This window comes from Anolis sagrei, chromosome 13 (genome assembly GCF_037176765.1).
Source record: "Anolis sagrei isolate rAnoSag1 chromosome 13, rAnoSag1.mat, whole genome shotgun sequence".
Taxonomy (NCBI): Eukaryota; Metazoa; Chordata; class Lepidosauria; order Squamata; family Dactyloidae; genus Anolis; species Anolis sagrei.
The window spans coordinates 4,854,221-4,925,895 of record NC_090033.1 but is presented as its reverse complement, the minus strand read 5'-3'; the positions used below and the strand labels follow the sequence as shown (position 1 = coordinate 4,925,895).

At 46.0% G+C, this 71,675-nt stretch overlaps 2 protein-coding genes across 3 annotated transcripts in view; both read left to right on the top strand.

The window, feature by feature from the left end:
• Positions 1 to 2,789, top strand: part of UBE2J2 (ubiquitin conjugating enzyme E2 J2) — a 25,219-nt gene extending 22,430 nt beyond the window's left edge. The window contains exon 7 of the mRNA XM_067473011.1: positions 1 to 2,789. This exon is cut by the window's left edge and continues 3,462 nt beyond it. The gene's annotated coding sequence lies outside the window, so the exon portion shown is untranslated.
• Positions 2,790 to 17,198: 14,409 nt separating this feature from the next.
• Positions 17,199 to 58,594, top strand: C1QTNF12 (C1q and TNF related 12). 2 transcript variants are annotated; one of them, XM_060758975.2, is made up of 8 exons: positions 17,200 to 19,207; positions 32,432 to 32,551; positions 34,065 to 34,176; positions 34,982 to 35,163; positions 45,831 to 45,939; positions 47,300 to 47,390; positions 52,961 to 53,039; positions 54,705 to 58,594. In XM_060758975.2, the coding sequence occupies exons 1-8, from the start codon at positions 19,019 to 19,021 to the stop codon at positions 54,801 to 54,803; spliced, it is 981 nt and encodes a 326-aa protein (XP_060614958.2). In that variant the 5' UTR covers positions 17,200 to 19,018; the 3' UTR covers positions 54,804 to 58,594. The 2 variants fall into 2 exon arrangements, with proteins under 2 accessions (XP_067329111.1, XP_060614958.2); XM_067473010.1 differs by lacking the exon at positions 32,432 to 32,551 and having other exon boundaries at positions 17,199 to 19,207.
• The last annotated feature ends 13,081 nt before the right edge of the window (positions 58,595 to 71,675 follow it).

The following is a 71,675-nucleotide window of genomic DNA, read 5'->3' as shown; positions in this document are numbered from 1 at the left end:
TGGTCCTGCCAAAGTATGGGAGAGTCATCATCTTGAGGGCTTTTTGGTCCTGGTAAAAGCATGGGAGAGCTGTCCTCTCCAGAATACAAAGGAATGGACAACCTATGAGCCTTTGTGACCTCAAGAGTTTTTTTTTTTAATTACTAACTTGGAGACCTGGCGCTGCCTGGGTAATTTGAGAAAGGCATTGTGTGTCAAGGTTGGTCTTGATCAATTATTTATATGGCTCGCAGTGGTCTCAGCAAGTTAGTGAAGGTACTGCAAGTCCCATCATCTGTGGTTCATCCTCCTCCAAACAGCACTGGGGTGTAGAGTGGGTCATGGGGGCTCTGTGTGCCAAGTTTGGTCTTGATCGGTCATTAGATGAGGGTTGCAGCCATCTTGGGTAGGGAATGAAGGTACCTGAAGTCCTATCATCCATGGTCTGTCCTCGAAAGTGCACCAGGATGTAGAATGGGTCATGGGGGCTCTGTGTGCCAAGTTTGGTCTTTATCGGTCTTTGTTGGGGACCACAGTGGTCTGTGGGAACCAAAGGGTTGGAAAGTACTACACATCCCATCCATTGTCTAGCCTCCCCCAAGCCTTGGGGGCACATAAAGAGTGTCATGGAGGTTATGTTTGCCAAGTTTGGTCTTAATCAGTCATTGGATGAGGATCGCAGCAGTCTCGTCAAGCGAGTGGAGGTACTTCAAGTCCCATCATCCATGGTCCACCCTCCAGTAGAACGTAGAGTGGGTCATGGGGGCTCTGTGTGCCAAGTTTGGTCTTTATCGGTCTTTGTTGGGGACCACAGTGGTCTGTGGGAACCGAAAGGTTTGAAAGTACTACAAATCCCATCATCCGTTGTCCTTGAGTTTTGGAGTTGTAGTTCACCAACATCCAGAGAGCCCTTGGACTCAGACAATGATGGATCTGGACCAAACTTGGCAGGAATACCCAATTTGCCCAAATGAGAACACTGGTGGGGTTTGGGGGATATAGACCTTGATATTTGGGAGTTGTAGTTGCTGGGATTTATAGTTCACCTACAACTAAAGAGCATTCTGAACTCCACCAATGATGGAATGGAACCAAACTTGGCACAGAGACCTCCCATGACCAAGAGAAAATACTGGAAGTGTTTGGTGGGCACTGACCTTGAGTTTTGGAGTTGTAGTTCACCAACATCCAGAGAGCACTGTGGATTCAGACAATGATGGATCTGGACCAAACTTGGCACGAATACCCAATATGCCAAATGTGAACACTGGTGGAGTTTGGGGAATATAGACCTTGACATTTGGGAGTTATTGTTGCTGGGATTTATAGTTCACCAACAATCAAAGAGCATTCTGAACTCCATCAACGATGGAATTGAACCAAACTTGGCACACAGAACTCCCATGGCCAAGAGAAAATACTGGAAGATTTTGGTGGGCATTGCTCTTGAGTTTGGGAGTTGTAGTTCACCAACATCCAGAGAGCCCTTGGACTCAAACAATGATGGATCTGGACCAAATTTGGCACAAATACCCAATATGCCAAATGTGAACACTGGTGGAGTTGGGGGAATATAGACCTTGACATTTGGGAGTTGTAGTTGCTGGGATTTATAGTTCACCAACAATCTGTTTGCATTCTGTACCCCACCAACTTTAGAATTGGGCCAAACCTCCCACACAGAACCCCCATGCCTTGAAGGGACTTGCTGGTGCGAACCTCCCTCCAGCCTTGCATGCTCTCCTTTGCCCAGACATGTGCACAGCTTCTGTGTTCCAAGCACGCCTGCTCTCCCCTCTCCGCTTGGATTCTCAGAAACAGCCCTCCCCTTGGCTGAGAGGCCGGCCAATCAAAGCAGAGGAGGGCTTTTGGTGGGAGGATTTGCCATTTGTTTCCAAAAAAGGAAGAAAAGGACAGGCGGAGAGATCGTCAGCCTTCTCCACCAAAGGCATTCCTAAGACTATCAGAAATATAAGTTTTCTGATGGTCTTTTGCTACCCCTCTGAAACCCCCTTTGTGACCCCTTAGAAACTGTTCTAAAACACGTGGACAAACATGGAAGGCTAGTGAACTACACTGCCTCCGAAGCAAAAGGTGGCATTTAAAAAAATACTTCTAATGCAAAGGTATGCAGATGTGGAAAGCTAGTGAGTTGCATTTTTCCCCAAAGGAAACTTTGGTTGCTCGAAATCCTTCCTAGGGAATTTGGTTGCTCGAAATCCTTCCTAGGGAATTTTTTTAGAGAGTGAAAAATCCCTTCCTGATTTTTTCTTGGATGTAAATTGACCTGGACTTCCAAAAACATGGTGTTATGATCACTCACGCTATCATATTTGGAGACATTTTGGAACCAATTTACTAAAAACAACACCCTCGGATGATGCAAAAACTGCTCTCCCGCCTCCGTATGACTTACAGACATTTCTTTACAAGTATAAAACCTCCTTGTTCCAAGATTAATTTTTGTTTTAAGCATATAAAACCCTTCTTATCCACCCCTTAAAATATGTATATAATCTAGGGAATCAGTTTTAGATTATTAGTATTATTATTTCTGATTCTGTTGGTGATTTCTTTGTGGCAGAAGACGACAGGAAAGAGCGGAAAGCCGAAAACAAACCCATGAGCCACGTAGCTTTAGATAATCAGTGAACTTGTGCTTTGACCAATTTCTCTGCGAGTAGGTATGGATTAGTTGAGAGTAATAGGATGGATCCATACGACGGAGGAGGCAAGACCTTTTGGAGCGGGAGGGGGGAAGACGGGAACGATTTTAAGACCTGTATTTATAAAACACTTTGGAAATTTGGTGTTTGGTTTCCTTTTCCTTTCTCTCAGATTGGGTTTTTCTGTCTCACTGTCTGGCTCAGGACTTCCCTATGTTGCTACTCCTCTGCTCTTGTCTCAAGAAAACCTTAATGTATTTCTGTTTCTATGGATGCCTCTGTTTCCTTTGTTAAGTGTTGCATGTGTGTGTGTGTCCGTCCATTCTTTAAATGGCCTTATTTTGGTGTTGGAGACCGACGTCCTTATGAGGGGCGTTCATTGGAGATGTCCCCTGTCCCACTTCCTGTGGACGGAGAGCAATGAAGTTTGGCCCAGTTCTGAGTCCTCTCCTTCGGTGCCACCTCAGACACATGCTTCTCCCATCTTTGGTAAACACCTCACTTGTAGGAGTCGGCATGTTGCTTCAAAAGCCATGTTGTGATTTTGGAAACCAGTCTCATCACCTGACAGATGTTCGCCCTTCCTTGTTGGAAAGAGGTGGAAGTCCAGTGGTGTGAGGTCAGGTGAATCGGGGATGCGGGAGAATGTCAAAGCCAGAGGAGCATGCTTCTTCCATTTGGGCAACAGGTGAGTTGTGAACAGGTGCATTGCCTTGCAGAAGGTGGACACCTTTGGTGAGCATGCCATATCTTGGTTTTGATGGCCTCCTGCCATATCTTCAGCATGGTCTTCCCCAGTGATCCTGGTCCTCTTTGCTAGGAAATCCATCCATACCACTCCGTGCTGGTCCCAAAATACTGTAAGCATGACCTTACCTGTTGAGAGTTGGGCACGTGCCTTCTTTGGAGGCGGTGAGTCAGGATGCTTCCATTGCATCAACTGGACTTGAGTCTCAGGATCAGAGGGGTGGACCCTGCTTTCCTCCCGTGTGATCAGTTGTTGACAAAGTCCTCCTGGTTTCCATGGCACATCATTGTCAAGAGAGCCTGAGAGGATTCAACTCATTCCTGCTTCTGGAAAGGTGTGAGCAGCCGAGGGACCAGAGAGTATGCATGTGAAGATGGTCTTGGGTGGTTTTTTCCACTGACCCCACACTCATCTTGACATTTTGGGGTAGGTGTTGAATGGTTACTATGTGATTTTCCAAAACAACGACATCCACTTGCTGGATAGTGTGATCATCAATAACAGAGTGGGGTCGCCCTAGAATTGGAGCTGTTTCCACCAAAGTCTGACTATATTAGAATGGACTATGCCAGTTCGTGACTCCATCATACGATGGGAAGTCCTCACCATCAAGCTCTTCCATCTCATCGAACGTCTCCTTTGGTGTGCGGACTTTCGAGTAAAGGAACTTGAGGACTGCTCTGTCTTCCATCCTATGATAGGGAATCCTCACCATCAAGCTTTTCCATCTCATCGAACATCTCCTTTGGTGTGCGGACTTTCGAGTAAAGGAACTTGAGGACTGCTCTGTCTTCCATCTTATGATGGGGAATCCTCACCATCAACCTCTTCCATCTCATCGAACGTCTCCTTTGGTGTGCGGACTTTCAAGTAAAGGAACTTGAGGACTGCTCTGTCTTCCATCCTATGATGGGGAATCCTCACCATCAAGCTTTTCCATCTCATCGAACATCTCCTTAGATGTGCGGACTTTCGAGTAAAGGAACTTGAGGACTGCTCTGTCTTCCATCCTTTGATGGGGAATCCTCACCATCAACCTCTTCCATCTCATCAAATGTCTCCTTTGGTGTGCGGACTTTCAAGTAAAGGAACTTGAGGACTGCTCTGTCTTCCTTTGATGGGGAATCCTCACCATCAACCTCTTCCATCTCATCGAACGTCTCCTTTGGTGTGTGGACTTTCGAGTAAAGGAACTTGAGGATTGTCTTCTATCCTATGATGGGGAATCCTCACCATCAACTTATTCCATCTCATCGAATGTCTCCTTTAGTGTGGACTTTCGAATAAAGGAACTTGGTGACTGCTCTATATTCCGCTGGGTCCATTCTCAAACCTCACTCCACTTCAGCACCTGTCAAATCAAGACAGTTATCATTTCAGAGTTGTAAATTGGCATGTAACCTATAGATTGGCATGTTACCCATGTGTGGTTTCAGCATCCTCTGATAAATTGAAGTGGGTCAGAGGAGAACTTTAATGAAGACCCCTCATAGAGTGTGGTCCTTAATGTGCTGAATTCAGAGCAAATGGAGGAAACGTTATTTTATTTCTTGAAGAATGGGCCTTATTTTCCTGTTAAAGGTCCCAACTTGTAGCTTTCTTCTTAATTAGAAAAAATGTGTATAAAAGAATTTGATATGGATGTTATGGCAAGAGGAATTCATGGTCCCTCTATAGATGGGGAATGAAGATTAACTGATTGTGATCATAGATAGTGAGAAGAGCCACGCAGTTGAGTAAGATCTGAACTTTGGCCATCCATAGCTTCATCCAACCGCCATGCCATCTCCATGATGCTGAGCTGGGTTTGACGACCTATTAGGGAATCAGATACACAACCCCGAGGCACTGATAATACATTGTGAACATAGTCCAAATTCCGCAGATTCGTGTGGTGAAAACGCACTTTGAAGAATGCCGGAACTGCCCTCCCAGAGCCAACCTTTTGTAATGGAGTGTTCTCTTTCCAGGAACATCCATTTGGGGTTCTGGGAAGTCAAAGTTACTGGCATGCTGGATCCAAAGGTATTCTGCTTCGGAACGTGGAAGTTCAGGGCTTCTTCGGGTTGGATTTAGTTTTGGGGACATTCTCAACCTTCCATCTTTGGACTACAAGTGCTAGTAGCAGGACACAGTGATACGAAGAAAAGGAAGTGTTGAGGTCTCTGCTTTTGTGGCATCCGCATCAAAAGGGCTCATATTCCTGGGACGGATGTATGTTTTGTCTTGAACAGAAATGTGCGCTCCTCGCCAACTCACATTTAAACCATTCTTGATATCTCCGCAACCAGTCGCAGAAGAATCCCACTCAATCTGGAAGCGGCCCAGAAGTTAGGCCAGAAAACTTGGGCTCTCTCAGAGGTGGAGTAAATATTTATTCAGGCACGGTTTACAGGACAGCCAAGGAGCAGAACGAGCAAAACAAGGCGCTGGTCCAGGCCTGTAATGAGCGCTGGAGCAGTGATGCCTTGGAGAAGAACAGGGAAATTGTTCTCCAGACGTTCCCGCCCCTTCCCCAGGGACCTCCGAGTATGTGGAGATGTTCAAGGGAAGGATTCTGTAGCATTTGTATTAAAACTTCAAATGAACTGTCAAAAATATTAAAAATTAACTAGGTATTTTCATTGAAACGGTTAAATGGATGCAATGATTCCCCAAAAGCTGCAGTTCTATATAAGCAGGCATGTCTGGAGCTTAGTAGGCCCCTGTGTTAGTTTGCCTCAGTGGGAGAAAGGTCTCAGTCTATAAGAAGGCCTCAGTGTGAGGTAGGCCTTTGTGAGAGAAGGTCTCACAGTGTGAGGTAGGCCTTAGTCTGTGGGACATCCGTAGAGATACCAAGGTGCTTGTTTATAAAGCTATTGTCATCCCAACCCTGCTATACGTCTGCGAAACGTGGACTGTCAACAGTGTGAGGTAGGTCAACAGTGTGAGAAGGTCTCGCAGTGTGAGGTAGGCCTTAGTCTGTGGGACATCCGTAGAGGTACCAAGGTGCTTGTTTATAAAGCTATTGTCCTCCCAACCCTGCCATACATCTGCAAAACGTGGACTGTCAACAGTGTGAGGTAGGCCTTAGTCTGAGAAGGTCTCACGGTGTGAGGTAGGCCTTAGTCTGTGGGACATCCGTAGAGATACCAAGGTGCTTGTTTATAAAGCTATTGTCCTGCTAAACGTCTGCGAAATGTGTACTGTCAACAGTGTGAGGTAGGCCTTAGTCTGTGAGGAGGTAAGCCTTAGTCTGTGGGACATCCATAGAGATACTAAGGTGCTTGTTTATAAAGTTATTGTCCTCCCAACCCTGCTATATCTCTGCGAAACGTGGACTCTCAACAGTGTGAGGTAGGCCTTAGTCTGTGAGAAGGTCTCACAGTGTGAGGTAGGTCTTAGTTTGTGGGACATCTGTAGAGATACCAAGGTGCTTGTTTATAAAGCTATTGTCCTCCCAACCCTGCTATACGTCTGCGGAACGTGGACTGTCAACAGTGTGAGGTAGGCCTTAGCCTGTGAGAAGGTCTCACAGTGTAAGGTAGGCCTTCGTCTGTGGGACATCTGTAGAGCTACCAAGGTGCTTGTTTATAAAGCTATTGTCCTCCCAGCCCTGCTATATACCTGCGGAACGTGGACTGTCTACAGACATCACACTCAACTCCTGGAATGATTGTCAACATTGCCTCTTAAAAATCCTGCAAATTCTTTGGGAAGACGAGTGGACAAATGTCAGCATACTGGAAGAAACGACTACCAGCATTGTAGCGATGCTTCTATGCCATCAACTCCACTCGACTGACCATGTTGTCCAATTGCCCGAACACTGTTAATTTGCCTCAGTGGGAGAAAGGTCTCAGTCTGTGAGAAGGCTGTGTGAGATAGGCCGTAGTCTGTGAGAGAAGGTCTCACAGTTTGAGGTAGGTCTTAGTCTGTGGGACATCCGTAGAGATACCAATGTGCTTGTTTATAAAGCTATTGTCCTCCCAACACTGCTATAAGTCTGCAAAATGTGGACTGTCTACAGACATCATACACAACTGGAATGATTTCATCAGCGTTGTCTCTGAAAAATCCTGCAAAGCTCTTGGAAAGACCAGCGGACAAATGTCAGCATGCTGGAAAGACCACCAGCATTGAAGTGACGCTCCTATGCCATCTACTCGGCTCGACTGACCATGTTGTCCGAATGCCCAATCACCATCTCAGAAAGCAGTTATTCTACTCCCATCTCAAGGACGGAAATTGGAATGTTGATGGACAGGAAAAGAGATTTAAAGATGGGCTTAAAGCCAACCTTAAAAACCATGTCATAGAAACTGAGAACTGGGAAGCCCTGGCCCTTGAGTGCTCTAACTGGAGGTCTGCTGTGACCACCAGTGCTGTGGAATTTGAGGAGGCACAAATGGAGGCCAAATGGGAGAAATGTACCAAGAAGAAGGTGCATCTAGCCAACCATGACCAGGACCGCCTTCAACCTGGAAACTGATATCCTCACTGTGGAAGAACATGCAGATCAAGAATAGGTCTCCACAGCCACCTACGGACCCACCACCAAGACACTACACTTGGGGGACCATAATCCTTGGACAACAAGGGATCGTCTAAGTAAGTAAGTAAAAGTCTGTGAGAGAAGCTTCAGTGTGAGGTATGCCTTAGCCTGTCAGAACGCCTCAGAGTATTAGAAGACCTGGTGTGAGAAGCTTCCATGAACATGCAGACCAAGAATAGGTCTCCACAGCCACCTATGGACCCACCACCAAGACACTACACTTGGGGGACCATCATCCTTGGACAACAAGGGATCGCCTAAGTAAGTAAGCAAAAGTAAGTCTGTGAGAGAAGCTTCAGTGTGAGATAAGCCTTAGTCTGTGAGAACGCCTCAGAGTGTTGGAAGATCTGGTGTGAGAAGCTTCCATGAACATGCAGACCAAGAGTAGGTCTCCATAGGTGGCTACTGGCTACCTATGTACCCACTACCAAGGCACTACACTTGGAGGACCATCATCCTCAGACAACGAAGGATCGCCTAAGTAAGTAAGTAAAAGCAGGTCTGTGAGAGAAGCTTCAGTGTGAGGTAGGCCTCAGTCTGTGAGAAGGCCTCTGAAAGTTGGAAGACCTGGTGTGAGAAGCTTCCATGAGAGAAGACCCAGGTTGAAGGCCTTGTGTGTAAAACTACTATGTGAAGTTCCTATGGAAGTTCGGTGTGAGAGAATGAAGCTGTTTATCTGCAAGAGGAAGAAGCCCAGCGTGGAAGCAAAGAAGGAAGTATAAAGAACTTTATTTGTGTTATAGAAACCTTGTCACTCTGCTATACATTAATGGGGAGGGTCTTTTGTTAATAAGCCTCACATATAGAGCCACATACTCACATGGGGCCACTTGTGGACTTCATGGCTGTTCTTAAACTCTGGGCACGTATGGTCCAGACTTTCTGAAAGACTTGTCTCCCTGCCCAAGTTCTCAGATCTTTTGATCCTTCTCCTTTCACAGGGACAACACAGATGCTTCCTGCTTCTCTAGAAACCGAGACTACAGTGGAGCAATAGATTCCAAATGGTAGGAGAATCTCTGAGAAGAAGCTCTTGAGAAGACATACCTGCCCAATGCTAACTACAAGAACTTCCTGACAGTCAGAGCTGTTCGGCAGTTGAATATTTGTCCAGGAGGTGGTGCTGAGAGGCCATCCATTGCAGCGTCAAAGTGGGAATGCAAGCTTTCATGTCTTTGTGATTGTTCCTCTTACTATTGGGTTAAGTCTGAAAGGCATTGGATGCATCTTGTATAAATACTTACTTACTTGTCTGAGTAGGATTGTCTTCCAAGATTGGAGTACTGGTGGTGGAGCCCGCAGTGAGGGCATTGGTTTCCAGGTGGAAGGCGATCCAGGTCAAGGTTGGCTTGATGTGCCTTCCTCTTGGCATGTTTCTCTCTTTTGCCCTCCATTCATACCTCTTCAAATTCTACAGCACTGCTGGTCACAGCTGATCTCCAGCTGGAGGGCTCAATGGCCAGGGCTTCCCAGTTCTCAGTGTCTATGCCAGAGTTTTTATGGTTGACTTTGACGCCATCTTTAAATCTCTTTTCCTGCCCACCAACATTACATTTTCCATTTTCCTCAGTGTGAGGTATGCTTCAGTGTAGTAGGCCTGGGTGTGAGTAGGCCTGGTGTGTGACCCACCACCAAAACACTACACTTGGAAGACCATCATCCTCGAGCTATGTGGGACCGCCTAAGCAAAGTATAATCACGTCTCCGTGTCAGTTCACCTCAGTGTGAGAGGTGTCAGTCTAAAAGAGCCCTCAATGGGAGAAAGGCCTCAGTGTGAGGTACACTTCAGTGTAGTAGGCCTCGGTGTGAGTAGGCCTGGTGTGTGACCCACCACCAAAACACTACACTTGGAGGACCATCATCCTCGAGCTATGTGGGACCGCCTAAGCAAAGTATAAGCACGTCTCCATGTCAGTTCACCTCAGTGTGAGAGGTGTCAGTCTAAGAGAGCCCTCAATGGGAGAAAGGCCTCAGTGTGAGGTACACTTCAGTGTAGTAGGCCTCGGTGTGAGTAGGCCTGGTGTCTGACCCACCACCAAAACACTACACTTGGAGGACCATCATCCTTGAGCTATGTGGGATCGCCTAAGTAAAGTATAAGCAGGTCTCCGTGTCAGTTCGCCTCCGTGTGAGAGAGGTGTCAGTCTAAGAGAGCCCTCAATGGGAGAAAAGCCTCAGTGTGAGGTAGGCTTCAGTGTAGTAGCCCTTGGTGTGAGTAGGCCTGGTGTGTGACCTACCACCAAAACCCTACACTTGGGAGGACCACCATCCTTGGACAACGAGGGATCGCCTATGTAAAATAAGCAAGGAAACTGGTGACCAAAATTGCCCGTATGAGAAGAGAAGTCCCCACCAAGCCTTTTCTCCTTTGGGAGAAAAATTAGGGGCAATGCCAGCTAGCTTGTAGAGTTTATCAGCAGGTGTAGCTTTAAGACATCCTGTGATTCTTCTGCATGTTTCATTCAATGTTATGTTTACCAGCTTTGCATGGGCAGACGTATGCCAAACAGGGCAGGCATCCTCAGCAGTTGAGTAAGACAAGGCTAGGGCTGATATTCTTACTAATTTTGGGTCTGTACCCTATGCACTACCATTAAGTTTATCGAGAGATGTAGGTTTAAGACATCCTGTGATTCTTCTGCATGTTTCATTCAATGCTACGTTCCCCTGTTGTGCGTGGGCAGACGTATGCCAAACAGGGCAGGCATACTCGGCAGTTGAGTAAGACAGGGCCAGGGCTGATGTTCTTATTAATTTTGGGTCTGTACCCTATGCACTACCATTAAGTTTATGAACAGGTGTAGGTTTAAGACATCCTGTGATTATTCTGCATGTTTCGTTCAATGCTATGTTTACCTGCTTTGCATGGGCAGGCCTATGCCAAACAGGGCAGGCATCCTCAGCAGCTGAGTAAGACAAGGCTAGGGCTGATGTTCTTACTAATTTTGGGTCTGTACCCTATGCACTACCATTACGTTTATCAAGAGGTGTAGGTTTAAGACATCCCGTGATTCTTCTGCATGTTTCATTCAATGTTATGTTTACCTGCTTTGCATGAGCAAACAGTATTCCCCCCCCCCCCCAAAACTAATCACTGATATATATTTTCTGTTCGTCGTGGGAGTTCTGTGTGCCATATCTGGTTCAATTCCATCATTGGTGGAGTTCAGAATGCGCTTTGATTGTAGGTGAACTATACATCCCAGTAACTACAACTCGCATATGCCAAGGTCTATTTTCCCCCAAGAACGCCTCAAGAGCACCCCTGGGCAACATCAACTCTACCGCGACTGCTTACTTTGCGTAATGGTTGAGCCATCCCTGGGTAGGAAGGATAGGAATACTTGGTTCAATTCCATCACTGGTGGAGTTCAGAATGCTCTTTGATTGTAGGTGAACTATACATCCCAGTAACTACAACTCGCATATGTCAAGGTCTATTTTCCCCCAAGAGGGCCTAAAGAGCACCCCTGGGCAACATCAACTATACCGTGAATGCTTACTTTGCGTAATGGGTTGAGCCGCCCCTGGGCATACTCGGCAGTTGAGTAAGACAAGGCTAGGGCTGATGTTCTTACTAATTTTGGGTCTGTACCCTATGCACTACCATTATGTTTATCAAGAGGTGTAGGTTTAAGACATCCTGTGATTCTTCTGCATGTTTCATTCAATGTTATGTTTACCAGCTTTGCATGGGCAGACGTATGCCAAACAGGGCAGGCATACTCGGCAGTTGAGTAAGACAAGGCCAGGGCTGATGTTCTTACTAATTTTGGGTCTGTACCCTATGTATTACCATTAAGTTTATCAAGAAGTGTAGGTTTAAGACATTCTGTGATTATTCTGCATGTTTCATTCATTTCATTTATGTTTACCTGCTTTGCATGGGCAGACCTATGCCAAACAGGGTGGGCATACTCAACAGTTGAGTAAGACAAGGCTACGGCTTGGGCAGACGTATTCCAAACAGGACAGGCATACTCAGCAGTTGAGTAAGACAAGGCTAGGGCTGATGTTCTTACTAATTTTGGATCTGTCCCCTGTGCACTACCATTTAGTTTATCAAGAGGTGTAGGTTTAAGACATCCTGTGATTATTCTGCATATTTCATTCAATGTTATGTTTACCTGCTTTGCATGGGCAGACGTATGCCAAACAGGGAAGGCATCCTCAGCAGTTGAGTAAGACAAGGCCAGGGCTGATGTTCTTACTAATTTTGGGTCTGTACTCTATGCACTACCATTAAGTTTATCAAGAGTTGTAGGTTTTAGACATCCTGTGATTATTCTGCATGCTTCATTCAATGCTACGTTCCCCTGTTGTGTGTGGGCAGACGTATGCCAAACAGGGCAGGCATACTTGCAGTTGAGTAAGACAAGGCCAGGGCTGATGTTCTTATTAATTTTGGGTCTGTACCCTATGCACTACCATTATCAAGAGGTGTAAGTTTAAGACATCCTGTGATTATTCTGCATGTTTTGTTAAATGCTATATGAGTGTGGTGAAATCATCTTTGGATGGCCCTCTTCTGGGGGTGCTTTTGTGTTTTCCTGCATGGCAGGGGGTTGGACAGGATGGCCCTTGGGTCTCTTCCAGCTCTAGGAGCCTTGAGGGAGTCAAGAGTTTACAGCCCCCAGAATACATCACCATCATCGTCGTCGTCATCTGTCCTCCCTCCACTTTAACTCTCTGGCATTCCTTGGTAAGCGATGGAGCAGGCCATTCTTTGTTAATAATATTTAACTCGCCATGGCGTCTCCGAGCGCTTCTGCCCCTAATCAGGTTGGCTGCCGACGGGCCCTGAATCTGCGAAGGCACCCGATGACATGTTAATAGGACGATCTGTCAAATCGCAGCTAAACAACCCAGACAGTTCTGCAGACCGTGGCAAAGAGCAAAGGGGTCTCGGAGCTCCCTTCCCTCTCCATCCAGACTTCCCTTGTGCATGTCTAGAGTTGAATCTTCGCGAATTTTGGCACCGAAACGTCAAGCCTCTGCCAAAGAAGCTCGACATCTCCAGTTTGAAATAAACTACGGAAAAATCAGTTTTTAAAGAATGCCGTTCTCCCGCGATCACGGTGGGGTAGACTTTCTAGCTGCAGGGGGACCTCTGGTTTGGAAATAACAACAACAACACTATATTTCCAAACTGCAACTCTCTTCCAAAAAGGGATGCAGGGTGGTTTGCAGTACAAAAACAGGCAAACGTTCAATGCCTTTCAAAGTGACAAACAACACCAGGAATAATTCAAAATAATGCACAATAATAATAGTAAACTTATAATGAAATAATTAAAAATTGAAATGACTGTGTATTTTATTTATGTATTTTATTTATCGTGTCAGGAGCAACCAAACCGTTATATTACATTTTTTAACAAAACAAACAGACAAAACACAAAGTTTGAAAGCTTGGTAGTTGATTAAATGTCCTTTGACCAGTATCTGGCCCCTTGGAGTGCCTCTGGTGTTGCCGCAAGAAGGTCCTCCCTTGTGCATCATGTGGCAGGGCTCAGGGTGCATTGCAGCAGGTGGTCAGTGGTTTGCTCCTCTCTACACTTGCATGTTGTGGATTCCACTTTGTGGCCCCATTTCTGCATCTCGTGGTGCCAGAGCGCAGTCTGTTCAGCGCCTTCCATGTCTCCCAGTCTTGTGTGTGCCCAGGGGGGAGTCTCTCATTCGGTATCAGTCGCTGAATGAGGTTCTGGGTTTGAGCCTGCCACTTTTGGACTCTCGCTTGCTGAGGTCTTCCAGCGAGTGTCTCTGTAGATCTTAGAAAACCATTTCTTGATTTAAATTATTGACGTGCTGGCTGATACCCAAACAAGGGATGAGCTGGAGATGTCTCTGCCTTGGTCCTTTCACTATTGGCTGCTACTTCCCGGCAGATGTCAGGTGGTGCAAGACCAGCTAGACAGTAGTTTCTCCAATGGTGTGGGTAGCAGACACCCCGTGATAATGCAGCATGTCTTATTCAGAGCCACATCCACTGTTGTAGCGTGGTGAGATGTGTTCCACACTGGGCATGCATACTCAGAAGCAGAGTAGCATAGTGCAAGGGCAGATGTCTTCACTGTATCTAGTTGTGATTCCCCAGGCTGTGCCAGTCAGCTTTCGTATGATATTACTTCTAGCACCCACTTTTTGGTTGATATTCAGGCAGTGCTTCTCGTAGGTCAGGGCACAGTCCAGAGTGACTCCCAAGTATTTGGGTGCGCTGCAATGCTCCAGTGGGATTCCTTCCCAGGTAATAATCCTCAGAGCTTGGGATGCTTGTCTGTTCTTGAGATGAAAGGCACATGTCTGTGTTTTAGATGGATTAGGGATCAGCTGGTTTTCCCTGTCAGGCAGTAAGGGCACCTAGAGCTTTGGAGAGCTTCTGTTCAACCATCTCAAAGCTTCCTGCTTGAGTGGTGATGGCACGATCATCAGCATAGATGAAGCTCTCTGTCCCTTCTGGCAGTGGCTGGTCATTTGTGTAGATGTTGAACATGGATGGAGAGAGCACGCTCCCCTGAGGCAGGCCGTTCTTCTGTTTCCGCCATCTGCTTCTCTGGCCCTGGAACTCAACAAAAAAGCTCCTGTTTTGTAGCAGGTTTCCTATGAGGCGGGTGAGACGGTAGTCCTTTGTGATATTATACATTTTTCTCAGGAGGAGGCGGTGGTTCACAGTAAATGACTGTGTAGCAATAAACCAATTACACAAGAAAGTAGGACATTAAATATATATTATTAAAAACTATGATACTTCATCTTGTTGATGGGAAGCTTTCCACCGGAGTGGAAATCATCTATCAGAGGGCAAACTGTTAAAGCTCAGCAGGCTGAAAGCCAAAATCAAGGTCACAACATGTCTTATAGAACTCCATTATGCCGATGATAATATAGTCTGTGTGCATTTAGACTACATTATCATCGTCATGACATCTACAACATCTGTTACAGAACTCCAATATGCTGATGATAACATAGTTTCCCTTTATGCCTCTTCGAATTCTGCAGCACTGCTGGGCACAACTGACCTCTAGTTAGAGCAGTGGTTCTCAACCTGGGAACCCCAGATGTTTTTGGCCTACAACTCCCAGAAATCCCAGCCAGTTTACCAGCTATTAGGATTTCTGGGATTTGAAGACCAAAACCATCCAGGGACCCCAGGTTGAGAACCACTTCTCTAACTGGAGGTCAGCTGTGCCCAGCAGTGCTGCGGAATTCGATGAGGCATGAAAGGGAGAAGCGGGCCAAGAGAAAGGCACATCAAGTCAACGCTGACCGGGCCCGCCTTCCACCTGGAAACAAATGCCTTCACTGAGGAAGAACATGCAGACCAACAATAGGACTCCACAGCCATCTATATATATGATAATATGATATTGTAATTATATATTTATATTACATGTAATATTAATAATAATATTACAATATAATTGGTATAGTACAATATAGCAGTGTTTAATGCTGATATTGTACTATGCTAATAGTATAGTTTATTGTATGTATATATACCTTGTAAGCCGTTCTGAGTCCCCTTCGGGGTGAGAAGGGAGGCATAGTAATGTCGTAAATAAATAGATAGATAAATCTATGGACCCACCAGCAAAACACTATACTTAGAGGACCATCATCCTTGGACAACAACGGATCGCCTAAGTAAGTAAGCAAAAATAAGTCTGTGAGAGAAGCTTCAGTGTGAGATAAGCCTTAGTCTGCGAGAACTCCTCAGAGTGTTAGAAGACTTGGTGTGAGAAGCTTCTGTGAACATAGGTCTCCAAGAATAGGTCTCCACAGCCACCTATGGTCCCACCACCAAGACACTATACCTCGAGGTATGTGGTATCGCCTAAGTAAAGTATGAGAAGGTCTCTGTGTCAGTTCACCTCAGTGTGAGAGGCGTCAGTCTGAGAGAACCCTCAATGGGAGAAAGGCCTCAGTGTGAGGTACGTTTCAGTGTAATAGGCCTGGGTGTGAGTAGGCCTGGTGTGTGACCCACCACCAAGACACTACACTTGGAGGACCATCATCCTCGAGCTATGTGGTATCGCCTAAGTAAAGTATGAGAAGGTCTCCGTGTCAGTTCACCTCAGTGAGAGAGACGCATCAGTTTGAGAGAGCCCTCAATGGGAGAAAGGCCTCAATGTGACTTACGCTTCAGTATAGTATCCCTGGGTGTGAGTAGGCCTGGTGTGTGACCCACCACCAAGACACTACACTTGGAGAACCATCATCCTTGAGCTATGTGGAATCGCCTAAGTAAAGTATAAGAAGGTCTCTGTGTCAGTTTGCCTCAGTGTGAGAGAGGCGTCAGTCTGAGAGAGCCCTCAATGGGAGAAAGGCCTCAGTGTGAGGTACGCTTGAGTGCAGTAGGCCTCGTTGTGAGTAGGCCTGGTGTATGACCCACCACCAAGACACTACACTTGGAGGACCATCATCCTTGAGCTATGTGGAATCGCCTAAGTAAAGTATAAGAAAGTCTCCATGTACGTTCGCCTCCATGTGAGATAGGCATCACTTTGAGAGAGGCCTCAATGGGAGAAAGGCCTCAGTGCGAGGTACGTTTCAGTGTAGTAGGCCTCGGTGTGAGTAGGCCTGGTGTGTGACCCACCACCAAAACACTACACTTGGAGGACCATCATCCTCGAGCTTTGTGGGATTGTTTAAGTAAAATATAAGGTCTCCATGTTAGTTTGCCTCAGTGTGAGAGAGTCGTCACTCTGAGAGAGCCCTCAGTGTGAGAAAGGCCTTAGTGTGAGGTACGTTTCAGTGTAGTACGACTCGATGTGAGTAGGCCTGGTGTGTGACACTACACTTGGAGGACCATCATCCTCGAGCTATGTGGGATCGCCTAAGTAAAGTATAAAAAGGTTTCTGTATCAGTTCGCCTCAGTGTGAGAGAGTCATCAGTCTGAGAGCCTTCAATGGGAGTAAGGCCTCAGTGTGAGGTACACTTTAATAGAAGGTCTCCATGTAAGTTCACCTCAGTATGAGAAAGGCATCAGTCTGAGAGAGCCCTCAGTGTGAGATATGCGTCAGTGTAGTAGGCCTGGGTGTGAGTAGGCCTGGTGTGTGACCCACCACCAGGACTCTACACTTGGAGGACCATCATCCTCGGATAACGAGGGATCGCCTATGTAGAGTAAGTAAGGGACCTGGTGAGCAAAAGTGTCCCTATGAGAAGAGAAGTCCCCACCAAGCCTGTTCTCTTTTGGGAGAAAAATTAGGGAGGGAGAGAAGGAAAGAAAGAGGGAGGGAAAGACAATTTTCCTGATTTAAATCTCTTTGGCACGAGGCGAGGATTCCAGTTCCCCGCCAGTCTCCCCTTAATAGGAGTGTGAAAAGACTCGACCTGACAGCTCATTACAATGTGAGCCCTCCCTCTCCAGAAAGGGTCTCCCCTCCTTCCGTATTTTTCCCCCTCCTCCTTCTCTTTTCTCTCCCCCTTCATCCTGCAAAACTCGTATTTATTTGCTGGCTTACGGCTTTTGATTTTTCTCCCCCCTCCCGCCCTCCTTGCTGGAAGGCACCGAAGCGAAGAGCTCATACCCAGAGACACCTTCAAGGAGGAAGAGCGGAGAAGGAGATCCTGCAACAGAGAAAGCAGAGAAGTCGGATGCGGAGTGAAATTTCGCTCCCAAGACATTTCCATTTGTGGAAGGAGCGAGATACTTCATATGACGAAGGCTTTGAGATCTCTATCCGCATCTTTCCATAGGACCTTTCCCACTTTGAGGACATCTTCCCATGTTCCAGAAGAACGCACAAGTGTGGAGATGTTTCCGAGATGATTGGCAACACTAATCCTTGCTTTCCATGACTGTTGTTGGATTTTCGGAAATCCTCTTGCTTTAGATTCGAACATTGTGTTTTGGGTGTCACTTGAAGGCGATCCAGCGTGAAATCTTCAGATTTGAATGTTGTGATTTGGGTGTCACTTGAAGGCGATCCAGTGTGAAATCTTCGGATTCAAACGTTGCGTTTTGGGTGTCACTTGAAGGTGATCCAGTGTGAAATCTTCAGGTTCGAATGTTGTGATTTGGGTGTCACTTGAAGGCGATCCATCGTGAAATCTTCAGATTTGAACGTTGAGTTTTGAGTGTCACTTGAAGGGGATCCAGAGTGAAATCTTCGGATTCAAACATTGTGATTTGGGCGTCACTTGAAGGAGATCCGGTGTGAAATCTTCGAATTCGAACGTTGTGTTTTGAGTGTCACTTGAAGGAGATCCAGACTGAAATATTCAGATTCGAACGTTGTGTTTTGGGTGTCACCTGAATACAATCCAGAGTGAAATCTTCAGATTCAAACGCTGTGTTTTTGGTGTCACTTGAAGGCGATCCAGAGTGAAATCTTCAGATTTGAACGTTGTGTTTTGGGTGTCACTTGAAGGAGATCCAGAGTGAAATATTCAGATTTGAACGTTGTGTTTTGGGTGTCACTTGAAGGAGATCCAGAGTGAAATATTCAGATTTGAACGTTGTGTTTTGGGTGTCACCTGAATACAATCCAGAGTGAAATCTTCAGATTTGAACGTTGTGTTTTGGGTGTCACTTGAAGGCGATCCAGAGTGAAATCTTCAGATTCAAACGTTGTGTTTTGGGTGTCACTTGAAGGCGATCCAGAGTGAAATCTTCAGATTCGAACGTTGTGTTTTGGGTTTCACTTGAAGGCGATCCAGAGTGAAATCTTCAGATTCGAACGTTGCGTTTTGGGTGTCACTTGAAGGCGATCCAGCGTGAAATCTTCGGATTCAAACATTGTGTTTTGGATGTCACTTGAAGGCGATCCAGTGTGAAGTCTGCTCAGGATTTGAACGTTGTGTTTTGGGTGTCAGTTGAATGCGATCCAGCGTGACATCTGCGCAGACCATCGGCTCGTATCTATCCATCAGTTTGGTTCCTGATTTCAAGCCATGACCAAGAAGACTCTGCATCGTTTGGGATCTCTTCTGGCTTAATCATTCATCCAAGCCACCGAAGTGACTTGTAATGCTCGTCTATCGTTTGTGATCGGGACTCAAAGAGAAGGATACCTCGTTCGATTTCTCTTCTTTTCGGAACTTTTCGGAGTTTTGTCTCTTGTCTGTTTCCCACTCGGAAGATGTGGCACAAAACCAAGACACGCTATTGGAGTTGGCTGCTTTTGGCAGCCTTGTTGAGCCAGGACTTGTGGTGTTTCCAAGCTGTCGCGGCGAAGAGAGAGCGGAAGAAAGCCAAAGAGCCCAACCAATACACGGAACCCGTCAACACCACTCTGTCCAACAGCGAGGAATTGAACGGACACTCCAAGGTAGGTTTGCAAAGCAGATAAGACATGTAGAGTTGGAGGGGATCGCAAGGACCATCCAGTCCAACACACCTTTTGTCAGGCAGGAAAGCACAATCAAAGCCCTCCCAATAGATGGCCATCCAGCCTCTGCTTTAAAAAATCCAGAGAAGAATGTCCTACCATAAAAGTGATGTAATTTAGGGAATTGCATTGTTCCAATGAGAGGTACATAGCTTGGAGAGTTCTATCGCTTCACCAAACTATAACTCCCAGGTTCTATAGCATAGAGTTGGAAGGGATCTCAAGGATCATCTGGTCCAACCCATCATTTGTCGGGCAGGAAAGCACAATCAAAACCCTCCCAACAACTCCCAGGTTCTATAGCATAGAGTTGGAAGGGACCTCAAGGATCATCTGGTCCAACCCATCTTTTGTCGGGCAGGAAAGCACAATCAAAACCTTCCCAACAACTCCCAGGTTCTATAGCATAGAGTTGGAAGGGATCTCAAGGATCATCTGGTCCAACCCACCTTTTGTCAGTCAGGAAAGCACAATCAAAACCCTCCCAACAGATGGCCAGCCTCTGCTTTAAAAAATCCAGAGAAGGATATCCTACCATTAAGGAATTGTGTTGTGCTGATGAGAGGTGCATAGCTTGGAGAGTTCTATCGATTCACCAAACTACAACTTCCATGTTCTATAGCATAGAGTTGGAAGGGATCTCAAGGACCATCTGGTCCAACCCACCTTTTGTCAGTCAGGAAAGCACAATCAAAACCCTCCCAACAGATGGCCAGCCTCTGCTTTAAAAAATCCAGAGAAGGATATCCTACCATTAAGGAATTGTGTTGTGCCGATGAGAGGTGCATAGCTTGGAGAGTTCTATCGATTCACCAAACTACAACTTCCATGTTCTATAGCATAGAGTTGGAAGGGATCTCAAGGACCATCTGGTCCAACCCACCTTTTGTCAGTCAGGAAAGCACAATCAAAACCCTCCCAACAGATGGCCAGCCTCTGCTTTAAAAAATCCAGAGAAGGATATCCTAACATTAAGGAATTGTGTTGTGCCGATGAGAGGTGCATAGCTTGGAGAGTTCTATCGATTCACCAAACTACAACTTCCATGTTCTATAGCATAGAGTTGGAAGGGATCTCAAGGACCATCTGGTCCAACCCACCTTTTGTCAGTCAGGAAAGGACAATCAAAACTATCCCAACAGATGGCCATCCAGCCTCTGCTTTAAAAAAATCCAGAGAAGGATGTTCTACAATTAGGGAATTGTGTTGTGCCAATGAGAGGTACATAGCTTGGAGAGTTCTATTGTTTCACCAAACTACAACTTCCATGTTTTATAGCCTAGAGTTGGAAGGGATCTCAAGGACCATCTGGTCCAACCCACGTTTTGTCAGGCAGGAAAGTACAATCAAAGCCCTCTGGTCAGATGGCCATCCACTTAAAAGAACCCAGAGAAGGATGTCATACCATAAAAGTGATGTAATTTAGGGAATTGTGTTGTGTCAATGAGAGGTACATAGCTTGGAGAGTTCTAGCGCTTTACCAAACTACAACTCCCAGGTTCTGTAGCACTGATCCATGGCAGTTAAAGTATTTATCAAACAGCACTAATTCTACAGTGTAGATCAGTGTTTCTCAACCTTCTGAATGCCGTGACCCCTTAATTCAGTTCCTTATGTTGTGGTGACCCCCAACCATAATATTTTTTGTTGCTACTTCATAACTCTTATTTTGCTACTTTTATGAATTGTCATGTAAATATCTGATATACAGGATGCATTTTCAATACACTCAAATTTGAATACTGGTGGGGCTGGGGGGAAATAGACCTTGACATTTGGGAGTTGTAGTTGCTGGGGAAATGGAAATGCTGGGGGAAATGGAAGGAAAAAGGAAGAGGGGCTGAACAAGAGCAAGATGGATGGATGGGATCTTTGAAGTGACTAGATTGCCCTTGAAGGAGCTGGGGGTGGTGACGGCCGGCAGGGAGCTCTGGCATGGGCTGGTCCATGAGGTCACGAAGAGTCGGAGCCGACTGAACGAATGAACAACAAGAAGTTGCTGGGATTTGTAGTTCACCTACAATCAAAGAACATTCTGAACTCCACCAACAATGGAATTGAACCGAACTTAGCACACTGGAAGGGTTTGGTGGGCTTTGACCTTGAGTTTTGGAGTTGTAGTTCACCCCCATCCAGAAGTACCGTGGACTCAAACAATGATGGATCTTGTTTGAATAATTCTTGCTCTCAGTTATCTAAAGAGATATGATTGAAAAGAAGAAGACGACAAGAAGGGCAAAAGAATAGTCCATTTCTCTATGTCTGTGGTTCCCAACTTTTTTTTTTTTAAACAGGGACTACTCTCTAATATTAGTACCAAAAGGGTTACGAATCAGTGTTTGGTCAACTTTAGATTCGATTTGGTTATTGGGGGCCGGAGGTTTAGCACGGCTGGAAAATCATCAGCAATTATAAGCTCTATCAACCAAAAGGTGGTAAGTTCGAAGCCCTGGGTTGGCATGAGCTGCCAACTGTCAGCCTAGCTCATTGTTTACCTAAGCAATTCGAAAACAGCTTTAGCTGTGATTAGAGAAATTAGGTACCGCTAAAAAGCAGGGGAGGTGTTTTATGATGCCATAAAAAAGGAGGTCAGAAAATGCTGGGCGACCAAAAGGAAGGAAGAAGCTCTGTCAGCTCTTCGTCATAGAGGATAGAACAACAACAGCCCAATCTTCCATGGCACCTCCTTCTGTTCTGTCTGTCTGTATAGACAGAACAGAAGGAGGGTTGTTGTCCGTAGACATCCTCCTGATCGAATTGCCGGCATGTCCTTATGTACGCCTTTTATTACCTCCCCACTTAAAGCTGTACCTATTTATCTACTGACATTATAGAATCATAGAGTTGGAAGAGACCTCCTGGGCCATCCAGTCCAACCCCACTCTGCCAAGAAGCAGGAAAATCGCATTGAAAGCACCCCTGACAGATGGCCATCCAGCCTCTGTTTAAAAGCTTCCAAAGAAGGAGCCTCTATCACACTCCGAGGCAGAGAGTTCCACTACTGAATGGCTCTCACAGTCAGGAAGTTCTTCCTCATGTTCAGATGGAATCTCCTTTCTTGTAGTTTGAAGCCATTGTACTGCGTCTCTAGGGCAGCAGAAAACAAGTTCACTCCCTCCTCCCTATGACTTCCTCTCACATATTTATACTTGGCTAATATGTCTCCTCTCCGCCTTCTCTTCTGAAGGCTAAACATGCCCAGCTCCTTAAGCCGCTCCTCATAGGGCTTGTTCTCCAGACCCTTGATCATTTGAGTCGCCCTCTTCCTCTGGAGACATTCCAGCTCGTTAATATCTCTCTTCAATTGTGGTGCCCAGAATTGGACACAATATTCCAAGTGTGGTCTAACCAAGGCAGAATAGAGCATGGGGAGCATGACCTGCGCACTCTGTCTCTGTTTACAAAAGCTTTGCCTTCTGTCCACACTCTCATTAACTTGACTCTCATTAACTTCTGCACCTGACAAATCACCTTCGGGCAGTTGCTCTGAGAAAGACGGTGAAGGGTCTCACCCAGGAATGTGGCCTTGTGAATCTTCCTGAGACAGCTCGGACCTCTCATCTGTGCTTAACTCATGCCCAGGCAAACCCTCATCCACGTTGCCAACAGACTTAGTCCCACCATCAGGAACATCACCCCCATCCCCATCATGAACATCAGACACAATCACAGGCCAACACTTCTGACTTAGGATGGAGTTCTCGTGGCAAGAGGGGGTTCGAGGCTGAAAGAGTGTGGACTTAAATGACTGAACAGGAACACATTGAGATCAGTGTTGAGATCCTGCCATTAGCCCTTCCCAGAGGGTCCTGGGCAGAAAGTTGGGCCAAGTGAACCGAATGTGCCTTTGGAAGCGGACCCGTCCCCATCTTCCATGTCCTATTTACTTGATCCAAGGCTATTAAAGAATATTGAAAGCAGAGTCGGATGTACTTACTTACTTAGGCGATCCCTCGTTGTCCGAGTAGGATAGTCTTCCAAGATCAGTGTGCTGGTGAGTCCATAGGTGACTGGAGCCCTATCCTTGACCCGCATCTTCTCCCACAGTGAGGGCATTGGTTTCCAGGTGGAAGGCGGTTTCAGTCGGGGTCTTCCTCTTGGCACATTTCTCTCTTTCGCCCTCCATTTGTGCCTCTTCAAATTCTGAAGCACTGCTGGTCACAGCTGACCTCCAGCTGGAGCGCTCAAGGGCCAGGGCTTCCCAGTTCTCAGTGTCTATGCCAGAGTTTTTAAGGCTGGCTTTGAGCCCATCTTTCAACCTCTTTTCCTCCCCACCAACATCCCGTTTTCCGTTCTTGAGTTTGGCGTAGAGCAACTGCTTTGGGAGACAGTGATTGGGCATCCAAACAATGTGGCCGGTCCAGCGGAGTTGGTGGCGGAGGACCATCGCTTCAGTGCTGGTGGTGTTGCTTCTTCCAGCACGCTGACATTTGTCCGCCTCTCTTCCCAAGAGATTTGCAGGAATTTTCGGAGGCAACACTGACGGAATCGTTCTAGGACTTGCATGTGATGTCTGTAGACAGTCCACATCCCGCAGGTGTATAGCAGGGTTGTGAGGACAAAACTTTCTTAAAAAGCACCTTGATACCCCTACGGATATCCCGGTCTTCAAACACTCTCTGCTTCATTTGGGGAAATAGCTGCACTTGCAAAGCTCAGGCGGTCTTGTATTTCAGTGTCAGTGTTGACTTTTGTGGAGAGGTGGTGGCCACAGCAGGGTTGGGAGGACAATGGCTTTATAAACAAGCACCTTGGTATCCCTACGAATGTCACGGTCCTAAAAAACACTCTCTGCTTCATTCAGAAGAATGCTGCACTCGCAGAGCTCAAGCGGTGTTGTATTTCAGTGTCAATGTTGACTTTTGTGGAGAGGTGGCTGCCAAGGTAGTGGAAATGGTCAACATTTTCTAATGTTACACCATTCTGGCATTGGAGAGGGATTGGCTAGTGACTACTGGAAGAGCATACAACACCGCCTGAGCTCTGCGAGTGCAACTTTTTCCCGAATGAAGCAGAGAGTGTTTTCTTGATGTTCAATGACAGGCCGAGCTTCTCATATGCTTCTGTGAAGGTGTTTAGAGTGGCTTGTAGGTCTTCTTCTGAATGGGCACAGATGACGTTGTCGTCAGCATACTGGAGTTCTATAACAACATAGAGTGGCTTGTAGGTCTTCTGAATGGGCACAGATGACGTTGTCGTCAGCATACTGGAGTTCTATAACAGATGTTGTGAGTTCTATAACAGATGTTGTTGCAGCCTTGGCTTTGGCTTTCAGTCGGATGTGGCACCTGGGACACTTTAGGGCTTGCCTCGTCTCCAGCCGTGGGGAGCGGAGTCAGTAATCCCTCCACAACCACAAAGTTCGAGGGCTTACTAACCTTTTGTTCCAGTTTGGTTGGAACTCCTTCGAGGCGTCCTTTGGCTAATCTGCGGCTGTCTGCATAGGCGGCTCCGCAGACAATTACCCCATTGTGGTTAATTAGCTAACAGGGGCCTCATTACCCTCCCAGGAAGAAAGGAGAGTCAGAGCTTTTCCTTGTTGTGTTCTCCTTACACAATTAGTAGTGTGTCTTCATTAGCTCCCTTTGTCTGATGCAGTGAGTCATTTTTTGAACTGGAAAGAAACTTGGGTACATGGATATCAGTGATTCTCAACCTGGGGGTCGCGGCCACTGGGAGGGTTGCGGAGGGGTGTGAGAGGGGTCTCCCATGACCATCAGAACACACATATTTCTGATGGTCTTAGGAACCCCTTTGGCAGAGAAGGCTGAAGATCTCTTCACCTGTCCTTCTCTTCCTTTTTGATGGCAAATCCTCCCACCAAAAACCCTCCTCCTGCTTTCTGGGTATAGGTGAACTACAACTCCCAAACTCAAGGTCAATGCCCACCAAATACTTCCAGTATTTTCTGTTCTTCATGGGAGTTCTGTATGCCAAGTTTGGTTCAATTCCATAATTGGTGGAGTTCAGAATACTCCTTGATTGTAGGTGAACTATAAATCCCAACTCCTAAACGTCAACATCTATTTCCCCCAAACTACGCCAGTGTTTACATTTTGGCATATTGACTATCCATGCCAAGTTTGGTCCAGATCCATCATTGCTTGAGTCCACAGTGCTCTCTGGATGGAGGTGAACTACAACTCCCAAACTCAAGGTCAGTGCCCACCAAACACTTCCAGTATTTTCTGTTCTTCATGGGAGTTCTGTATGCCAAGTTTGGTTCAATTCCATAATTGGTGGAGTTCAGAATGCTCCTTGATTGTAGGTGAACTATAAATCCCAACTCCTAAACGTCAACATCTATTTTCCCCAAACTACGCCAGTGTTTACATTTTGGCATATTGAGTATCCATGCCAAGTTTGGTCCAGAGCCATCATTGCTTGAGTCCACAGTGCTCTCTGGATGGAGGTGAACTACAACTCCCAAACTCAAGGTCAATGCCCACCAAACACTTCCAGTATTTTCTGTTCTTCATGGGAGTTCTGTATGCCAAGTTTGGTTCAATTCCATAATTGGTGGAGTTCAGAATGCTCCTTGATTGAAGGTGAACTATAAATCCCAGTGATTACAACTCCCAAATGTCAAGGCCGATTTTCCCCAAACTACACCAGTGTTCACATTTGGCCATATTGAGTATCCATGCCAAGTTCTGTCCAGATCCATCACCACAGTGCTCTCTAGATGTAGGTGAACTACAACTCCCAAACTCAAGGTTAATGCCCACCCAACCCTTCCAGTATTTTCCGTGTGGGAAGTTTGGCCCAATTCTGTCGTTGGCAGGGTTCAGAATGTTCTTTGATTGTAGACGGACTATACATCCCAGCAACTACAAGTCCCAAATGTCAAAGTCTGTTTTCCCCAAACCCCACCAGTGTTCATATTTGGGCATATTGAGTATCCATGCCAAGTTTGGTCCAGATCCATCATTGCTTGAGTCCACAGTGCTCTCTAGATGTAGGTGAACTAAAACTCCCAAACTCAAGGTCAATGCCCACCTAACCCTTCCAGTATTTTCTGTTGGTCGTGGGAGTTATGTGTGCCAAGTTTGGTTCATGCGAAAGGGCCTCAGGACTCTGAGAAAGAGTGTGTTGTCAATGCATTTGCCAACTTCCTGCCCTCCAGTGATGTTGGATTGCAACCAGAGTAGAAAATTCTGGGATTTGTAGTCCAGCACAGGTGCGGAGTACCCAATTTGCAAAGCATTGAACTAGAGAAACTAGAGAAACCAAGATCTAAATGCCAGGCTGCACCCAAATGCTGTGTGAAATTCTCTATGGCATGGATTGATATTTGTTGACAATCAAAATGCATTTTGAACTCCACCAACCATGGAATTGAACCAATCTTGGCACACAGAACTCCAATGGGAGTTGTAGTTCACCTCCATCCAGAGAGCACTGTGGACTCAAACAATGATGGATCTAGACCAAACTTGGCACGGATACTCAATATGCCCAAATGTGAACACTGGTGGAGTTTGTGGAAAACGGACCTTGACATTTGGGAATTGTATTTGCTGGGATTTATAGTTCACCTACAATCAAAGAACATTCTGAACTCCACCTATTATGGCATTGAACCAAACGTGGCACACAGGACTCCCATGACCAACAGAAAACACTAGAAGGGTTTGGTGGTCATTGATCTTGAGTTTTGGAGTTATAGTTCACCTACATCCAGAGAGCAATGCGGACTCTAACAATAATGGATCTGGACCAAACGTGGCACAAATATTCCATATGACCAAATATGAACACACATGGATTTTGGCAGAAATAGACCTTGACATTTGGGAATTGTAGTTGCTGGGATTTATAGTTCACCTACAATCAAAGAGCATTCTGAACCTTACTAATGATTGAATTGGGCCAAACGTTCCACACAGAACTCCCATGACCAACAGAAAATACTGGAAGGGTTTGGTGATCATTGATCTTGAGTTTGGGAATTGTAGTTCACCTCCATCCAGAGAGCACTGTGGACTCAAACCATGATGGATGTGGACCAAACTTGGCATGGATACTCAATATGGCCAAATGTGAACACTGGTGGAGTTTGGGGAATATTGACCTTGACATTTGGGAGTGGTAGTTGCTGGGATTTATAGTTCGCTTACAATCAAAGAGCATTATGAACTCCACCAATGATGGAATTGAATCAGACTTGGCATGCAGAACCCCCATGACCAACAGAAAATACTGGATGGGTTTGTTGGGCATCGTCCTTGAATTTTGGAGTTGTAGTTCACCTCCATCCAGAGAGCACCGTGGACTCAAACCATGATGGATCTGGACCAAACTTGACATGGATACTCAATATGGCCAAATGTGAACACTGATGGAGTTTGGGGGAAATAGACCTTGCCATTTCAGAGTTGTAGTTGCTGGGATTTATAGTTCGCTTACAATCAAAGAGCATTCTGAACTCCACCAATGATGGAATTGAACCAAACTTGGCATGCAGAACCCCCATGACCAACAGAAAATACTATTTTCTGCGACCCCTTTGAAACCCCTCGCAACCCCCCAAGTGGCCGCAACCCCCAGGTTGAGAAACCCTGACGTAGATGCTTTAGGATAGTGAGAAAGGGAGGGACACCACATACTTGGACCACAACCCTCAGAAAGGCTAAATGAGGGATTATGGGAATTGCAATCCAAGGGACTAACTTCCTTAAGCGCTCGGTCTCTCCCTAAGCAGGCTGCGAGTCTCTCTTTGTGGCTGCCAGGCTCTCCCGATGCCAAGATCAACAGAGCGACTTACATGCTTATGCCTTGGATTGCTCATGCATGCCGTAGTAATTAAATAATAATACCACAAAGACAGAACACTCATTTTAGCTGTCAATCACGCCGGCTGGCTCGGGGGGGGGGGATGTTAATGGGGGAACAGCCCCCCGGCTGCCTTTCTGATCGGGATTTGTAATTCGAGGAAGTCGGGGATGGCCGTGCTCGCCAGGCAGAAACCCTCTAGCGTAGGACAATATGACAATATCATGCGACACTGTTATAGCGCTGTCGTTCCACTTCAATGGCTATGGGATCCCGGGATTTGCAGTTTAGGAGGAGTATTAGCATCCCAAGCTAGAGAACTACACATCCCAGGGTGTCCTGGGAGGTGGTCATAGCAGTTAACATGGAATGATGCTGTTATTACAACCTGGTGTGATGTTGAGCTCAATTTGCAGAAATGGCAGCAAGCGGAGGACATTTCCGAGTGCTATAATTGTCCCGTTCGGAAGGTCCCATTGGTGTAATCCTCATAGAATCCTAGAGACCTTGCGGGTCATGCAATCCAACTTCAATATGCTGATGATAACATAGTCTGTGCGCATTCAGAAGACTTACAGCGTCTGTTATAGAACTCCAATATGCCGATGATAACGTAGTATGTGCGCATTCAGAAAAAGACTTACATCATTGGTTATAGAACTCCAATATGTCAATGATAACGTAGTATGTGCACATTCAGAAGAAGATCTACAACATCTGTGACAGAACTCCATTATGCCAATGATAATGTAGTATGTGCCCATTCAGAAGAAGATCTACATCTGTTATAGAACTCCATTATGCCAATGATAATGTAGTATGTGCCCATTCAGAAGAAGACTTACAACATCAGTTATAGAACTCCAATATGCCAATGATAATGTAGTATGTGCACATTCAGAAGAAGACCTACAAAATCTGTTAGAGAACTCCAGTATGCCGATGGTAATGTACTATGTGCATATTCAGAAGACTTACACCATCTGTTATAGAACTCCAATATGCTGATGATAATGTAGTATGTGTGCATTCAGAAGACTTACAACATCTGTTATAGAACTCCAATATGCTGATGATAACGTAGTATATGCGCATTCAGAAGAAGACCTCCAACATCTGTTAGAGAACTCCAATATGCCAATGATAATGTAGTATGTGCACATTCAGAAGATTTACAACATTTTTATAGAACTCCAATATACCGATGATAACGTAGTATGTGTGCAGTCAGAAGACGACTTACCATATATGTTATAGAGCTCCAATATGCTGATGATAATGTAGTATGTGCACATTCAGAAGACTTACAATATCTTTTATAGAACTCCAATATGCCGATGATAATGTAGTATGTGCGCATTCAGAAGAAGACCAACATCTGTTAGAGAACTAACAGAGGGAGGGAAGGAGGAAACGGTGGAAGGGAAGGATGGAAGGAGAAAAAGGAAGAGGGGGAAGACGGGAGGGAGCAAAGAGGGAAAGACAGAAGGGAAGGAAGGATGGATGAAAGGAAGGAAGGAAAGAGAGAAGTAAGGGAGGGAAGGAAGGAAGGATGAAGGAGAGAAGGAAGGAAAGACAAAAGGAAATGAAAGAAGAAAGAAGGAGAGAGGGAGGAAAGAAAAGGAAGGATGAAAGGGTGGAAGGGAAAAAAGGAGGGAAGAAGGAGGAAGAAAGGAAGGGAAGGATGAAGAAAGGAAAGACAAAAAGGAAAGAAGGAAGGAGAAAGAGGGAGGAAAGGGAAGGAAGGATGAAAGGGTGGAAGGGAAATATGGATGGAAGGAAGGCAGGAAGGGAAGGAGGAAGGAAGGGGAGGGAGGGAAGGATGAAAGGGTGGAAGGGAAGGATGGAAGGAGAAAAAGGAAGAGGGGGAAGATGGGAGGGAGCAAAGAGGGAAAGACAAAAGGGAAGGAAGGATGGATGGATGAAAGGAAGGAAGGAAAGAGAGAAGTAAGGAAGGGAAGGAAGGAAGGATGAAGGAAAGAGAGAAGGAAGGAAAGACAAAAGGGAATAAAAGAAGAAAGAGGGAGAGAGAGAGGAAAGAGAAGGAAGGATGAAAGAGTGGAAGGGAAAAAAGGAGGGAAGAAGGAGGAAGAAAGAAAGGGATGAAGAAAGGAAAGACAAAAAGGAAAGAAGGAAGGAGAAAGAGTTAGGAAAGGGAAGGAAGGATGAAAGGATGGATGGAGAAAGAGAGAGGGAAAGGAAGGAGGTAAGTAGGAAGGAAAGGGAAGGAAGGAAGAAAGGAAGAGAAGGATGAAAGGAAGGGAGGGAAGGATAAAGGAAAGACAAAGGGGAAGGAATGAGAAAGGGAGAGAGGGAGGAACGAGTCAAGGAAGGAAGAACGAATAGAAGGAGAAAGAGGGAGGGAGGTAAGGAGGAAGGAAAGACAAGGGAGGGAAGGGAAGGAAAGATGAAAGGATGGAAGGGATGGAAGGAAGCGAAGCAGAAAGGGAAGAGAGGAGGAAGGACAAAAGGGTGGAAGAGAATGGAGTGAGGGAGAAAGAGGAGGGAGGAAAGAGAGAAGGAAGGAAGGACGAAAGGGAAGGGGAAGAAAGAGGGAGGTAAGGTGGAAGGATAGGATAGGATGGCGAGAAAAAGTGCAAGGGGCCGTACCTGGTGTCGATGCACCTTAGGAAAGTGTCATAGCACCGTTTTGGGCCCGTTTCAACTTTGAGGAGTTTGGTGTTGGCAACCGATTTCCCAAAACCGACAAGTGTGAATGATCCCCGATCCCATCCGTCGGCGCCCCTCGCTTGCCAAACTTCTATCAGACGAGACAAGCCCCGGAGTGGTATAAACCTCAACGGAGAACCTGTCAGCTCCAAAGCTTTCGTGAATCACCTCCTGGAATTTGGGCTTGTCAATGAAACTCCTGGAAGAATGTATCCAAAATCTGGAAATAAGAATGCGTATTGATTCGTGCTGAGGTTTATCTCAGCGGCGGAATTGGATCCCTGCCGGATTAAGGTTTACGCAGGAGATCAGAAACCGTCAAACCAGAATTACAGGATGGTCTCGAAAGCCCCGCCACCCCGGCCGTCCTCTGACGGTTTTTAACTTTTTACACAAAGCTCTGCGCTATTCGCCTCGCCAAAGCCTTCTCAGAATTAACGGCATAATTAACCTGCATTAATTGCCAATTGGTTCACACCAGTGGTTCTCAACCTCTTCTTGACCAGGGACCCCTTTGGCCAGGGACCACGTTAACCAGGGAACAACTTGACCGGGGAACACCTTGACCAGGGAACACTTTGACCAGGGAACACTTTGACCAGGGAACACCTTGACCGGGGAACACCTTGACCAGGGAACACTTTGACCAGGGAACACCTTGACCAGGGAACACTTTGACCAGGGACCACTTTGACCAGGGAACACCTTGACCAGGGATCACTTTGACCAGGGACCACCTTGGCCAGGGATCACTTTGACCAGGGACCTCTTTGACCAGGTACCACCTTTATCAGGGACCACTTTGACCAGGGACCACCTTGACCATGGAACAGCTTGACCTTGGGCCTCTTGACCAGGGACCACCTTGACCAGGGACCACCTTGATCAGGGACCATTTTCTCCAGGGATCACTTTGACTAGGGACCACCTTGACCAGGGACCTCTTAACCAGGGACCACCTTGACCAGGGACCTTGATAAGGACCACTTTGAACAGGGACCACTTTGACCAGGGAACACCTTGACCAGGGACCACTTTGAGTAGGGACCACCTTGACCAGGGACCACTTGGACCAGGGACCTCTTGACCAGGGACCACTTTGAGTAGGGACCACCTTGACCAGGGACCATTTTCTCCAGGGACCACTTTGACCAGGGACCTCTTGACCAGGGACCTCTTAACCAGGGACCACTTTGACCAGGGACCACTTTGACCAGGGAACACCTTGACCAGGGACCACTTTGACCAGGGACCTTGACCAGGAATCACCTTGACTAGGGACCACTTTGTCCAGGTACTCCTTGACCAGGGACCTTGACCAGGAACCACCTTGGCCAGAGACCACTTTGACCAGGGACCACCTTGACCAGGGACCTCTTGACCAGGGACCACTTTGAGTAGGGACCACCTTGACCAGGGAACACTTTCACCAGTGAACACTTTCACCAGGGACCACTTTCACCAGGGACCACTTTCACCAGGGCATGTGTACCATCAAGCCATGTAGGAGCCTCTGTGGAACATACATACACAGATCTACTTTGTTGGGCTACAACCACCAGCATCCTCTGACCACACTGGTTCGGGGAATGTAGGCATTGCAGTCCAAGGGGTATCTTCTTAGCACTGCCCGGGAGTGTCGAGAGATGTTATCTATGGGAAAGACCACCCATGGCTTGGCTTCCATGCTCTCAATGCCTCTTCTTATTCTTTCCTTAGATGCTAGAGTCCTCAGACCCTCGCATCACAGACCCGCGCCGGACGTGGATCTCATTTGTGCAGCGTCCCGGGGACGGCAGCAGCTCCAAAAAGAAATGCAAAGGGAAAGATAAGAAATTAGTAGGTCACCTCTGGAAGCTATACACTCATACTAATAATACTAACCATTAGGGATGTGCAACGTTATCGTTACTCTTCGTATTTCGTATTAAATTGTATTTCGTATTAAATTGGGATACATTGTTTTTGTCTAAACTTTAAAAAGATCCCCAAAAATCTGTAGATGTGTGAATCTTTCTGAAATTTCTGGGGATTGATACCTTGGTTATCCTATGCATTGTATATAAAATTCAATTTAAAACATTGAAAATTCCCCAAAAATCAGTGGATAAGCGAAACGTTCGGAAATTTTTGGGGCTAACAGTGGTAAATGTGCTCTACCATTGTAGTAAGTATAACTCTGATAGTTTCAAAAATGAGGGAGATAGGAGCCCCTGAAGTTTCTCCAGTTAGAGTAATTGTGCACAATTACTGTAACGAAATTTTGTTACTCTCATTATAGTAATGATTTTTTCACTTACTTTAGAAACACTTTAGAAATGAAATGACAACGTCCCCCAGTTTTGTGATGACTTCTGAATCTTTTTTTTTCATGGATCGCACATTCCTAACTCTCCCTGATGATGCTCTAGATCAGTGGTTCTCAACCTGGGGTCCCCAGATGTTTTTGCCCTACAACTCCCAGAAATCCCAGCCAGTTTACCAGCTGTTAGGATTTCTGGGAGTTGAAGGCCAAAAACATCTGGGGACCCCAGGTCGAGAACCACTGCTCTAGATCTCTCCCATTTCTCATCACTCTCTCTGCCACAGCCTTTCTGTCTATACACTGTCCTTTTGTGGTTGCCTCTGAGTGCTGCATATATACATATCCATTCATTTGAATAAGGCTACCACAAAACATGGTGGATTCTTTTCATTGAAACTCTACCAGTATTTTAAGTTTAGCAATGAAGGATATGTGTGCCACGTTTGGTCCAGATCCATCAAGCCATGTAAGAACCTTTGCGGAACAAGCTTATTTATATAGATACATATTTTTCAAGGAGAGATTACTCCACTTCTGGTGACTGTTAAGTAGGAGATGCTGAATTAATTGGGCACCTGTGTCTGGAGACGGCTGACTATAAATCCCTAGAATCCTAGAGTTGGAAACGATCTCAATGCCATCCGTCCAACCCTCTTCTGCCAGGCAGGAAGACACAATTAAAGTATTCCTGACTGATGGCCACCCAGCCTCTGAGAATGACTCCAAGTCAAATAGCTCTTTCTGTTGGGAAGTTCTTCCTTGTGTTTAGCTGGAATGTCTTTTCCTGCCATTTGAATTCTTTGCTCCATTGTGTCCTAGTCTCTGGAGCAGTGGAATACAAGCTTGGCTCCCTCCTCAATGTGACACCCTTTTGGGTGGGGGGTGTTTTCAAGCTGTGGGTGGTGGACACCATGGTTGAAGAATGCATGGATAGGAAAGGCTGCCTATATAAGGTACATAGGATGATATATGTCTTTAATGCAGTGTTTTCACATTTCTGACTTTCTCAATGTCTTCTCCCGTCCCCCCTTTTTCTGTTGACTTTAGCGTGGGTTGGTCGGACCTCCTGGGCCCCCTGGTCCTCCGGGTCCCCCAGGAGCCCCTGGGGCGGAAGTCACTCAGGAAGTGTTATTGCAAGAGTTCAAGGAGATGCTGAAAGGTAAGCGGATTCTAGGACAACGGATGGCCTTTGAAGGTTCACATCTTGCTCATCTGTCATCCTTCTCCTTCAATAGGATCTCTTCAATGGAAGAGATCCCAAAGGTCATCCAGCCCCATCCCCTACTGCCATGCACAAAGCACGCCTGGCAGATGACCATCCGGCCTTTGTTTGAAAATCGTATAGATAGTTAAGGCTGAATGCTCTTTAATTGTAGGTGAACTATAAATCCCAGGAACTACAGCTCCCAAATGTCAAGGTAATCCCCCCCCTCCCCCAACTCCACCAGTGTTCACATTTGGGCATATTGGGTATTTGTGCCAGGTTTGGTCCAGATCTATCATTGTTTGAGTCCACAGTACTCTCTGGATGTAGGTGAACTATAACTCCCAAACTCAAGGTCAGTGCCCACCAAACCCTTCCAATGTTTTCAGTTGGTCCTGGGAGTTCAGTGTGCCAAGTTTGGTTCAATTAGAATGCTCTTTGATTGTAGGTGAACTATAAATCCCAGCATCTACAACTCCTAAAGGACTTACTTAGTTTCACAGTACAAATATGGATGCATCTACACTGAAGAATGAATTCAGTCTGACACCCCTGTGACTGCCATGTCTCTATGCTGTGAAATTCTGGGAGTTGTAGTTTGGTGAGGCACTAGCATCCTTAGACAGAGAAGATTACAGTCTTGTCAGACTACAACTCACAGGATGTCTAGAGGGAGACACAAGCCCTCCATCCCTGCTGCAGTGACTTTGTCATGCAGAATGAGTCGATGGCCTCTTAATTTACCTCTCTTTTTTTTCAGAAGCCACTGAACGGCGCTCCGCTCCAGAGCTTCCTGTTGCTCCCAGTGAGGACCCTCCATTGCTGTTCTCCTTGGAGGAACTCTCTCCTTACAAGCGGGTGGAAGAGGCCTTCCACTGCAAACTGAAGGGGCAGCTGGTGGTAGACAAGAAGACCTTGATGGAGCTCCAGAACTTCCAGATGGTGAGGGGACCTCTGAGCCACCACTAGGGCTCTCTCTCTCTCTCTCTTTCTCTCTCATAGAATCGTAGAGTTGGATGCAGAGAAGTGGTTCCCAAACTGTGTGTCACAACTTGGGAGTTGGGTGACTCAGATGAAGAGGAGGAAACAGACATTCAGAAATTTGGGGTGGTCTTTCTTGATCTGAGGAGATTGGATCAAGGTGGGGGGCAGGGGTGGAGGTGGGTTGGGGCCTCCTGATACTGAAGACTTATTACCAGCATTCATTGAGCAACAATAGGCCAAGGAGAAATTATTCCACTTCTTGTGATTGTTAAGTAGGAGATGCTGAATTAATTGGGCACCTGTGTCTGGAGAGCGCTGACTATAAATCCCTAGAGTTGGAAAAGATCTCAGTGCCATCCAGTCCAACCCCCTTCTGCCAGGCAGGAAGACACAATCAAAAGATTCCTGACATTCAGAAATATGGGGTGGTCTTTCTTGATCTGAGGAGATTGGATCAAGGTGGGGGGCAGGGGTGGAGGTGGGTGGGGGCCTCCTGATACTGAAGACTTATTACCAGCATTCATTGAGCAAGAATGGAACAAGGAGAGATTACTCCACTTCTTGAGATTGTTAAGTAGGAGATGCTGAATTAATTGGGCACCTGTGTCTGGAGAGCGCTGACTATAAATCCCTAGAATCCTAAAGTTGGAAAAGATCTCAGTGCCATCCAGTCCAACCCCCTTCTGCCAGGCAGGAAGACGCAATCAAAAGATTCCTGACATTCAGAAATATGGAGTGGTCTTTCTTGATCTGAGGAGATTGGATCAAGGTGGGGGGGGGGGGCAGGGGTGGAGGTGGGTTGGGGCCTCCTGATACTGAAGACTTATTACCAGCATTCATGGAGCAATAATGGAACAAGGAGAAATTACTTCACTTCTGGTGATTGTTAAGTAGGAGATGCTGAATTAATTGGGCACCTGTGTCTAGAGAGCGCTGACTATAAATCCCTAGAATCCTAAAGTTGGAAAAGATCTCAGTGCCATCCAGTCCAACCTCCTTCTGCCAGGCAGGAAGACACAATCAAAAGATTCCTGACAGATGTCCATCCAGCCTCTGCTTAAGAATCACCAGAGATTGAATCCAAGGCAGTGTATTCCACCGTCAAGAAGTTCTTCCTAATGTTTAGCTGGAATGTCATTTTCTGCAATTTGAATTCTTTCCTGCAATTTGTAAAATGTGATACCCTTTTACAAACAGAAACCTGTCTCTCGTGTCCCTTTCTCTGGGCATGCTTAACTTTTCTCCAAGTTCCCTAAGCCTCTCCTCCTAGGCCTTGGCTTCTAAATCTTAGACCATTTCGGTTGACCATCTCTGGCCAAAGTTCTTCTTGAATTGTGATGCCCAGAACTGGACATAGTTTTATTCCAGGTGAGGTCTCGCCAAAGCAGAACAGAGTAGGACTATGACTGCCCTTGATCTTGACACTGGACTCCTATTGATGCGGCCTAGAATCGCATTGTTTTGCAGATGAGGTCACTTGGAGCCTTCCATATGAAAAAGGGAGGAGGTGACTTATCCATAGGTCATATCAAAGTCCACAATTTTGGCCCCCAAACTTGTGTATACGTTGACCTCGACTTACCCCCATCGCTTTTGGTGTGAGAATTCGCCATCAACTTATACATGAGGTCAACTTATGCACAAGTCTATGCAGTAGATTCCCTTTTGGCATGCAGCACCCTGTCGTCATGTTGACACAGCCCGCAGGCATGTGGCCACATTCAGGCTCCAAACCAGGCCCAAAGGTTGGCACGGATGCCCTCCTTCTTGGCATGGGGAAGCCCCAGGTATCCGCCAAGTATCCGACGCCCTCGATTCCACCCCAGACGGATGGCTATTAAGTTGTCATGAGCCTCCTTCTCAGGCTCAATTAGGATGGCACCAGACGTATCCTTGAGAAATCATTTGGCCCGTTTGTACCTGACGGGACAGTCGCTCTCGCCTGCTCCCAAAATATTATACCAAGGCCGTCTTAGAAAGATAGCATAATCCTAGAGTTGGAAGGGAGCCCAAAGACCATCTAGTCAACCCCCTTCTGTAGCTTTATAGTAAGACACAGTCAAAGCACTCTCAACAGAGGTCCATCCAGCCTCTGCTTAAAAACAATGAGTCTATGCCAGGCATGGGCAAACTTGGGGACCATATGCTAGCAGTCTCAGCAAAGAGGACTGGCTTCCCGGTGATGGAAGGATGGAAGGAGAGAGAGAGGAAAGAGAGAAGGAAGGGAGGGAGGAAGGAAGGGGAAAGAGGGAGAAAGGGAAGGAGGGAAGGAAGAGGGAAGAAAGGAAAGGCAAAAGGGAAGGAAAGATGAAAGGATGGAAAGAAAGGATGGAAGTGAGGAAGGGAAGGAGGAAGGGAAGAGAGAAGGAAGGAAAGACAAAAGGGAAGGAAGGAGAAAGATGGAGAGAGGGAGGAAATGGGGAAGGAAGGAAGGATGGAAGGGGAGGATGGAAGGAAAGGTAAAAGAGAATGGGGAAAGGTAAGGGAGAAGGAAGGAAAGACTAAAGGGAAGGAAGGAGAAAGAGGGAGAGAGGGAGGAAAGAGGGAATAAAGGAAGGGCAAAATGGTGGAAGAGAAGGATGGATAGATGGATGGATGGATGGAAGGAAGAAGGAAGGAAGGAAGGAAGGAAGGAAGGAAGGAAGGAAGGAAGGAAAGAGAGAAGGAAAGGGAGAAGGAAGGGAAGGATGGATGGAAGGGAAGGATAAAGGAAAGAAAGAAAGACAGGAAGGAAGGAATGAAGGAAGGAGAAAGAGGGAGGAAAGAGAGAAGAAAGGGTGGAAGGGAAGGATGGAAGGAATGAAGGGTGGAAGGGAATGGATGAAGGGGAGAAGGAAGGAAAGACAAAAGAGAAGGAAAGAAGGAGAAAGGGAAAGAGGGAGGAAAGAGGGGAAGACAAAAGGGAAGGGAAGAAGGAGAAAGGGAAGGAGGGAGGAAAGAGGGAAAGACAAAAGGGAAGAGAAGGATAAAGGAAAGAGAGAAGGAAGGAAGGAGAAAGAGAGAGAGGGATGAAAGAGGGAAGGAAATTTGAAAGGGTGAAAGAGAAGAATGGAAGGAGAAAGAGGGAGGGAAGGGAGGAAGGAGGAAAGAGATAAGGGAGGAAAGAAAGAATGGAAGGGAAGTTTGGAAAGAAGAAAGGGAAGTAGGAAGGAAGGAGAAAGAGGGAGAGAGTGAAAGAAGGAAGGAAGGACGAAGCGGTGGAAGGGAAGGAGATAGAAAGGGAAGGGAGACGGAAAAGGGAGAAGGAAGGAAGGATAGGATGGTAAGAGAGAGGAGGGCCTGAGAAACGAGCTCAAGGGGCTGCTTCTGACCCGTGGGCTGGGGTTTACCCATAACTGGTCTGTATTGGCTATACAATGCATCCCTCCAGGCGTTTTGGCCTGCAACTCCCAGAAGCCCTATCGAGCTTGTCCAGTGGTCAGGAGTCCTGGGTGCTAAAGTCAAAAACACCTAGAGGACTGTAAGTTGTTGAGACCTGATCTATACACTAGACTCCTATTGATGACAAGAATCACATTGGCTTTTTGAAGCCACTGTTGACTCCTGTTCACCTTGTGGTTTCAGGTCCTTGTCTACTGTCCTATTCATTCTAAGGTTGGATCTACAGCCGGTAGGCTGTTAGGAATTGTGGGAGTTGGAGTCCAAAAACACCCGGAAGGCCGAAGTATGTCCAGGCCTGGTCTAGACCCATAGAGTATATTCTTGTGGTCTTAACCCCTTGAGATCTGAGGACTTTGTCTCCAAGACTGTCAAGGATGATGGAACTGAAGTCAGGTTGGGAAGCCCACGCCTGGTTTCTCTTTCCTGGAAGCCCCATGTTGACTCTGTCTTTGCTTTCATCTGCAAAGGAGGGGCAGAGAGAGAGAAGGAAAGGGAGCAGGACATGAAGAAACAGGAATGTTTTATCAAGTGGCAATTTACTGGTGCCGGGAAATTGCCTCCCATTTCAAGCCAGTGGTTTCAGGGGAATTAAGTCTCTGTCTCGTTTGGGTTTAATTGCTTTTAATGAAGCAGGGAAGAAATGGAGCTGTCAAAGAGGACTGCCAGCTTCAGAGTATATCTGGAAAGCGGGGATTGAAAGCCCCCAAAGAGAGAGATCTGGAAAGGCAGATCTGTCTAGGATTGTTGCACTCCAGAGCAGGATCCACTCAGACTTTAAACACCACACAGTTGACTTAAAATAGCAAGCAGTTTATTGCAGGTAATAAAAGCCAAAGCAATAAAAAGTAATCCATCAAAAAGGGATGAAAGCGGGGATTGAAAGCCCCCAAAGAGAGAGATCTGGAAAGGCAGATCTGTCTGGGATTGTTGCACTCCAGAGCAGGATCCACTCAGACTTTAAACACCACACAGTTGACTTAAAATAGCAAGCAGTTTATTGAAGGTAATAAAAGCCAAAGCAATAAAAAGTAATCCACCAAAAAGGGATGAAAGAGGGGATTGAAAGCCCTCAAAGAGAGAGATCTGGAAAGGCAGATCTGTCTAGGATTGTTGCACTCCAGAGCAGGATTCCCTCAGACTTCAACAATCTGTCTAGGATTGTTGCACTCCAGAGCAGGATTCCCTCAGACTTCAAACACCACACAGTTGAGTTAAAATAGCAAGCAGTTTATTAAAGGTAATAAAAGCCAAAGCAATAAAAAATAATCCACCAAAAAGGGATGAAAGAGGGGATTGAAAGCCCTCAGAGATCTGGAAAGGCAGATCTGTCTAGGATTGTTGCACTCCAGAGCAGGATTCCCTCAGACTTTCAACACCACACAGTTGAGTTAAAATAGCAAGCAGTTTATTGAAGGTAATAAAAGCCAAAGCAATACAAAGTAACTCACCAAAAAGGGATGAAAGCGGGGATTGAAAGCCCCCAAAGAGAGAGATCTGGAAAGGCAGATCTCTCTAGAATTGCTGCACTCCAAACCAGGGTTCCCTTGGACTTTAAACACCACACAATTGGGTTAAAATAGCAAGCAGTTTGTTGAGGGTAGTAAAAGCCAAAGCAATAAAAAGTAATCCACAGAAAAAGGTAAATCCAATTGATTAGGGAGTGAAAAAGAGCAATTAACCCAAAGAGAAATAGTCCAAAGAAGTCCATGAAACTAGAGGCTTGATTTCAAAGGCGAAATTACAGCAAACTGGAATCAAACAAAGGCAAAAGTCCAGGAATTTGGCATGAAGAACTTATCGTGAATCCAACATTGCTTCGTCTGAAGCTAGACTCAGTACTTGGCACTTATATGTCTACTTTGTTTCCCAAACAGCTAGGAACGGATTTTTCCTCATTTTTGGTTTCACTTCTAGCTTCTGCTCTAATCGGACCGAGCACCTTAATTTCTGATTTGTTTGTCTTTGCTGGTTAAGAGCACTTCTTCTGTTCAAGGCTCCATTAAAATCTGCACCTGGAGATAACTGACCAGGTGCAGAGTCTTTCCCAGGCTTGAGACCTTGAGAATCCCTTATACAGTCCCATCATCCAAGATCCATCCTCTCCCAAAACGGACCAGGATGTAAAGTGGGTCATGTGTTCCAAGTTTGGTCCGGGTCCAACATTTGTGGGGGTTGCAGTGTCCTGTGGAAGCGGCAGCCAATCAGAAAGTTGCCAGATACACAGATACATGCACATATACAAACTGCACCAGCACGTAAATGGATCATGGGGTTTCTGTGTGCCAAGTTTGGTCCAGGTCCATCTTTCGTGGGGTTCGCAGTGGCCTGTGGAAGTGGCAACCAATCAGAAAGCTGCCACATACATACACATACCCACATACATACATACACACATACCCACATACAAACACTGACTTTTAATATAATGTATACTAATCTATGTATATAATAAAAGTCAACGTTTGTATGCGGCGGAAGTGTGGCGGTGCGACCGGGTATGTGCCAGCTTTCTGATTGGCTGCCGCTGTGGTGCTATTTGCATATGGTCTCTGATTGGCCAGCTGCAACAGGAGCCCCTGGTGGAGAAAAGGATTCATGACAGAAACGGAGACATGAGAGAAGGAAATTTGCATATGGTCTCTGATTGGCCAGCCTCAATTCCAAGATTCCGAGATGACAAAGAGAGGAAAGGAAAAGGCCAGAGGGGGCTGGGTCAGAAAATTACCAATACAGACCAAACTTGGCACACAGAACCCCCATAACTCACTCTACATCCTACTGCAGTTTGGAGGAGGATAGACCATGGATAATGGGACTTGCAGTACCATCACTCACATTCTGAGACCGCTGTTAACCTCATCCAATGACTGATCAGGACCAAACTTGGCACATAGACCTCTCATGACCCACTTTACGTCCTGGTGTGGTTTGGCCAGGGATGGACCATGGATTATGGGACTTGCAGTACCTTTGCTCAATTCTTGAGACCACTTCAACCCTCATCCAATTACCGAAAAGACCACATGTGGCACACCGAGTCTCCATGACGCAATCTACATCCTGGTGCAGTTTGGAGGAGGATGCACCATGGACGATGGGACTTGCAATACCTGCACTCCCTTCCTAAGACCATTACAACTGCCAACAATGATGGATCAGGATCACAATTTACACAGAGAGCCCACATGACCCACTCTACATCCTGGTGCGGTTTGGAAGAATTTGACAATGGATGATGGGACTTGCAGTCACTTCACTCACTTCCTGAGACCACTGAGACCCTTGCCAATGACTGATCAAGACCAAACTTGGCACACAGAGTCCCCATGACCCACTCTATATCCTGGTGCACTTTTGAGGAGGACAGACCATGGATGATGGGACTTCAAGTACCTCCACTCCCTTCCCAAGACTGCTGCAACCCTCATCTAATGTCCGATCAAGACCAAACTTGGCACAGAGAGCCCCCTTGGCCAACTCAACATTCTGGTGAGGTTTGGGGGAGAACAGACTATGGATGATGGGACTTGCAGTACCTAAACTCACTTTCCGAGACCACCGTGACCCTCATCCAATGATTGATCAAGAACAAAACTTGGCACACAGAACCCCCAAAACCCACTCTCCATTCTGGTGCAATTTGGAGGAGGATGGACCAGAGATTATGGGACTCGCAGTACCTTCACTAACTTCCTGAGACCACTGCGAGCAATATAAATAACTGATAAAGACCAACCTTGATACACAATTCCTTTCTCAAATAACCCGGGCAGCGCCTGGTCCCCAAGCTAGTACAATATAATAATATAATAATATAATAATATAATATATATGTATTAAATTTAATATAATATATGTATATACACACTACACACATGCACACACACACACATATATACACACATATACACACACAGATACAAACACTGATTTTTAATATAATGTATAATAATATAATATAATATAATAATAATATATTGATATTTATTGAATTTAATATTATGTATAGACACACACAGATATAGATACACACGCATGCACACGCATAGACACACACAGATATAGATACACACACATGCATACCAAAATCCATGGATAATCCAACACACAAACTAGTTCAACAGGCAAATATAGGCTGGCTCCCAATTCAAAGGAACACCCACCAATTCCCAAAAAACTGATGTGACTCCATTAAAAGCTGCCATTAATGGACTTTTTAATATTTTTTGGCACTTTGGAGCTAATTTCTCTCCTTCTCTCTGTCTCTCCCAAGCCAAACCCACACCACACGAGCCAAAGGAAACAATAAACACGCCGCTGCCGAGTTTATTTTAGCCTAAGTCTGATAATCTCTAGGGCTGGAGCCGTCTCCCTCGCAATGGGAGCCACTAAACCGGGGGCTTTGGGGCTTGCAAAACGTCGAAAGGACGGCAAAGGGAAAACAGAAGCCGCTAAGCCCTCCCTCCACAGAAGAAAGCAATTAGGGTGGCCCAGGAGTGCCCGAAGCCACCCAGGAAAAATTGGGCCTTCGGAAATATGGGAAATGGTTTGGGACTCTCTTGCCCTTTGGTCCCATATTGTTCCCAGTAGATTGGGTCCTAAATTGGTAGAATTGGATTTGCTCCGAAACCTATCCGTACTTGACAGTTTCGAAACCAACCCGCCGGAGTACCCGGGTGTTTTTGTTCCGAAACATCGTGCCATCTTAATCTTTTGGCCACAGAAGTCATTCCCCTCCTTTAAACAGCTTGAAATGGGCACTCCAATGGAGATGAGTGAGCTCTGATCCCAGTAGATTGGGTCCTAAATTGGTAGAATTGGATTTGCTCCGAAACCTATCCATACTTGACAGTTACGAAACCAACCCGCTGGAGTACCCGGGTGTTTTCGTTCCGAAACGTCGTACCATCTTAATCTTTTGGCCACAGAAGTCATTCCTCTCCTGTAAAGAGCTTGAGATGGGCACTCCAATGCCATGTTGATGAGTGAGCTCTGTTCCCAGTAGATTGGGTCCTAAATTGGTAGAATTGGATTTGCTCCGAAACCTATCCGTACTTGACGGTTTCGAAAACAGCCCACCGGAGTACCCGGGTGTTTTCGGTCCGAAACGTCGTGCCATCATAATCTTTTGGCCACAGAAATCATTCCTCTCCTTTAAACAGCTTGAGATGGGCACTCCAATGCCACGTTGGAGATGAGTGAGCTCTTTCCCTAGTAGATTGGGTCCTAAATTGGTAGAACTGGATTTGCTCTGAAACCTATCCGTACTTGACTGTTTCGGAAACAGCCCACCGGAGTACCCGGGTGTTTTCGTTCCGAAACGTTGTGCCATCGTAATCTTTTGGCCACGCAAGTCATTCCTCTCCTGTAAACAGCTTGAGATGGGCACTCCAATGCTACTGTTCCCAGTAGATTGGGTCCTACATTGGTAGAATTGGATTTGCTCCGAAATCTATACGTACTTGACAGTTTCGAAACCAGCCCGCCGGAGTACCCGGGTGTTTTCGTTCCGAAACGTCGTGCCGTCTTAATCTTTTGGCCACAGAAGTCATTCCTCTTCTGTAAACAGTTTGAGATGGGCACTTCAATGCCACATTGGAGATGAGTGAGGCCTGATGGTACAGTTGACGTTTACTAGGTTCCATATTGGTGCGAATGGATATATGAGGACAAAGTTGGCATCCAACCTATGTTAAGTTTATATACGTCTTCGGCACTTCCTTCTAACGACTGGTTTAGATTCCGATACTATATAAGGGCCTGAGATCGGCCATCCAAGATTGATGTGCTGCAGTGGCACAATGGGTTAAACCCTTGTGCTGCTGAACTGTGGCTCAACAGGTTAAACCTTGTGCTGCTGAACTGCTGACTTGAAAGTCAGTACTTCAGAACCGCAAGATGGAATGAGCTCCCATCTGTCAGCTCCAGCTCATGACTAAAGCCGATAGGAGTTTTTGATACAGTAACATCTGGAAGGCTGATGTTTGCTCTGCTCAATCAGGATAGTAGGAGCTGTGGTCGCGCAATGGGTTAACCCCTTGTGCTGCTGAACTCCTGACCTGAAAGTCAGTAGTTCAAATCCGCAAGACAGAGTGAGCTCCCGTCTGTCAGCTCCAGCTCATGACTAAAGCTGATGGGAGTTTGTGAAACAGTAACTTCTGGAAGGCTGATGTTTGCTCTGCTCAATCAGGATAGTAGGAGCTGTGGTCGCGCAATGGGTTAACCCCTTGTGCTGCTGAACTCCTGACCTGAAGGTCGGTAGTTCAAATCCGCAAGACGGAGTGAGCTCCCGTCTGTCAGCTCCAGCTCATGACTAAAGCTGATGGGAGTTTGTGAAACAGTAACTTCTGGAAGGCTGATGTTTGCTCTGCTCAGTCAGGATAGTAGGAGCTGCGGTTGTGCCTGAAGGTTGGCGGTTTGAATCCGAGACGAGGTGAGCTCCCATCTGTCAGCTCCAGCTTCCCATGCAGGGACATGAGAGAAGCCTCCCACAGGATGGTAACACATTCAGGCATCCCCTGGGCAATGTCTATTCTCTCACACTCACTTCTGACACGATTTTTAAAAAGCTCCAGCTCCGGCCAACCTAGCAGTTCCAAGACATGCAAATGTGAGTAGATAAATAGGTACTGCTTCAGCGGGAAAAGGCAAAGAGATGCTCCAAGCAATCTTATCAGCCACACAACCACAAGGTGACAACACAGGCTCCTCGCCTTGGAAATGGAAGAAAGGACTTCCCCGGAGCCAGAAATGAGCACCACCTCTAGAAGCCAGAAATGAAAGGAGAAGCCTTTGCCTTTGTTTGTGTTTGCATGTCTCATTGTATATGATTGTAAAGGCATTGAATGTTTGCCTGTGTGTGTAAATCTTGTAATCTACTCTGAGTCTCCATGGAAAGAAGGGCAGAATAATAATAATAATAATAATAATAATAATAATTATTATTATTATTATTATGTGAGCGAAATATCACTCCTCTGAGGCAGGCCGTTCTTCTGTTTCCGCCATCTCCTTCTCTGGCCCTGGAACTCAACAAAAAAGCTCCTGTTTTGTAGCAATTTCCTATGAAGCGGGTGAAGTGGTAGTCGTTTTTGATATTTTTTGAGATGTTTAATAATTGAAGAAATACCGTAATGCCGAAAGGACCCAAAGGAAGGGGGCCCGCAATGGGGGATAACTGATTACAGAGGAGGCATATCTGGCTCATTCGATTCAATATGATGTTCTTTTTTTTCCCTCCACAGCCTTTGGCCAAAGGAGCTTTCCTCCGAGGATCGGGGCTGAACTTAACCACAGGAAGATTCACAGCATCCATATCAGGCATTTATCAGTTCTCGGCTAACGTCCACATTGGTGAGTGCGGTATCTTGTCACTTCCCTTTGCCAAGTGTATCATTTCAGAACGGTCTGCCTCAGGGGAGCGTGCTTGCTCCATCAAGGTTTAACATTTACACAAATGACCAGCCACCACCAGAAGGGACAGAGAGTTTCATCTATGCTGATGATCATGCCATCACCACCCAGACAGTGAGCTTTGAAAGGATTGAGCAGAAGCTCTCCAAAGCTTTAGGTGCTCTTACGACCTATTAAAGAGAAAACCAGCTTGCTTAATCAGTGTTTAACCTTTACACACATGACCAGCCACTGCCAGAAGGGACAGAGAGTTTCATCTATGCTGACGATCATGCCATCACCACCCAACCAGTGAGCTTTGAAAGGGTTGAGCAGAAGCTCTCCAAAGCTTTAGGTGCTCTTATGACCTATTAAAGAGAAAACCAGCTTGCACCAACAATTTTTAACCTTTACACAAATGATTAGCCACTTCCAGAAGGGACAGAGAGTTTCATCTATGCTGATGATCATGCCATCACTGCCCAAACAGTGAGCTTTGAAAGGGCTGAACTGAAGCTTTAGGTACTCTTACTGCCTATTACAGGGAAAACCAGCTTCCACCATCAATGTTTAACATTTACACACATGACCAGCCACTGCCAGAAGGGACAGAGAGTTTCATCTATGCTGACAATTGTGCCATCACCGCCCAAAGAGTGAGCTTTGAAAGGGTTGAGCAGAAGCTCTTCAAAGCTTTAGGTGCTCTTACTGCCTATTATAGAGAGAACCAGCTTGCTTCATCAGTGTTTAACCTTTACACAAATGATCAACCACTGCCAGAAGGGACAGAGAGTTTCATCTATGCTGATGATCATGCCATCACCACCCAACCAGTGAGCTTTGAAAGGGTTGAGCAGAAGCTCTCCAAAGCTTTAGGTGCTCTTACTGCCTATTACAGGGAAAACTAGTTTGCACCATCAATGTTTAACATTGACATACATGACCAGCCACTCACAGAAGAGACAGAAGTTTCATCTATGCTGACGATCATGCCATCACCACCCAAACAGTGAGCTTTGAAAGGGCTGAGCAGAAGCTCTCTGAAGCTTTAGGTGCTCTTACTGTCTATTATAGAGAGAACCAGCTTGCTCCATCAATGTTTAACCTTTACACAAATGATTAACCACTTCCAGAAGGGACAGAGAGTTTCATCTATGCTGACAATCGTGCCATCACTGCTGAAGCAGGGAGCTTTGAAATGTGACCTGCACATTAAATGTTTAAATATCCATTTCCTGACATTTGAACGGAGCTCTCATTTTTGTAAACATGCTTTGCTTTGTTTCATTTTGGGCTCATTCTTCCTTTCTTCCTTCCCAAGATCACAGCGAGCTGAAAAGCAAGCTTCAGCTCCGTGCGAGAGACAACATCCGGGTGCTGATCTGCATTGAATCCCTTTGCCATCGATACACGTGAGTGATACCCCTTTTGGGCTTTATAATGGAGGGCTGGCCATGGAGTCAGAATTCCAGCTTTTCCATTTTACTTTCCCTTCATCTCTGTTTTGTTTTCCAACGTAAGCTTTGGAGGAAGACATTTACAAAAATGTAATGTTGCAGCATGCCTCCAGATGTGGTGGAAAGGGTCATTTGAGAACATTTGGGGACAAAATCAGCCCTATTATCACTATCAACACTTTTCCCATTCCTCTACACTCTCTGTGTTTCTTCTTTCCTCCTTTTTTTCCCGTTCGCACCATCCTAGCTTCCTTTCCTGCTTGGCTTCCCAACTTTTACTTCTCCACGATGTCGCATTCTGTCAATATTCTGTGGATCTTGTCCAACTTTGTGAGCTATTTTCCCAGTAACTCCCAGGAGGAGCCATGGCATTTAAAGTGGGTGCAAGGGCATTCATTCTATACTGCAAATGCACCAAGAGAAGGGTATGGACCTTGGAAAACTATGCCTCCCAGGACTGCACAGCATGGAGACATGGCAGATTAATAATAATAATAATAATAATAATAATAATAATAATAGCATTTAAATTAGGCCCCAACTGCATTTATTCGCCAGTGCAGATGCACCTAGAGAAGGATATGGACCTTGGGAAACTATAACTCCCAGGACCGCATAGTATGAAGCTATGGTATTTAAAGTGGAGTCCAAGAGCATTCATTCCATAGAATCAGAGAATCCTAGAGTTGGAGGAGACCTCATGGGACTTCCAATCTAACCCCCTACCAAGAAGCAAGAAAATTGCATTCAAAGCACCCCCAACAGATGGCCATCCAGCCTCTGTTTAAAAGCCTCCAAAGAAGGAGCCTTCACCACACTCTGGGGCAGAGAGTTCCACTGCTGAACAGCTCTCGCAGTCAGGAAGTTCTTCCTCATGTTCAGATGGAATCTCCTTTCTTGTAGTTGGAAGCCATTGTTCCATTGCGTCCTAGTCTCCAGGGAAGCAGAAAACAAGCTTGCTCCCCCCTCCCTATGACATCCTTTGACATCATGTCTCCTCTCAGCCTTCTCTTCTTCAGGCTAAACATGCCCAGCTCTTTAAGCCGCTCCTCATAGGGCTTGTTCTCCAGACCCTTGATCATTTCAGTCGCCCTCCGTTGGACACATTCCAGCTTGTCAATATCTCTCTTCAATTGTGGTGCCCATTGTGTAAATGCACCCAGAGAAGGGCATGGACCTTGGGAAACTATAACTCCCAGGACTGCACAGCATGGAGATATAATAATAATAATAATAATAATAATGTATTGTCGAAGGCTTTCATGGCTGGAATCACTAGGTTCTTGTGGGGTTTTTTTCGGGCTATAGAGCCATGTTCTAGAGCAGGGGTCAGGAACCTTCGGCCCTCCAGGTGTGGTGGACTTCAACTCCCACAATTCCTTGAGGCTCGGCATTCGCCCCAAAGGCTTACCTTGGCCTCAAGGAATTGTGGGAGTTGAAGTCCACCACACCTGGAGGGCCGAAGGTTCCCCATGCCTGTTCTAGAGGCATGCCTCTAGAACATGGCTCTATAGCCCAAAAAAACCCACAAGAACCTAATAATAATAATAATAATAATAATAATAATAATAATAATATACATCACACAGTCCTAGATGCTTGGGAAGCATTCAACTTGTGATTTTGAGATGCAAAATCCAGCCTATATATCTCGTTTGCTGTGACACACTGTGTTTTTGTGTCAGTAAAATAATAATAATAATCGTCATCATCCTCATCATCCTTCTTTCCTGGCTTTACCATGCAACACAAGGCACAAACATTTCACAGAAGGAAGGGAAGGGTACTTTTGTCTCCTCCCACAATTTCCCTTCCCACTAATTGGGGAAACGTTTCATTTTAAACCTGGCAGCAACAAATACCATCACATTACAGAATTGGCCAAATTTCCGGATCATTACCAAAAATCCACTTCCTCACTACCTCCTGAAACATTTGAAAAGAATACTTGCCTCCATGCTTAAAATGCGCAAAGAATGCTCTATCCTACACTTGAACGCAACTTAATGTGGTTTCCCACATTTTAAGTGTAGCACTCTTAAATTTAGTAAATTTAGTGGAATTTAGTAAATGTGATGGAGTGGTAGGTATGTTTCTCGGAAGATTCCCCATCTCTCCACGCAGAGAGCAGATGTTGCGAGCTTAGAAAAGTGGCTCAAGTGAAGTCATCTCTCTCCGCAGCGACCTCTGAAACATAATCATCCTTGCAGTAGAGGGCAGTGGCGTTCACCTCCTCTTTCCTCCAAATGCCGTCCTCTCCGTTTTCCTGGCAGAACCGTTTCCACTTTGGATCTTCTCCCAGTTGGTTGTTCTTCAATCCTTCGCACCTGGCAGAATAAAAGTAACCTTTCTGGCAGCCCTTGAAATCCCACGGTGCTCATGAAGCAAGAGTTGGGAACACATCCTCTCAAATGGATCTGATCTCCCCATTAAAAGTTCTCACTTAAGCCATTTATTGAGGAATTTGAGCCTCAAAGGATACCTTCCAGGCCTTGTTCTTCACATTTTTTGTTGGCTGGAGAAGAAGAAGCTTTGGATGTAATAATGTTCCTCTCTGGAGCTAACCTGGTAGCTTGGCAAGAGATTTTAGCATAATCCGACTATTTTGAGATTATTCCAGAGCGCCTCTTAGGCCGAATGGCATATAGTTGAGATCGTATTTTCCATTAACAATAAAAACTTAGACCACAGGATGGCAAATCTTGACTAGGACTATGAACTGGAATGCCCATCAACATCTGGACAGTTGTCCTACCATATCATGTCATTGGCCTACTTTGACCAGAGGCCCATTCACACGACACAATTATAGCACTATTGTTTCACTTCAACAGCCATAGCTCTAACCTATGGAACATTGCGATGGGTACCTTGTTGAGGATCTAGAGCAGTAGTTCTCAAGCTTCATCCATTAATACAGTCCCTCATGTTGTGGTGACCCCCAACCATAACATTATTTTCATTGCTACAGTGTTTCCTCACTTATTGCGGGTGTTACATTCCAGGACCACACCAAAAAATGAAACTCCACGAAGTAGGGACACTGTATATGTATATTAGGCATGGTTAGGTTCTGTCGGAATATTTGTAATTCGGAAAGATTTCCTTTTTGAAGCGATTTCAAAGTTTTTAAGGAAACTGGAAGCCCTTCCGAAGCCTTTTCCGCCATTTCTGTTACGAATCAGTGAGTCGGAAATTATTCAGCTTTTCAAACCAGTGTGGATGGATTTCCTTTGGTTTCCTTTCCCTCCCGGTGAGTCTTGGGCGAGAGAAGCAGTTTCACCCTGTGTGGATGGATTCCCTTCCGTTTCCTTTCCCTCCCGACGAGTCTTGGGCAAGAGAAGCAGTTTGACCCTGTGTGGATGGATTTCCTTTGGTTTCCTTTCCCTCCCGGTGAGTCTTGGGCAAGAGAAGCAGTTTGACCCTGTGTGGATGGATTCCCTTCCGTTTCCTTTCCCTCCCGACGAGTCTTGGGCAAGAGAAGCAGTTTGACCCTGTGTGGATGGATTTCCTTTGGTTTCCTTTCCCTCCCGGTGAGTCTTGGGCGAGAGAAGCAGTTTGACCCTGTGTGGATGGATTCCCTTCCGTTTCCTTTCCCTCCCGACGAGTCTTGGGCAAGAGAAGCAGTTTTACCCTGTGTGGATGGATTCCCTTCAGTTTCCTTTCCCTCTCAGTGAGTCTTGGGCGAGAGAAGCAGTTTGACCCTGTGTGGATGGATTCCCTTCAGTTTCCTTTCCCTCCTGGTCAGTCTTGGGCGAGAGAAGCAGTTTGACCCTGTGTGGATGAATTCCCTTCGATTTCCTTTCCTTCCCGGTGAATCTTGGACGAGAGAAGCAGTTTGACTCTGTGTGGATGGATTCACTTCAGTTTCCTTTCCCTCCCGGTGAGTCTTGGGCGAGAGAAGCAGTTTGACCCAGTGTGGATGGATTCCCTTCCATTTCCTTTCCCTCCCAACGAGTCTTGGGCGAGAGAAGCAGTTTGACCCTGTGTGGATGGATTCCCTTCCGTTTCCTTTCCCTCCCGGTGAGACTTGGGCGAGAGATGCAGTTTGACCATGTGTGGATGGATTCCCTTTGGTTTCCTTCCCTTCCCAGTGAGTCTTGGGCGAGAGATGCAGTTTGACCATGTGTGGATGGATTCCCTTTGATTTCCTTTCCTTCCCGGTGAGTCTTGGGCAAGAGAAACAGTTTTACCATGTGGATGGATTCCCTTTGGTTTCCTTCCCTTCCCAGTGAGTCTTGGGCAAGAGATGCAGTTTGACCATGTGTGGATGGATTCCCTTTCAGTTTCCTTTCCCTCCCGGTCAGTCTTGGGAGAAGCAGTTTAAACCAGAGTGGATGGATTTCTTCCCTTTAGTCCCCCCCACCCCTGCTTCTGGAATAAAACAACTACTTTCAAAGTGAAGACCACCCAATGAAACAAGAAATAACAGGATTCAGAAGTCTTTGAAGTTTTGAAAAGTTTTGAACTTTTTTTCTGTGAAAATCGGAATTGACTTTAGATCCAAACTATATCCAAAATGAGTTTTGAACCATTTTTTTGGATCAACCAAGCCTAATGTATATAGCGTTCTGAGGATGAGGCAGAAGCGAGGAGAGATTTAAATGCACTGCACACCTTTGCTTTGCAATCTCTCTTGATTGACTGCCTATTTTTCGAGGGGAGGGTGAAACCCCCTTCCAGACTCCATCGTTGTCAGGAGGTGGGATTAGAACGCCACTCTGAGCAATGGTAACCATTCATAAACTGGGATGCAAAACCTGCGAAACAGCAAATCTGTGAAAAGCAAACCGTGAAGTAGTGAGGGAACACTGTAATTTTACTACTGTTATGAATTGTAATGTAAATATCTGATATGCAGGATATGTTTTCATTGTTACTTCTCTTTCTCCCTGAGATTCGGGCATAGAGGGGTCACTTTACCCCAGTAAGCCCTGGCCTCCCCCTGGGGCCCCTCCTTCACCTTCTCACTTCTCACCTTCACCTCCTCCTACTGTCTCTTTCCTCTTGGCTCCAAAGCAAACCTCAACTCCATTGCTCCCATCTCTTCCTCCTAAAATGATGGAGGCGACAGAAGGCTGATGTGATGTCACCAAGAAGAAGAGATCTCTGGGAAGCGAAGGGGGTGGGAAAAAGTTAGTGGGGTCTCGGATCCTAAGACCATCAGAAATATGTTCGACCCCCAAAGTGGTCGCGACCCACAGGTTGAGAACCGCTGAACTAGAGCTCTCCGCCTGAGAATTCAAGATTTCCTAAAAATGGCCAATTCCAGTATAACTTAGGATGCCGTTATGACAGGGACAAGTTCAGATGCTTCCCAAAGTGTAGGGTTGCAATTCCCATAAGACCCAGCCAGCATGTCCCAAAGTCAGGAATGATGGGAACTGCAGTCCTCAGCTTCTAAAGGGTCCTAAATGATTGAGTGAAAAGAAACATTACACCTTATGAAACAAGTCAGGGTATCTGATTCAGAGCTTTTCTCCTGGCTTTGGTGCCCATTTCCTCTTCTTGTTTTCCATCTCCAGGTCTTTGGAGATCATTGCTGGCCTGGAAAGCAATAGCAAGATCTTCACTGTGAATGTCCATGGATTGCTGCAGCTACAGGTAAGGGGACTCGAGTCAGCAGTCTGTAGTAGTCAAGTGTGGGTACTCATAAGGGTAGCTAAGACTTTTAGGATGACACTTTTATCATTTCTTTGCCCTATCCCATGGGTTGATCCCTCAAGAACCAGGAGGACAAAGTGCAAAGCACCGGGGAGCCTCTGGTTTTGCTGTGAGAAGGTCCTCTGTTGTGCATGTGGCAGGGCTCAGGTTGCATTGTAGTCGGTGGTCTGTGGTTTGCTCTCCTCCACACTTGCATGTCATGGACTCCACTTTGTGGCCCCATTTCTGAAGATTGGCTCTGCATCTCATGGTGCCAGAGTGCGGTCTGTTCAGCACCTTCCAAGTTGCCCAGTCTTCTGTATGCCCAGGTGGGAGTTTCTCATCCAGTCCAGGTTTTTACCTGCCACTTTTGGACTCTTGCTTGCTGAGATGTTCCTACAACTCCTACGTGTCAAGGTCTATTTTCCCCAAATGCCACCAGTATTCACATTTGGGCATATTGAGTATTTGTGCCAAGTTTACTCCAGATCCACCATAGTTTGAGTCCACAGTGCTCTCTGAATGATGGTGAACTACAACTCCCAAACTTAAGGTCAATGCCCATCAAAGCCTTCCAGTATTTTCTGTTGGTCATGGGTGTTCTGTGTGCCAAGTTTAGTTCAATTCCATCATTGGTGGGGTTCAGAATGCTCTTTGATTGTAAGTGAACTATAAATCCCATCAACTCAAAATCCCAAATATCATGGTCTGTTTTTCTCAAACTCCACCAGTGTTCACATTTGGGCATACTGAGTATCTGTACCAAGTTCGGTCCAGATCCATCATTGTTTGAGTCTACAGTGCTCTCTGGATGAAGATGAACTACAACTCCCAAACTCAAGGTCAATGCCCACCAAACATTTCCAGTATTTTCTGTTGGTCATGGGAGTTCTGTGTGCCAAGTTTGGTTCAATTTTATCATTGGTGGGGTTCAGAACGCTCGTTGATTGTAGGTGAACTATAAATCCTAAATGTCAAGATCTAATTTTCCCAAACTCCACCAGTGTTCAAATTTGGGCGTATTGGGTATTTGTGTCAAATTTGCTCCAGTGAGTGAAAATACATCCTACATACCAGATATTTACATTGGTTAGTTGGTTAGGCGATCCCTCGTAGTCCGAGGATGATGGCCCTTCAAGTGATGTGTCTTGTTGGTGGGTCCGTAGGTGACTGTGGAGCCCTATTCTTGATCTGCATGTTCTCCTTCAGTGAGGACATCAGTTTCCAGATGGAAGACGGTCCTGGTCGGGGTTGGCTTGACGTCTCTTCCTCTTGACACGTTTCTCTCTTTTGCTCTCCATTCATGCCTCTTCAAATTCTACAGCACTGCTGGTCACAGCTGACCTCCAACTAGAGTGCTCAAAGGCTTCCCAGTTCTCAGTGTCTATGCCACAGTTTTTAAGGTTGGCTTTGAGCCCATTTTTGATAAGCTAAATGACAGTTATGATGTAGCAACCTAAATGATGTTATGCTTGGAGGTCACCACAACATGAGGACCTGTATTAAAGGGCTGTGGCATTAGGAAGGTTGAGAACCACTGCTAGAAGATCATTCTTTTCCCTTTTGTTGATTCTCTTCATTCCTCTCAGTCTAACTTGTATATCTCTTTGCTCTTCTGTCATGTAGGCCGGACAATACACTTCGATATTTGTTGACAACAGTGCCGGGGCGCCGGTGACCATTCAGAGTGGCTCCGATTTCATGGGAATGCTGGTGGGAGTCTGATCCCAGACGGCTCCACAACCCAATGGGACCAAGCGGTGAAAGGAACCAATCCAATCCCAAAACTTGCTTGGACTTTATCTAGATGTCTTCTGCAACTGAATGAAGCAAATCTCCTTCCTCTCCTTCCAAAACATGATGGAACAAATCCTGGGAGAGAACTTCATTGTCCTCCATCCAAGTTTTGGATCAAGTTCTTCTCTCCCTTGGTGGACTTGAAAACACTTTCCATTCCAACAACCTCTGACTTAGTTTGGATGGTGTTAAACCCAACTTCTATGACAATTTCTTACCTAATCCAGTCTATAACCTTGGGTGTTTTCGGCCTTGGAAGAGCCTTGTAGAGCCCCACATTTGAGATACAGATTGTCCCAGGTTCAGTCTCTGCTGTGAACCTACAATTGAGACTCCAACACATATTTTGGATTTTAGGACCTCTTCAAAAGTCTCTCCAAAGCTAGCCACAGACAGAGAGTATTCCTATAATCCAATCTAGATGTACAAAGTTGGGCCTTCAACCATCAGAAGCAAACAACATGGTCCTAGCAAAACTTATCTCCTTCTGTTCTTAGCCATTTGTAGAGCCCCACCTTTGAGATACAGATGGTCCCAAGTTCAGTCTCTGCTGTGGACCTACAATTGAGACCCCAACACATATTCTGGATTTTAGGACCTCTTCAAAAGTCTCTTCAAGGCTATCCACAGACAGAGAGCATTTCTATAATGCAATCTAGATGTACAAAGTTGGGCCTTCAACCGTCAGAAGCAAACAACATGGTCCTAACAAAACTTAACTACTTCTGTTCTTGGTGGATACTTCTTAGACGTGGGACCAGATATAAGTTTGGAAGTCATTTTGAGTACTGATGAGCCACCAAATTGAGGTCGAAATTGTCACACTTGGTAGACAATTTCACTTGGTAGACAATCTCACGTAACCTGCTGGGAACTTCTCAGAAAATAATATTTTTTAAAACTCTTGTGTGAGAAGTAAGTCTTGACTCTACATAGCAGCATGGTAGTCAATTTGGAAGGACGTTGAGCATCAATCCCTCAAGAAGACTCTAGAAATGCGGGGCGTTTTGTTGATCTGGAACTTTGACCTTCTGAGCGTTGCCTCTATAAGATCACAAAAGGAAAACACTATCGGAAAGACATCCTTCTTTAGCTTTGTTGAACAGGGTGACTATTGTTGCCCTTTTTTTTGCTGTATTCTGATTTGTATAGACCAGTGTTTCTCAACCTGGGGGTCGGGACACCTGTGTGGGAAGTATGGCCCAATTCTATCGTTGGTGGGGTTCATAATGTTCTTTGATTGTAGGTGAACTATAAATCCCAGCAATGACAACTCCCAAATGTCAAGGTCTGTTTCCCCCAAACACCACCAGTGTTCACATTTGGGCATATTGAGTATCCGTTCCAAATTTGGTCCAGACCCATCATTGTTTGAGTCCACAGAGCTCTCTGGATTTAGGTGAACTACAACTCCCAAACTCAAGGTTAATGGCCACCAAACCCTTTTCTATTGGTCATGAGAGTTCTGTGTTCCAAGTTAGGTTTCATTCCATTGTTGGTGGAGTTCAGAATGCTCTTTGATTGCAGGTAAACTATAAATCCCAGCAACTATAACTCCAAAATATCAGGGTCTATTTTCCACAAACTCCAACAGTATTCACAAGATCACATTTGGGCATATTGGGTATGCATGCCAAGTTTGTTCCAGACCCATCATTGTTTGATGCCACAGTGCTCTCTGGATGTAGGTGGACTACAACTCCCAAACTCAAGCTCAATGCCCACCAAACATTTTCTATTGGTCATGGGAGTTCTGTGTGCCAAGTTAGGTTCCATTCCATTGTTGGTGGAGTTCAGAACGCTCTTTGATTGTAGGTGAACTATAAATCCCAGCAACTACAACTCCTATATGACAAAACCAATCCCACCAGTATTCAAATTTGGGCATATTATGTATTTGTGCCAAATTTGGTCCAGTGAATGAAAATATATCCTGCATATCAGATACTGACATTACAATTCATAACAGGAGCAAAATTACAGTTGTGAAGTAGCAATGAAAATAATGTTATGGTTGGGGGTCACCACAACATGAGGAAGTGTGTTAAAGTGTCGTGGTATTAGGAAAGTTGAGAAACACTGACCTAGACCTTTGGAAAGCTTCTGTTCAATCCTTTCAAAGCTCCCTGCTTGAGTGGTGATGTCACGATCGTCAGCATAGATGAAATTCTTTGGCGCTTATGGCGTATGTATGGGTCACCACAACATAAGGAGCTGTATTAAGGGGTCGCGGCATTAGGAAGGTTGAGAAACACTGACCTAGAGCTTCGGAGAGCTTCTGTTCAACCATTTCAAGGCTCCTTGCTTGAGCAGTGATGGGATGATCGTCAGCATAGATGAAACCTTTCATTGCTTCTGGTATTTGTAGGGGTCAACACAACATAAGGAGCTGTATTAAGGGGTCGCGGCATTAGGGAGGTTGAGAAACTGGTGTAGACATTCTGAATCCTGCCTGAAAGAGACTGGTTTTCATATTTCTTATCGAATAGTTTAATGTTTATTATAACAGAAAGAATGACATATTATTTAAATTATCTGCGCTCGTGGTCAAGGTCTCGGCCTCACTATACGAAGGCCAAGGGGGCCATTTCCCAACGGTCTGAGCTTGCTGGACTTTTCTCAGTCAGGTTTAGTTGTGTCACACACACACATCTGGACTGAGCGATGGACATGTTTGGTCAGAAGGATTGGCTCATACAACTCGCTCTTCGGACAACTCAACAAGCGACCCGGCGACTCCGCATTCTCGGCGCAATTGTGCCGTCGTGAACCTTCACTCCAAGATGGATTTTGGTGGAACTCTAGGACAAGAAGATGTGTCTTTCCTAAGTTGTGTTGGTCGTCAACTCTCATTGTCCTCCTTGTTGTGTTCCTCCATTTGGCAAAAGTCCATCTGGACAATAAGCAGCATCTGTGGACTGAGAAATGATGGATGGTTTAGAAAGCCTCATGGACTTCCCAATCCCACGAAGAGGTCTTCCCATGAAGGTGAGGAGACCTCAATGGGAGAAGGACCCAATTTCCAATGGAAAGGTCTTTCCATGAAGGTGAGGAGACCTCATGTCCTTCTCCCATTGAGAAGGACCCAATTTCCAATGGAGAGGTCTTCCCATGAAGGTGAGGAGACCTCAATGGGAGAAGGACCCAATTTCCAATGGAGAGGTCTTTCCATGAAGGTGAGACCTCATGTCCTTCTCCCATTGAGAAGGACCCAATTTCCAATGGAGAGGTCTTCCCATGAAGGTGAGGAGACCTCAATGGGAGAAGGACCCAATTTCCAATGGAGAGGTCTTCCCATGAAGGTGAGGAGACCTCATGTCCTTCTCCCATTGAGAAGGACCCAATTTCCAATGGAGAGGTCTTCCCATGAAGGTGAGGAGACCTCATGTCCTTCTCCCATTGAGAAGGACCCAATTTCCAATGGAGAGGTCTTCCCATGAAGGTGAGGAGACCTCATGTCCTTCTCCCATTGAGAAGGACCCAATTTCCAATGGAGAGGTCTTCCCATGAAGGTGAGGAGACCTCAATGGGAGAAGGACCCAATTTCCAATGGAGAGGTCTTCCCATGAAGGTGAGGAGACCTCAATGGGAGAAGGACCCAATTTCCAATGGAGAGGTCTTCCCATGAAGGTGAGGAGACCTCAATGGGAGAAGGACATGGTCCTTCTCCCATTGAGGTCTCCTCACCTTCATGGGAAGACCTCTCCATCGGAAATTGGGAGTAACTCAATGCATGTCGCAAGTTACTTGCCGTTCGTACATTTGGGACATAGTGAGGCTGCCCTAACTGGTTGAGGACCATGTCGGAGGTCCATGGCTCCATCCTATAGAATTTTGGGATTTGTAGTTTTCTGAAATACCTAGAGTCTTATCCGGAAAGTAAGGTTACAAGATTTCTTTTAAACACAAAGAATGAATATATTTTAATAAATATTACGTGGATTGTAGCTTAGAGGTCTGTCTTACAATCGTAGCACAACTACTTTCGTGGTGTAACTGTCGGTTACTTTTATAGTTACACTAGCTTCTTCTTTATTTATTTACTATCTTGGGTACCCGGTGTTGCCCGGGTCATTTCAACAAGTCCGTTTTTTAATTGCACTAAATACCTAAGGTTGTGGGTAAACTACAACTTCCATCATGCCAGGTCCACTCCGAGAAACTCCATCCGTACTTAAAGTTGGTTGTGTTGGGCAAGTTTGCTCTAGATGCATCATTGGTGGGGTTCAGTGGGTTCTCTGGCTGCAACTCCCACTATGGTCAGACAGTCGCTCCAAACTCCTCCAGTAGGTTGAGTAAGTCATGGGGGTTCTGTGCACCAAGTTTGGGCCAGGTGCATCATTGGTGCAGGTCACCATTTCCCTGATTGTGAGTGAACTACAACTCCCAGAAAGGAATGTCAGTTCCCCCCAAACCCCTTCAGTAATCATATTTTGGCAGTGGGCGGGATCATGCAAATTCCACACCAATGAAGGGAGTCAGAAACACTGTGATGCCAATGATGGAGGAAACACATAAAAGAAACACTTCGATGCCTGTGGTGGTGGTGGAGGAAACACAAAAAAGAAACACTGGGATGTCTATGGTGGAGGAAACACATACAAGAAACAGTGGGATGCCTGTGGTGGAGGAAATACATAAAAGAAACACTGGGGTGCCTGTGGTGGAGGAAAAACATAAACACTGGGGTGCCTGCGGTGGAAGAAACACATAAAAGAAACACTGTGATGTCTGTGGTTGATGAAACACATACAAGAAACACTGGGATGCCTCTAGTGGAGGAAACACATAAAAGAAACACTGAGGTGCCTGTGGTGGAAGAAACACATAAAAGAAACACTGGGATGCTTGTGATGGAGGAAATACATAAAAGAAAAACTGGGATGTCTATGGTGGAGGAAACACATAAAAGAAACACTGGGATGCCTCTAGTGGAGGAAACACATAAAAGAAACACTGGGATGTCTGTGGTGAAAGAAACACATAAAAGAAACACTGGGATGCTTGTGATGGAGGAAATACATAAAAGAAAAACTGGGATGTCTATGGTGGAGGAAACACATAAAAGAAACACTGGGATGCCTGTGGTGGAGGAAACACATAAAAGAAACACTGGGATATCTGTGGTGGAGGAAAAACATAAAAGAAGCACTGGTATGCCTGTGGTGGATGAAACACATAAAAGAAACACTGGGATGCCTGTGATGGAGGAAAAAACATAAAAGAAACACTGGTATGCCTGTGGTGGAGGAAACGCATAAAAGAAACACTGGTATGCCTGTGGTGGAGGAAACACATATAAGAAACACTGGGATGTCTGTGGTGAAAGAAACATATAAAAGAAACACTGGGATGCCTCTGGTGGAGGAAACACATAAAAGAAACACTGGGATGTCCGTGGTGGAGGAAACACATAAAAGAAACACTGAGGTGCCTGTAGTGGAGGAAACACATAAAAGAAACACTGAGGTGCCTGTGGTGGAAGAAACACATAAAAGAAACACTGGGATGCCTGTGGTGGAGGCAACACATAAAAGAAAAACTGGGATGTCTGTGGTGGAGGAAACATAAAAGAAATACTAGAATGTTTGTGGTGGAGGAAACACATAAAAGAAACACTGGGATCCCTCTGGTGGAGGAAACGCATAAAAGAAACACTGGGATGCTCTGGTGGAGGAAACACATAAAAGAAACACTGGGATGTCCGTGGTGGAGGAAAAAAATAAAAGAAGTACTGATATGCCTATGGTGGAGGAGACACAGAAAAGAAACACTGGGTTGCATATGATGGAGGAAACACATAAATGAAAAACTGGAATGCCTGTGGTGGAGGAGACACATAAAAGAAACACTAGGATGCCTGTGGTGGAGGAAAAGTAGAAAATCTATGGAATTGGCATTTTGGACAGCAATGTCACAGATCAAATAATATTCTGGGTCCCAAAACAAAAAAATTGCAAAGCAGAGGGCAAAAGAGGGGAAAAAAATCCCAGCGAGCGTAACGCTTATCGGAAGTTTCCGGCCTCTTCTTGATCGTCTTATGTTTTAATAAGATATTTAAATAACCCTGTATATTTAGTCACACTGTTTACACAACAGCCCTCGGGGGCACGTACAAAGTTGTAAACCTTTCAGCACTTGCCGTTCGGAGGCCAAACTGGCACAGAAGGCGGCTGACTGGCAAGGCGAGCGCGGGATTCTTGCCTTGGCAGAGGTGACGAGAAGAACGTGTGTTGGTGTGGGATCGCGCAAGGAGGAGTCGCAGCAGCAGCAGCATCCCTTGCATCTCATTCTCCTCCACGCATTGTTTCATAGAATCATAGAATCAAAGAGTTGGAAGAGACCTCATGGGCCATCCAGTCCAACCCCATTCTGCCAAGAAGCAGGAATATTGCATTCAAAACACCCCTGACAGACGGCCATCCAGCCTCTGCTTAAAAGCTTCCAAAGAAGGAGCCTCCACCACACTCCGGGGCAGAGAGTTCCACTGCTGAACGGCTCTCACAGTCAGGAAGTTCTTCCTCATGTTCAGATGGAATCTCCTCTCTTGTAGTTTGAAGCCATTGTTCCATTACGTCCTAGTCTCCAGGGAAGCAGAAAACAAGCTTGCTCCCTCCTCCTCCCTGTGGCTTCCTCTCACATATTTATACATGGCTATCATATCTCCTCTCAGCCTTCTCTTCTTCAGGCTAAACATGCCCAGCTCCCCAAGCCGCTCCTCATAGGGCTTGTTCTCCAGACCCTTGATCATTTTAGTCTCCCTCCTCTGGACACATTCCAGCTTGTCAATATCTCTCTTGAATTCTGGTGCCCAGAATTGGACACAATATTCCAGGTGTGGTCTAACCAAAGCAGAATAGAGCATGGGGAGCATGACTTCCTTAGATCTGGACACTATGCTCCTCTTGATGCAGGCCAAAATCCCATTGGCTTTTTTTGCCGCCACATCACATTGTTGGCTCATGTTTAACTTCCTGTCCACGAGGACTCCAAGATCTTTTTCACACGTCCTGCTCTCGAGCCAGGCATTGTCCCCCATTCTGTATCTTTGCATTTCGTTTTTTCTGCCAAAGTGGAGTATCTTACATTTGTCACTGTTGAACTTCATTTTGTTAGTTTTGGCCCATCATCTCTCTAATCTGTCAAGATCGTTTTGAATTCTGTTCCTGTCCTCGAAGCTCTCTGAGTCTAGAACCTCATTCTGGGCCATGTTTTGACCCAAGAGGTCCACAAGAACGAAAATATGGTCCGCGGCCTCTCCATTACTACGCCGTTGCCTTGAAACCACTTGGCAACAAGAGCGACTGGTCTCACAAAACCTTCTCACAAAACCAAGGCAACGGGGATGTCAGGAGGGGAGAGGCCAACTACCCACGAAAGATTACTATGACTACATCAGCTCTAGGTTGTTAAATTTGGCTTTCTCTGGGTGAGCAGATGGCAACTGCTTGCCATAGATGCAGGCGAAACGTCAGGAGAAAAATTGCCTCCAGAACATGGCCATATAGCCCGGAAAAACCTACAACAACCCAGTGATTCCGGCCATGAAAGCCTTCGACAATACAGATGGCAACTATTGGACAGCATATGTTCTGCGTCAGAAACTAGAGCTGATGTGGTCTATCCAATGCAATTCTCTGAATCAGTTGATGTGGTCTATCCAATTCTCTGAATCAGCTGATGTGGTCTATCCAATGTAATTTTCTGAATCAACTGATGCTGTCTATCCAGTACAATTTTCTGAATCAGCTGATGTGGTCTAACCAATGTAATTTTCTGAATCAACTCATGTTGTCTATCCAAAGCAGTTTTCTGAATCAGCCAATGTGGTCTATCCAATGCAATGTTCTGAATCAACCGATGTCGTCTATCCAATGCAATTTTCTGAATCAGATGATGTGATCTATCCAATGCAATTTTCTGAATCAGCTGATGTGGTCTATCCAATACAATTTTCTGAATCAGCTGATGTGGTCTATCCAATGTAATTTTCTGAATCAGCTGATGTGGTCTATCCAATGCAATTCTCTGAATCAGCTGATGTGGTCTATCCAATGTAATTTTCTGAATCAGCTGATGTGGTCTATCCAATGCAATTCTCTGAATCAGCTGATGTGGTCTATCCAATGTAATTTTCTGAATCAGCTGATGTGGTCTATCCAATGCAATTTTCTGAATCAGCTAATGTGGTCTATCCACTGCAATTTTCTGAATGAGCCCCTAGTGGCGCAGCAGGTTAATGCATTGAGCTGCTGAACTTGCTGACTTAAAGGTCAGTGGTTGAAATCCAGGGAGTGGGGTGAGCTCCCGTTGTTAGCCTCAGCTTCTGCCAACCTAGCAGTTCAAAAACATGCAAATGTGAGTAGATCAATAGCTACTACTTTGGCGCGAAAGTAACAGTGCTCCATGCAGTCACATGACCTTGGAGGTGTCAACGGACAATGCCGGCTCCTCGGCTTAGAAATGGAGATGAGCACCAACCCCCATAATCGGACACAACTAGACTATACCTTTTACCTTTGGCAAGTCACTCTCTCTCAGCCTCAGAGGAAGGGAAAGGCAAACCTCTGAACCAACCGTGTCAACACATTCCACAAATTGAAGTCTGGTGATCGAGCATGGTCTACTCCATGAGGTCTGGAGTGCCTTAGAACAAGAACGTCAGCGTTCAGCTCAGATCCCTATGTAAACAAACCCTTTCCGTCCATGGAAAAACCCAAATGGCAACCCGAGGATGTGCAGTATACCCTGCCCTCCGCGAAGTGCTTTTGTTGCTTGTCTCAACGCTTGAAAGCCTGGCTGCAGAACACCAAATTCCTCAGATGTTTTGCCGTTTGTTGCCGCTTTCGCTCGAGGCAAAAAATTGTTGCTGGGAATGGAAACATCAGATAAAAAGGAAACAAACAGGATATTGAAGGTGGCAGGTGGAGGCTGGAGGAGGCTCTTGGCTGCGGGACAGGCGGAAGGTTTTGTAATAAGTCGAGCAATCCTTCCGTGCACGGAATAGACGTGTTCCTAGGCATTGCTCCTTTAGATGGAAATTTGGTACCCATGGTAGAAATAACAGAGAGAGAAGAGGTGCTAGAAGATACCCCCGGATGGGACACAAAGCCAGGATGAACCCTAAAACTGTCCTTTGACCACTTGGCGTGCCTCTGGTGTCGCTGTGAGAAGGTCCCCCATTGTGCATGTGGCAAGGCTCAGGTTGCATCGTAGTCGGTGCTCTGTGGTTTGCTCTTCTCCGTACTCGCATGTCCACTTCGGAGAGCTTCTGTTCAACCATTTCAAAGCTCCTTGCTTAGGCAGTGATGGCATGATCATCAGCATAGATGAAAATCTCTGAGGCCCCATTTCTTAAGGTTGGCACCGCATCTCATGGTGCCAGAACACATCTTGTTCCGCTCCTTCCAGTTCATCCACTCTTCTGTGTGCCCAGGAAGGAGTCTCTCATCCAGTCTCAGTCACTGATTGATGCGTTGGAGTTTAGCCTGCCACTTGTGGACTCGCGCTTGCTGAAGTGTTCCTGGCTGGTCATTTGTGTAAATGTTAAACATTGATGTTACAACCTGGTTTTCTCTGTAATAGATAGTAAGAGCACCTAAAGCTTTGGAGAGCTTCTGTTCAACCATTTCAAAGCTTTCTGTTTCAGTGGTGATGGCATGGTCGTCAGCATAGATGAAACTCTCTGTCCCTTCTGGCTGTGTCTAGTCATTTGTGTAAATGTTAAACATTGATAGTGCAAGCTGCTTTTCCCTGTAATAGGCAGTAAGAGCACCTAAAGTTTCAGAGAGCTTCTGTTCAATCATTTCAAAGCTCTCTGCATGGGCGGTGATGGCATGATCATCAGCATAGATGAAACTCTTTGTGGCCCCATTTCTTAAGGTTCGTTTCGCATATTGTGATGCCAGAGCACATCCTTGTTCAGCTCTTTCCAAGTCGCCGAGTCTACCCAGAAGGGAGTCTCTCATCTGGTCTCAGCCACTGATTGATGTGTTGGATTTTAGCCTGCCACTTTTGGACTCTCGCTTGCTGAAGTGTTCCTGCCAGTATCTCTATAGATCTTAAGCTATTTCTTGATTTAAGGCATTGGCATGCTAACTAATATTCGAACACAGGATGGGTCGAAGATTTCCATGCCTTGGTCCTTTCATTGCTGGTTGCATCAGACAGTTTCATCTATGCTGATGATCATGCCATCACCGCCCAAGCAGGAAGCTTTGAAATGGTTGAACAGAAGCTCTCTGAAGTGGACATGCGAGTGCAGAGAAGCGCAAGCCACAGACCACCTACTACGATGCAACCCGACTTCCTGGCTGATGTCAGGTGGTGCGATACCAGCTAAATGGTATAATTTCCCCAGTGGTGTTGGGCGTAGAAATCCTATGATAATGTGGCATGTCTCATCAAGAGCCACATCCACTGTTTTAACGTATCCACTGGGTATGCGTATTCTTTCGGAGAGATTTCGGTGCTCTTACTGCCTATCACAGGGAAAACCAGCTTGCAGAATGGAGACCGAGATTGTTTGCTGTTTACAAGGATGTTCTCAGGGTCTGGTACCTATTGTAAGGTGAGTGAGACTTGCACAGAATGAAGACCGAGATTGTTTGCGGTTTATGAGGATATTCTCTGGGTCTGGTACCTATGTAAAGTCTGTGAGACCTGCACAGAATGAAGAACGAGATTGTTTGCTGTTTACGAGGATATTGTCAGGGTGTGGCACTGAAAAATAACCATAACTTCCGGTTGTCGGTCCCGGGCCCTTAATATTGCAGTGATAGCACATCATGCGATGTGCGGGGCTTGATGAATGCAAAGCTGGGGTAAAAATTGTTGGAAGAAACATTAACAACCTCAGATATGCAGATGACACCACTCTGATGGCCGAAAGCGAGGAGGAGCTGAGGAGCCTTCTAATCAAGGTGAAAGAAGAAAGCGCAAAAGCCGGGTTGCAGCTAAACATCAAAAAAACCAAGATTATGGCAACAAGAATGATTGACAACTGGGAAATAGAGGGAGAAACCGTGGAGGCCGTGACAGACTTTGTATTTCTAGGTGCAAAGATGAGAGCAGATGCAGACTGTGGCCAGGAAATCAGAAGACGCTTCCTTCGTGGGAGGAGAGCAAGGTCCAGTCTCGATAAAATAGTAAAGAGTAGAGACATCAGACTGGCAACAAAGATCCGCCTCGTCAAAGCCATGGTATTCCCTGTAGTCACCTACGGATGTGAGAGCTGGACCTTAGGGAAGGCTGAGCGAAGGAAGATCGATGCTTTTGAGCTGTGGTGTTGGAGGAAAGTTCTGAGAGCGCCTTGGACTGCGAGAAGATCCAACCAGTCCATCCTCCAGGAAATAAAGCCCGACTGCTCTCTGGAGGGAAGGAGACTAGAGACAAAGTTGAAGTCCTTTGGCCACATCATGAGGAGAAAGCAAAGCCTAGAGAAGGGAATGATGCTGGGGAAAGTGGAAGGCAAAAGGAAGAGGGGCCGACCAAGGGCAAGATGGATGGATGGCATCCTTGAAGTGACTGGACTGACCTTGAAGGAGCTGGGGGTGGTGACGGCCGACAGGGAGCTCTGGCGTGGACTGGTCCATGAGGTCACGAAGAGTCGGAGACGACTGAACGAATGAACAACAAGCATTCCTAGCATAACACAAAGGGCAGAATTCAGCAAAACGACATGGATCATGTGTGGAGATGTCAGCTATTATCACAATGGAGTAAACTGAGCTAATTGCAACTGAAGATCTCCATAACATCTGATGAAATTCCCACTGCTCCACCACTCTGTGGTGCCCTTTGCAGTTTTCAGTCTCCACCAAAACCATCCTTTGCCTTCTGTATTTGGAACAGGGATGCCAGTGAGTCCTTTGCCTCAAATAGGGAAGAGTTTGCCAGCAGACCCATGTATGTTGTTATCAAGTTGTCCTTCCACACCAATCTTAAGGCGAGTATCGGAGAGAGAGGGGAAAAATCGTGGTTATCAGTGGAGATCCCTATCACCCTTTAATGTGGCCTTAATTTTCTGAAATTAGCAGGAAAAGGCTCGAAGAATGTGGCCCATTGACTGCGGCAATGACGGCTGTAGATTCGAGACGAAGATGTCTCGCGGCCCAGACCAGCAGTCAGCCAGCCGACCTGCCAATTTCCCTTTGGCTTTCTCCCGGACCAGTTGATTTGTGAGGTTAATAGCAGCACAATGAGGAGATGGAATGTAAATAGAACATCGCATAGCATTGCGAGTCACATTGAGAGGAGAGTCGCGGCATCCATTGGGCAAGAGCAAGTTAAGGCTTTAGTATAGTGGTTCTCAACCTTCCTAATGCCACGACCCCTTAATACGCTTCCTCATGTTATGGTGACCCCCAACCATAAAATTAGTTTCATTGCTACTTCATAACTGTCCTTTTGCTGCTGTTATGAGTAGGAATGTAAATATGGTTTTGCATTTTATGTAATTTATTTTTTATTATTTTCTGTTGTGTTTTTTTGTGTTCATATTGTGTTTACTGTATTGATGGGCATGGCCTTATGTAAGCCGCCCTGAGTCCCCTTAGGGAGATGGAGGCGGGGTATAAATAAAGTTATTATTATTATTATTATTATTATTATTATTATTATCTGATATTCAGGATGTATTTTCATACACTGGACCAAATTTGGCACAAATACCCAATACGCCCAAATTTGAATACTGGTGGGGTTGGGGGAGGGCATTGATTTTGTCCTGTGGGAGTTATAGTTCACCTACAATCAAAGAGCATTCTGAACTCCACCAATGATGGAATTGAATCAAACTTGGCACACAGAACTCCCATGACTAACAGAAAATACTGGAAGGGTTTGGTGGGCATTGGCCTTGAGTTTTGGGAGTTGTAGTTCACCTACATCAAGAGAGCACTGTGGATTCAAACAATGATGGATCTGGACCAAACTTGGAACAAATTCTCAATATGCCCAAATGTAAACACTGGTGGAGTTTGGGGAAAACAGACCTTGATATTTGGGAGTTGTAGTTGCTGGGATTTATAGTTCACCTACAATCAAAGAGCATTCTGAACCCTACCAAGGATTGAATTGGGCCAAACTTCCCACACTGAACCTCCATGACCAAGAGAAAATACTGTGTTTTCTGGTGGTCTTTGGTGACCCCTCTGACACCCCCTCGCGACCCCTCTAGGGGTCCCGACTCCCAGGTTGAGAAACACTGCTTTCGTAAATCCAATGTGTTTATAATATGTGCTCTAGAAGGGAATATGAATCAGATTGAAGCCAGGAAGCGGAATTGTGATGCTATCGGACTGCAAGTCCCAGCATCCATTGCTAGCCTCGACAATGGCGAGGAATGTCAAGAGCAGTGTTTCTCAACCTGGGGGTCGTGGCCCCTGGTGGGGTCACAAGGGGGTTTCAGAGGGGTCACCAAAAACCAACAGAAAACACATATTTCTGATGGTCTTAGGAATCCCTTAGGATCTCTCCGCCTGTTCTTTTCTTCCTTCTCTTCCTTTTTGGAAACAGACAGCCAATCCTCCCACCAAAAGCCCTCCTGATTGGCCGACCTCTCAGCCAAGGGGGGGGGGGGCTGTTTCTGAGACTTCAAGCAGGGAGGGGAGAGCAGGTGTGCTTGGCGCATGGCAGCTTGGTGAGCATGTGTGGGCAAGGGAGAGCGTGCGAGGCTGCAGGGTGGCTCATGCCAGCTAGTTCCTTCAAGACAGTAGGGTTCTGCATGGGAAGTTTGGCCCAATTCTTTCATTGGTGGGGTTCAGAATGCTCTTTGATTGTAGGTGAACTATAAATCCCCGCAACTACAACTCCCAAATGTCCAGGTCTATTTTCTCCAAACTCCATCAGTGTTCATATTTGGGCATATTGAGTGCCAAGTTTGTTTGAGTCTACAGTTTCTGAGACTTCAAGCAGGGAGGGGAGAGCAGGCGTGCTCGGCGCATGTATTGGTAAGGGAGAGCATGTGAGGCTGGAGGGAGGCTCATGCCAGCTAGTTCCTTCAAGACAGGAGGGTTCTGTGTGGGAGGTTTGGCCCAATTCTATCATTGGTGGGTTCTGAATGCTCTTTGATTGTAGGTGAACTATAAATCCCAGCAGCTACAACTCCCAAATGTCAAGGTTAATGCCCACCAAACACTTCCAATACTTTTTCTTGGTCATGGGAGCTCTGTGTGCCAAGTTTGGTTCAATTCCATTGTTTGTGGAGTTCAGTATGCCCTTTGATTATAGGTGAACTATAAATCCCCGCAACGACAACTCCCAAATGTCAAGGTTAATGCCCACCAAACGCTTCCAGTACCTTTTCTTAGTCATGGGAGTTCTGTGTGCCAAGTTTGGTTCAATTCCATTGTTGGTGGAGTTCAGAATGCTCTTTGATTGTAGGTGAACTATAAATCCCAGCAGCTACAACTCCCAAATGTCAAGGTTAATGCACACCAAACGCTTCCAATACTTTTTCTTGGTCATGGGAGTTCTGTGTGCCAAGTTTGGTTCAATTCCATTGTTGGTGGAGTTCGGAATGCTCTTTGATTGTAGGGGAACTATAAATCCCAGCAGCTACAATTCCCAAATATCAAGGTTAATGCACACCAAACGCTTCCAGTACTTTTTTCTTGGTCATGGGAGTTCTGTGTGCCAAGTTTGGTTCAATTCCATTGTTGGTGGAGTTCAGTATGCTCTTTAATTGTAGGCGAACTATAAATCCCTGCAACTACAACTCCCAAATGTTAAGGTCTGTTTTCTCCAAACTTGCCCTGACCCAGGCTGGCTTTGAACTCAGTGGTGATATAATGCAGCTCACTCTTAGCCAATTGCGCCACAGACCAGTCGTCTTAGGAAGGTTGAGAAACACTGCCTGACAGAAATCAAGATATATGACATCTCCAGCATCCCCTCCATCTACCAGGCTTGTAACTCTATCCAATATAGAAAGAGACCAGGTTAATCTGGCGGTTTCATGCTTGGTCCTTTTCCCCAAGAGGCTGGAACACAATGAGCCAAGCGAGAGGTGGACCCCGCAAACGTCCCTCCTTTCCGGTCCTGGAGCGAAGAATGTCAGCTCGCCTTGCAAGAGCAAGTAGGCCTGGGTCCGTGCCAACGCTTTGCTCAATCTCCCTCTCTTTCTCTTTCTGGCAGGTGGTTCTTGAAGGGACCCCCCAGGCATTTCAGAAGCGCAGGGAACAAAACCGGTGCCAACGCACTTCCTGTCTTCCTGAAACGTTCATCAAACCTTGGGCGCAACCTTACTCTTAAGCACACACCTGCACTTTCAGAAAGGATGGGGTTCTGCACAGTATTGGCTGAACTCAAAGGTGCTTCACAATGGCTCCTGGAGAGAAAGGACCAGTGGGGTGCCCTATGCGATTCCGCCATCGGCACGACCACTACACTAGACATCTTGTTGAATTCCTCCATCTATAGCTTGAATATATCCTCCCCGCATCCGAAAAGAAAATCTTGGTTTTGTTTAGACAATACCATTTGGCTGTGCCGTTGGATACATAGAAACTTGAGCATCCAGGTAGGACATCCTGGGACCAAAGCCCAAGCAGATGTCGTTTGCCGACTGTCTACAGCAAAATGTATTGGAAAATATTATTTTCAAAGGGTGTGGGAGAAAGGGATCAAAGCTGGAGGGCACTCTACCGTGTTTGGTTGGCTTATTCCAGTGTTTCCCAACCTGTGGTCCATGGACCACCAGTGGTCCACAAGAACAAAAATATGGTCCCTTGTCAAAGTGGTCCCTGTTTAAGTGGTCCCTGGTCAAAGTGGTCCCTGGTCAAAGTTGTCCCTGGTCAAGTGGTCCCTGTTTAAGTGGTCCCTGGTCAAAGTGGTCCCTGGTCAAAGTTGTCTCTGTTCAAGTGGTCCCTGTTTAAGTGGTCCCTGGTCAAAGTGGTCCCTGTTCAGAGTGGTCCCTGTTCAAGTGGTCCCTGGTTAAAATGGTTGCTGGTCAAAGTGGTCCTTGGTCAAAGTGGTCCCTGGTCAAAGTGGTCCCTAGTCAAGTGGTCCCTAATTAAAATTGTCCGTGGTCAAAGTGGTCTCTGGTTAAAGTGGTTCCTGGTCAAAGTGGTCCCTGGGTAAAGTGGTCCCTGGTCAAGTGGTCCCTGGTAAAAGTGGTCCCTAGTCAAGTGGTCCCTGGTCAAAGTGGTCCCTGGTCAAAGTGGTCCCTGGTTAAAGTGGTCCCTAGTCAAGTGGTCCCTGGTCAAAGTGGTCCCTGGTTAAAGTGGTTCCTGGTCAAAGTGGTCCCTGGGTAAAGTGGTTCCTGGTCAAAGTGGTCCCTGGGTAAAGTGGTCTCTGGTCAAGTGGTCCCTGGTCAAAGTTGTCTTTGTTCAAGTGGTCCCTGTTTAAGTGGTCCCTGGTCAGAGTGGTCCCTAGTAAAGTGGTCCCTGGTTAAGTGGTCCCTGGTCAGAGTGGTCCCTGGTCAAAGTTGTGCCTGTTCAAGTGGTCCCTGGTGAAAGTGGTCCCTAGTAAAGTGGTCCCTGGTGAAGTGGTCCCTGGTCAGAGTGGTCCCTGGTTAAAGTGCTCCCTGGTCAAAGTGGCCCCTGGTCATAGTGGTGCCTGATCAAAGTGGTTCTTGATCAAAGTGGTGCTCGGTCAAGTGGTCCCTGTTCATGTGGTCCCTGGTCGTGTGGTCCCTGGTCAACGTGGTGCTGGTCAAAGTGGTCCCTGCTCAAAGCCATCCCTATTCAAGTGGTCCCCTGTTCAAGTGGTTCCTTGTGAAGTTGTCCTTGGTCAAAAAAAATTAGACAATGGAATTGAAGACATGCTTATCCTATTTGCAGATGATACTCAGTTGGA

Excerpts from the sequence above, each read along its gene's own strand:
- C1QTNF12 (XM_060758975.2), top strand. The coding sequence starts at position 19,019 with ATGTGGCACAAAACCAAGACACGCTATTGGAGTTGGCTGCTTTTGGCA. Across the intron at positions 34,177-34,981 it reads GTTCAAGGAGATGCTGAAAG|AAGCCACTGAACGGCGCTCC; the intron begins GTAAGCGGATTC and ends CTTTTTTTTCAG. Across the intron at positions 47,391-52,960 it reads TCCCTTTGCCATCGATACAC|GTCTTTGGAGATCATTGCTG; the intron begins GTGAGTGATACC and ends TTCCATCTCCAG.